The sequence below is a fragment of the Juglans microcarpa x Juglans regia genome, chromosome 2D (genome assembly GCF_004785595.1).
Source record: "Juglans microcarpa x Juglans regia isolate MS1-56 chromosome 2D, Jm3101_v1.0, whole genome shotgun sequence".
NCBI lineage: Eukaryota > Viridiplantae > Streptophyta > Magnoliopsida > Fagales > Juglandaceae > Juglans > Juglans microcarpa x Juglans regia.
In genome coordinates, this window is record NC_054596.1 from 43,312,039 (window position 1) to 43,383,670 (window position 71,632).

The window sequence follows — 71,632 nt, forward strand, 5'->3', positions numbered from 1 at the left end:
TCAAAGCATGCCTCATATCTCCTGCATCTTTGCTATCAAACTCCCTGCCATAGCCCATGTTACGTACAAATGGAAGGGCTTGATGCAACTTTCGGTCCTTAGGCCTCACACCACCATCTCCACCTCCTTGTACCTGGAGCAACGTCACCTACACCAGAGCATCCTTGTATGACCAGGAGCCACCATGAAACCCACCCTAATTTCTCCCTTCCAGTGCATATATAGTCCACCGGAACCTCCCTCAGTCTCCTTCATCCCCTCCCTCCTTCACTCTCAAGAATCAACAAAAAACTCCTCCTTCCTCCCTCACAATATGCTGCCACCATCATATATCACCCTCGACTATTGGAGCACTTCTGTGCTACTAAACTTCGATATCCTTCCCTAGTTGCCGAAATAAAGAACTCTCCCCTTTCCATCCTCTCTCTGTGATACATAACAGAGCACCCTCTTGCACAAGAATGAAGAGTTTTGACTCTATCAGAATCTCTCTTTTGAATCCCATCACAAAAATTAGTGTATCATCATCAAGCACACAAAAATTTTTCAAAAGTGTACGGAGAGAAAAGTTTATGAATTTTTATGTCATATACAAGCTTTTTTTTTTTTTTTGCGTATAAGTGTTGGTATAGACTGCATTGCTGAAAGTGTTGTTATTTTGAAATTATTGAAAATGGACAAATATCATTCTTAATGTGTGTGCTATAGACTGTGTTTTTATCTTCACAATAGAAGTCATGGCTTTATTTAGTTCTTTTTAAAATTTTTATTAGTAAACAAAACTATATTATGTCCAGATTTTCTGGGAAATATTTTTTGTGGAAACAAGGCTATGTTATGTCCATTAGTAAACAAGGCTATGCATAATATAGTACTTTTAATCCGATTTTTCATACTAATGTGAATTTTAGATACATTAATATCATAACAAATCATAGAAGTACTACAAGTTACCACATTTAAACAATAGAAGTACTACAAATTACCATATTTAAACAAATCATAGAAGTACCACATCCACATTTACCACAAAATTGTAAATGTGGATGTTGGATAGAAAAAAGGTTGGCAAAATGTGTCTGTTGATGTAAAAATTGTATGTGATTGTGGGGTGTGAGAAGAGTTGACAAAATGTGTTTGTTGGATAATTAGGTTGAGGAAAAAAATAGTTAGGAAATAATAATTTTAAGTAAAAATTAAATTATTAATTAATATATAGTGTATTTGTAAAATATGAAAAAATTAAAAAAAATTATTAAAAGACATGATATTATTTTATTATTTTAACTTTAGGATGAATAGTCCAATGTGGTTTAATATATTCAATGGCTTTGGCTTTAGCCAATACTTCAACTTATAGCCAAACTTTGGGCATGGCAATGACTAGAATGCTCTTAGCGTGCCCCGCCCATACCTAGATTGATTACTCAATCTACTGCAAATGCATCAGCTTGAGAAGTCTCAGAACAAATTTGTACCTGATATTTATTTTTGCAAACCTTACCTCTGCAAATATTAACATTGGTATTTGCATTTTAGTTTTACAAATAGAATTTCTAAATACCTATTTTAGGCGTGTATTAAAAAATTTGTGAAAGATGTCCTCTTGAGTATCTTGTATAGGATAAAAAAAGAGGTCATGGCTCGGGATCAATTAATTCTCGAACTAATAATGAGATGAGATGATATTAGATGAAAGTTGAAAGTTGAATAAAATATTATTAGAATATTCTTTTTTAATATTATTATTGTTTTGAGATTTGAAAAAGTTGAATTGTTTATTATATTTTGTATTAGAATTTGAGAAAGTTGTAATGATGAGATGAGATGAGATGAATTGAGAATGTTTTTCAATCCAAACGACTCCTTAGTTTCTTCCCATTCTTTCGATCTCCCTGACCATCAATATGCCGATCTACTTTTCTTTTCTCTGAATGTTGGTTGTGATTAAGGCTCACATCAACCAAGCCATCTCTGGATGCTTTTGTATGTTCTCTGTTTACTTTTGCTGCTCTAGGAAACTATAGCAAGTATTGTATACCTTTTTCTTCGTTAGCAGACTTTGCTGCAGCATTTTAGTAAGTTGCTTAATGCAAATCATTGCTCCACTAGATGATTTCTGTACATCTAGGGAGCACAACTCAACCAAGGAGTTTCTCAAAAACTGAAAATGTTTAAGCTGGACTAAATTAAAAAATTGACAGTAACCAATAAATACTTTGTATGTTTTAACCAAAAGAGTGCAAAGCAACTGGAATTAAATGCATAAGCCACATCTTTTATGATAAGAAAGGAGTGTGAAGAGAGAGAACATCCACCAGTTGCCCAAAGATGAACTCAGATCTACATCGATTTTTGAAAAAGATAGTGAATGAAACTTTACCATAGTATGAGACTTGCAAATAACAAAAAGAGCATAAACCGATACAGTAATATGGATATCACTACCCATCATAAGGACATTTAGATTTGAAGGACCCCAAAAGTTCAAGGTATAGTTTAATTTTCTTTGTGTGAGCCCCTATAGTATATTCAAACAATGTAAAGCAATATAATTGTCACAATAATTTAATAGTCATCTCATCATAATGTCCACTAATAAATATTCATATTTATGTTATGTAACACACGCACCCCCACACCCCATGGGTTTTAAGTAATAACAATATCTTATCATTTAAACTTAAGCACCTTAACCAATCTGTGTAGTAAAAAATGAAAAGCAGCAAAATATATTATCAATACTACAAATCTAGGAAAGAAGTAAAGTATTTAATACCTTTCAGATCTCAGAAAGAAGTAAAGTATTTCACTTTATCCATGATTCCAGATTATTTCATGAATAATGAAAGAAGTAAAATCACTGCTTCATGATGAATTGTTTAACTATGAAAGAAGTATTTCACAAGGGAAATAAGTATAAAGAAGTATTTTACAAAGAAGGAAAGAAGTTAAATACTTGAACTATGATAGTTAAATAGTTAAACACAAGTCATCATAGGTTCAAGCATTTAAACATGGATTTCCATAGTTCAAGTATGTCACTAGTTCAAGTATTTCACAAGGTTAGATTCACACAATCTACATATACAAATTTTTGATTAAAAAATTGCAGAAGCCATAAATTTAAGGGAAAATGTAACGTCAAATATGTCGCACAATCCGTGATACATATAGATTTCAAGTTTGCATAGTCCATACATACAAATTTCATATTCGCACAGCCCATTCATTTTGATTTTAAATTCGCAGATTGGATTTTCTCAAAAGTTGTAAACAAAATTTACTCATAAATTTATTAAGAAATCGTAAATTTCCTTACTAGAGGCGATGGAGGCATATGGAGGTGCGTCGATCTCGGTTCCAATAGGTGGCGACGAGAAAAGGGAAGCAGGCCGACGAAGCTGAGGCTTATGGAGGTGTGGCGACCTCGGTTCCGGCAAGTGGTGACAAGGAAGCTGAAGCAGACCTTCAACAGCAGTCTCACGGGGCTTAGGAAAATTGAAATGAAGAAAGCGATTTAGGGCGTGTTTTGATTTGGGGGTGAAACGTACCGTTTAGATAGTGAGATGAGATGATATGATTTTAGATAAAAGTTGATAACTACTGTTAAAATATTATTTTTTAATATTATTATTGTTTTGAGATTTGAAAAAACTGAATTGTTTATTATATTTTGTATGAAAATTTGAAAAAGTTGTAATGATGAGATAAGATGAGATAAAACCATTTTTATATCCAAATGGGAGTTAAATTCTCCCCACTCTTCCACCCATGTTTTAAGTTGCTCTCCCGTCCTAAATGTTTCAAAACTTTTTCTTTTATTTATGATAAATCTTGATTTAATAGAGAAATTTAAAATTAACATTTTTTACTAATCAAATTTTTTTACACACGGAATAGAACAACTAAAAAAACACGTATTGGCCAACGGCTTGCTGCTAATGGCACAAGACTATCTCCAAAATAGAGATTATGGGTTTGACTCCTCTCTTCCAATATATTCAAAAAAAAAAAATACACAATGTTTTGGTAAGGGATCTTATTTATTAATGTATTACTACCTAACTATTTTCTTTTCCTTTTGCTCTTTGAATCTAGACTAAAAATTTTAGAACATAATTTTCTTACATTATCTAAAAAAAAAATATTCAATCAATCAACGTAATCTGTAATTTAATTAAAAATAAATTTAATTTTATATTTAATCCAAATTCAACTAGTGAAACGAACCAAAAAATCTCTTCAGAGCATTAGCCTTTTGGTAAACTCTAATTCTATTTCCTTGCAGCACATCTATTTCCTTGGAGCACATATGCATTAAACAGTTCTTGACTCAAAGTATCTCATTACTATTTACAAACTATCTTATAACTATTCACAAAATTTTCATCTCATCTCACTCCTCAAATTTATCCTCTCGTTATCCTATGCATCAGGTAACCTATTATGAATCTAGTTGTTATGGTGTGGAAATGGCTGGCTGTAATTAGGGATGGATGTAGTAGATGAAGGTATGTTGTAGGAACGTAAATGGCAGATGAGTGCAAGTTGTTTGAACAAATGCCTTGAGGACCATACGTATGCTTAGATAAAGGAATTCCAACCTCCTTACAGTAGACAAAATAACAATCTTCCAGAATTCCTCTCCCACGATTTAGGCGTGGGTTATAACAGATACTTATGAAATTACTAAAATGCCCTTAACTATAACAGATTGCATATAAGAAAAACTACATCGTTTTATTGTTTTAAACACTACACTATACTTATTAAAATTGTGTCATTTCAGCTAATGTATCTCCCTCCCTTTAAGCCCACGACGTCGTTCATTCTTCTTTACTAAACAATTTCGTTGGTCTTCTACTGAACCCTAACTTCGAACACTTCACTTCTTTCACACACTTCTACTCTTCACATTCTGTAGCCTTCTTTCCCAGCTCCAAGTTCTCTCATTTATCTTCCATGGATCTTTGCTTCTGAGCCTTCTAACAATCTCCCCTTCTTACAGAACCTTATCCACAAGGTGGGGATACAAGGCCCTCAACTTCTAGAGGTTCTCCTAGCTTTCTTTCTCCTTGGGCACCCCCACCCATCAGACCAGAACCTCAGTGACAGGTTGAAATCCTTGTTGCTTCATACGGCGGTCGATTACAGCCTCGGGCTTTGGCAGAACCTCGCCATCATCACTTGTGGGTGGGAGGGATGGTAACGCCTGGATATGGTCCCCAAGTTTATTCTTCAAGCAAGAAACATGGAACACGGGGTGGATCCGTGATGTGGAGGGCAACTCGAGACGGTAGGCCATTGTACCCAGCCGCCGGACCACCTTGAAGGGCCCATAGAAATGTGGGGCCAGCTTCATGTTGTGCTGTGCAACCACTGTTTTCTGGCGGTACAGCTGGAGCCGTAAGTGCACCCAGTCTTCTTTTTGATATTCTCTATGAGTTCTTCCTTTGTCTGCATGAATTTTCATATTGTTTCTGCCTGCTGTGAGATTATGCTTGAGTAGATTTAGGATTTGTGACCTGTTTCTAAGTTGCTGATCTACTGCTAAATATTTGGAAGTACCTGGTATGTAGTCCAGTAGTTTTGGTAGAGGGTATCTGTAGAGGGCCTCAAAAGGTGTAAGCTTTGTGGTACTATGGTAGGTACTATTGTACCACCACTCAGATAAGGGTAGCCACTAACTTCAGCATTTAGGTTTCTGACCCATGTAGCATCTTAGGTATCCTTCCAACACCTTATTCACTGCCTTTGTCTGTCTATCACTTTGTGGTTGGTAAGCTAAACTAAAATCCAGATAGGTCCCTTGTAGAACAAACAGTTCCTTCCAAAATGAGCTCAAAACAGGGATTCCCTGTCTGAGACGATGGATTGAGGAAAGCCATATAACTTGAACACAACCCCCACGAAAACTTGAGCCACTTCTTGAGCTATGTAAGGGTGAGCCAAAGGTATAAAATGCCCATACTTAGTGAAGCGATCCACCACAACAAAAATGATAGAATAACCCTTGGACCTTGGTAGCCCCTCAATGAAATCCATGGATATATCAGTCCATGCTTGCTGAGGAGTCGGGAGTGGTTGTAGTAGACCTGCAAGGGGCAGGGTCTCATATTTGGTAGCTTGGCAAGTGTCGCACTCTCTCACCTATTTTTTTATGTCTTTCTTCATAAAAGTCCCTCTTAGCCCTTTGATAAGTCTTGAGGTTCCCCGAGTGACCTGCCATTGGATTTGTGTGAATAAAATGAAGGACCTTGAGCTTAAATGGAGAATCTGGCAGCACCACAATCCTCCCCTTCTTAAGAATTAATCTTTGTTGTAGTGACACCTCTCTAGGTGTCTCTTGATTGTTCTGTAATTTTTCTAACAACACCTTAAATTCTGGGGACTGTTGGTAACTTAGTTTCAGCTCTACTAACCAATTTGGTGAAGGACAAGTAACTTGGGCCAATAACCCACATTCCTCACCCTCTTCTTCCCATTTTCTTAAGAATGCATCTGCCACCTTATTCTCATTGCCTCTCTTATACTCAATTTTGAACTCATAACCCATTAATTTACTGAACCACTTATGCTGGTCCTCGGTCCCAACCCTCTGTTCCAGCAAGTATTTTAACCCTTGTTGATCTGTCCTTATGATAAAGAACTGCCCTAGTAAATATGGGCACCACTTTTGAACTGCAGTAACTACTACCAAGAGCTCTCTTTCATAGGTCGATAGAAGTAGTGCCCGACCCTTCAACATTTTACTGAGATACAATATAGGTTGGCCAGATTGCATAAGGACAACCTCAATCTCTTTCCCACTTGCATCACACTCTAGGATGAAGGGTAATGTAAAATCGAGAATTTTAAGCACTGATGGTGTTGTCACCGCCTGTTTTAACCTAATAGAGGCCTGATTTGCTTTTATAGTCCATGCAAAGGCATTTTTTTTAGAAGTTCCGTGAGTGGGGCTGCTAATAGCCAATATCCTCAGATAAATTTTTTATAGTAATCCCTTAGGTCCAAAAATCCCCTCAAAGCTTTCGGATTTTTGGGAGTAGGTCACTCTAACATAGCGCTGATTTTAGAAGGATCCTCCTTCATCCCTTGGTCTAAAATGACATTCCCCAAATACTCCACTTCCTTCACCCCAAACCTGCACTTAGACAACTTTGCAAAGAGTTGGTGGTAGCCTTAGGACTTGTGTGAGATGTTTCAAATGCTCCTCTCATCTCTTGCTGTATACGAGGATATCATAAAAAAGACCAATACAAATCTGCGTAACAGAGGCCTAAACACATCGTTCATCACGTTGAAGGGGCATTGGTGAGGCGAAAGGACATCACCAAGAACTCATAATATCTTTCATGAGTTCGAAAGGTCGTTTTAGCAATGTCCTCGAGTACCACCCTGATTTGATGATACCCCGATCTAAGGTCTAATTTTGAAAACACTGTAGCTCCCCCAACTCATCCAGCAGTTCATCTATGACGAGAATGAGAAATTTATCCTTCATCATCTCTTGGTTTAGAACTCTATAGTCAACACAAAGTCTCCACCCACATTCACCTTTTGTACCAACAACACCGACGATGAAAATGGACTGGAACTGGGTCTCACTACCCCATTTTTTAGTAGCTTAGCCACAAGTTGTAGATATGGGCTAGGTACCTTCTTTTAGTATTATTTTGTGGTCACATGTTCTTTGGGTTGGTAGCCCTTGAGGCTCCTCAAAAATCCCTTTAAAAACCCGGAACAACTTAGCAACGTCGGGGTTAATTTCTACCTCTTGTTGGATCTTGCTACTAGGCTCTATTTGTAATAGCAACCCCTTATTGTTGGATAAGGAAGCTAACATAGTTTTATTGCTGCCCTCTAAGCTTAGAGGTTGGCATTGAAGTCCCGAGAGGCTAACCTCCTTCCCATTTTTAATAAATCTCATAGGTAGTTTGGCAAAATATCAAACTATAGGGTCCAAAGTAGACATCCAATTTACTCCAAGCACCAAGTCACACCCACCCAACTTCAAAATGTAAAGAGAATGGGTAAACTTATTACCTTGAATCTTGACATACATTGCTTGATAATTCCCATTGCTTTGCACTATGTCTCCATTAGCAACTCTTACAATCAATTGAGTTTAGGGGTCCACCTTAAGTCTTGTTTTCCTTGCCACAACCAGATTTAGGAAGCTGTGAGTGCTGCTAGAGTCTACTAAAATCACCACATTCTCTCTTGAAATTTGTCCCATCGGCATCATGGTGGTTGAGTTGGGAATTCTAGCCAATGCATTCAATGAGATTTCTGGACCTACTGCACCAGGCTCCAGTGTCTTACTCTCCATTTCTAGGTTGGTTTCCTCATTGCCTTCCAGCAGCTCCTCCTCTTCCTCCCCCTCATAGCCTTGTAATAAGCAAAGTTTAGGAGACTTACAATTATGGGTTGGGCTCCACTTTTCATCACAGTGGCAATAAAGGCCCTTCCTCCTTTTCTCATCTATTTGAGTTACCAAACCTTATTGACAGGAACCATGGGCTTACCCCCATCGACTAGGTCCTTTGTGTGCTCCCTAACTCCCACTAGTTGAAATAGGCAGGTTGCCTTTATCACCGATCGGTTTGCTAGATTTTTTGTGTTGATGAGATACTCTTATTGTATTTTTGCTAATGCAAATGCAACATTTAAACTCATTGGACTGAACATACGTATTGGTAGGCAAATCCCATCCTTAAGCCCACTGATGAAACAACTGAGCTTGTGGTTCTCGGGTAGCCTTTTTAATCTATTAGAGAGACTCTCAAACTGAGCCTTATATGTTGCTAGTGTAGAAGTTTGCTTCAGGCATGTCAATGCCTCCATCGGATCGTAATAATCAGTAGGCCCAAATCGAAGCTGGAGGGCACGGGTGAACGTCTCCCACGTGTCAAAATGGCCACTATCCCATGCATCCTGGTACCATATAAGTGCTTCACCTTGCATATGATATGAGGCCATCAGTAAGCGATGGCCTGGTTGTGTTTGATGGTAGCTGAAGTATTGATTAACTTTGAATATCGACTCAGTTGGGTTATCCCCATTAAAATGTGGAAAATCTAATCTCACTCCTCTATTGTTTGCTCTTCTAGGGTCCATGATCTCTCCTTCCATCTCAACGGGTTGCTCTTTGTTGTTTACTTGCTAATGGTGCTAAAAAAAAGTGTGGACCAGATTTGTGATTTGAGCCATCTGGCCTTTCAAATCTTGAATTTCCTCCTATATTGCAAGCTGGCACTGGGTGTCCTGTTGCTTTGATCTGGTGCTTTCAGCCATGGTTTTAGGAATTGTGTTTGGATCGGTAGCTCTAGGATACCACTTGTTATGAATCTAGTTGTTATGGTGTGAAAATGACTGGTTATTAGGAATGGATGCAATAGATGAAGGTATGTTGCAAGAATGTAAATGGCAGATGAGTGCAAGCTGTTTAAACAAATGCCTCAAGGGCCATACATATACTTAGATGAGGGAATTCTTCAAGCGAATTCCAACCTCCTTACAGTAGACAAAATAATAACCTTCCAGAATACCTCTCCCACCATTCAGGCCTGGGTTATAACATATACTTATGAAATTACTAAAGTGCCCTTAACTTTATCAGATTGCATATAAGAAAAACTACACTGTTTTACTGATTTAAACACTACACTGCATTTATTAAAACTGTGCCGTTTCAGCCAATGTATCTCCCTGCCTTTAAGGCTTAAGCCCACGACGTCGTTCCTTCTTCTTTACTGAACAATTTCGTTGGTCTTCTACTGAACCATAGCTTCGAACGCTACACTTCTTTCACACACTTCTACTCTTCACATTCCGTAGCCCTTCTTTCCCAGCTCCAAGTTCCCTCCTTTATCTTCCATGGATCCTTGCTTCTGAGCCTTCTAACATAACCCTAACCCTAGATTGCCTTTGTTCATACCCTGACATCGAAATTTCCCATAGTGAAAAGACCCGCTTTTTCTGTTGCCCGGAGTTGGTGGTATAGGCTATATCTCTTTGATTAACTCCGAGAAATTTAGAGTACCAACTGGTCGAAAAATCAGTGAGTTGGAACATGGCTGAGAGAACCCATGTGGCAGAACCAGCAAAGGTCCCGAAGAAGAGAAAGTTAGGGAAGAAGGACTCTAAGGCTAGGAAAAACACAAAGAAAGCAATGTTACAGGGCATTGGACAAACCAAGGTTAAGAAGATTGACATCAAAATGAAAAAATTGTTCCGCAAGCGGGCGCGAGAATACAATTCAGATGACGATGATGGGGATCATGACAACAGCTCTATGGCTGTGATCAGAGATGAGGATTTTTCCGAGGAAGAAAAAATGGAAGTGGATGCAGAGCTGGATAATATACTTCCTGATGATGAAGAAAATGGTGAAATTCTTCCCGGAATTACCAAGTTTGCTGAGGGTTGTAGAGCATTCAGGTTGGCATTCAGGAGCATTATCAAGAAGAACGTGCCTGATGATTCACTCGTAAGCTAGCCTTTCTGCTTGGTTGTTTTTTAATACCGTAGGATTTCTATAAAGTTTGTTTTGCTCTGCAGGGTCCAGTGTTGTCGGCGCACAAGAAGCTCATTGCAGAAAAGCTCGCGGAAGAGGATGCTGAGAGGAAGGTCAAGGTGGAGGTCAAGAAGGAAAAACATTTGGTAGTTCAATATTTTTTTTTTGTTTTTTAAAAAAATTCAGTTATTTGACGAGCATATACATTTTTCCCCTATTTGATCTGGTTGGTTGCTTATTAGATTTATGTTTTCCATATAATACAGATTGGAGAAAAGGGGCACGTGAAACCTGCTAATTATTTTGATTCGCATGAAAAGTTTCTAATACTCGTTGCTACAAAAGGAGGTACTGTGTTTATGTTTGTGGACAGAGATTTATGCAATGAGGGCCTTTTGAAATTGATTTGCATACTTCATAACTTTAACTAAATCCATATTTACCATGTGTGTTGCTGGAGTTTCAGTGGTCAAGTTGTTTAATGCTGTAAGTTCTCCATGAAGATTTTCCGTTGTCTTTTTTTTTTTTAGATTGATTTTTTTTTTTTAAATTTTGTTTTGTGAGTTTATTTCTATTGCAGTGATGTTTAGTTCTAATTTCTGTGCTTGGTATCTTGTGCAGGTCAACAAGGCACAACATTCTCAGAAAGGTTTGAATCCTATGAGGTCTAAAGATGCAAAAGGTATGCTGATAGACGATGCATCTACAATTTGAGAACCTTTTTTTTTTTTTTTTTTTTTTTTTTTTTTTCCAGTAGAGATCCCCTTATCTATGCACTATTATATCTTGTAGTCCATCTATGTGATGCCCCAAATTTCAAATGCACATAGTTCTGTCTGAAATATGGGCATTTCCGGCTAGGACTACATAATTCAGCAAAATCAGACTAAAGGGTCCATCCTTAAATCTCGGGAAACCCTATTCTTCTATACCAATGCCCGTCCATGAATGTTTAAGGGGTCCCGCCCCCTACTTAATTCATTTAACCTAAAGGCTTGGCCCCGTCCCGTTTGGAGAATGAGTCTTATGGCACGGCTTAGTCAGTTATTCTCGCAGTTCAGATAAGAGTCGGACCGCCACTTCTCTGAAAGCATGGTTCTTGCCAACAACGAAATCAAAATGCATCGGCGTAACCAAGACTATATGGAAGGACTGCGATTACAAGACCGGATTCGCGAACTTCAGCAAGAACGCGATTCTCTTTTGAGACAGATAGAGCAGTTCCCGCTAAGGGGTGGAACCGCGCAGGATAGATCAGATTGGTCGAAATTATTATTTATAAAAAAAAAAAAAGAAATTCAAATCTATGTTTATGACTTGGAAACTAATTGGCATAAACCAAAGTACACAGGACGTATACAAAGGAAACACCTACAACTTCCAAAAACGAAAAGAAACTAACACCAGAAAACTAAAACAGATGCAGAAAATTATCCTCCATTACAAAAGCTTTAACCCAAGAACTCAAAAGTAATCAAGAAAAAATCCGTAAGATCTCCCAATGAGCGTTTTTTATCTTCGAAGCATCTCCCATTTCTTTCAAGCCAAATGCACCACATAAGACAAGGAGGAATCATCTTCCAACCTCTTGCCGCCTTCTTACAGCCCTTCAAACTCTTCCACCCTACCAACAAATCCACCACTTCTCTAGGCATTACCCATTGTACTCCTATCCAACTCAAAACCTCATTCCACAAGAATCTTATAACACCCCATTCCCGTAGGATAGAGATATTACTAACATTTAAAACATAATGCCCGGCAAAGAGATTCATATCCTGAATTACCTCATTTATTGAAATTCATCAAAACGTTAAAACTGAATTGAACATGATTGTTTTGGAAACTGAACGAAATATAAAGAAACATAAACTAATCCTATGCATGACATAAAAGAAATCTAATTCTGGTGATAAAATCACTTATTCATTCCTAAGTCTTGGTACTAGATCTATTCCTGGCCATCCAGCTCTTCATCATCATAGACATCATCTGCGAGAATCAGACATGGAAGAAAACAAGAAATACACAAAAATAATGAGTTGAATACTCAGTAAGTAGTACATCGTATCGTAAAATATAGTCTTTGCCTAACATACAATTCATTTCTAGGATACCCTTCAGAACGTACATACAACTTCATGAATTTCAATCAAATACGTAACATGATCTTCTGGAAGACTTTACATACATATATCATCACAGATTTACATGGCACACATTTTCATTATTAACATAAGCGGAAGCATATATAATCAAAACATGTCATTGTGAATGCATAACGTCCTAGTTATCTTGTATTAACATGAAGTGAAACACGCTTGAGTCCGTGTTTCCACTTATCTGGCATAACATGGAGTGAAACACGCTTGAATCCGTGTTTCACTTGACTTGCATAACATGGAGTGAAACACGCTTGAGTCCGTGTTTCACTAAACTTGCATATCATGAAATGAAACACGCTTGAGTCCGCGTTTCATTTAACTTGAATATCATGGAGTGAAACACGCTTGAGTCCGTGTTTCACTAAACTTGTGGTTAACCACGCTTGAGTCCGTGGTACCGTTACATTTCTTATCTTTCTTAATGCATGAGATTTGCTTCATGAACATCTCTAACATGGCATAATCTTGTACATGGTATAGCGTAACATGACATGGCATGGCATATTCTTGTACATGGCATATTCTTGTATGATTTAGCATGGCATATCTTTGTACATGGCATATTCTTGTATGATTTAGCATGGCATATTCTTGTATGATTTAGCATGGCATAGTATAACGTGATATTACATAACATGCTATGAATGTTTTATGACGTTCCAAGGCATACATGATCCAGGTACTACTTGAACATGGCATACATGGTTTAAGTATTACACAAACATGGCATATATATAACCTAAGCATTTCATGAACATGGCTTGCATAATCTGACTATTACATGGCATACTTGACTTTGAACTACTACTTCAACATTTCATGTCTTTCATGTGAATTTAGTAACATTAAATCAATCAACAATAAATTCATTCACTCAAGTATAATCTCATATTTCATCAAGATCGAAAAGTAAACTAACCTTGACTTGCCTCTTAGTGTAGCGTAGTTAACAATCATAAGCACATCACATTTTTTTGTACATAATAATAATATTCACAATACGCATTTATTAATATGATCATACTATTTACCTCTTAGCGCTGCTTCCTGATTTCCAACTTGTAGCGCGTTACCTAAACGAGATTCTAGACGTTAATAACTTCCTAGCAAAACGTGTCGTAATACTCTACGTAATTAAATACGTATAAGGAATTTAACTACTAATAGACTCCAACAAATGCTTTGAAATCCTTTAAAAATCTTTTATAAAAATTGTGTCTAAATGCTGATAATTGTTCAATTAGATAAAGCCCATGTAAAGGTAATGTATTTCTGAAAATATACTAGCCTTCTTTAAAATTGTAAACCAGTTTCTGTCGACCCAGAGATTAACCACTTAAAGAAAATACTATCTGACTGACTTAACGCCCCAAGAAGTAGAGGCTCAGGAAATTACACCCTCACGGGTCAAAAGGGCATGCATGGAATTACAGAATTAATGGGGGGCTTTTTGGGAAACTGAAGCACACGGAATAAAACAAGAAGAAAGAAAGAAAAAGAAAGAAGAAAGAAAATAAAAGAGAAAGAAAAGAAAAGAAAATAAAAGAAGAAGAAGTAAAACAAAGGCTTACGGGAGAGAGAGCTGTGCGATGCTCACCGAGGGAGAGCAGAGTGCGTCGGCGGCTCTAGGTGGCTAGAAGTGACCGGCGACGTGACTAGGGGGTCCCTATGGTGGTGCGACACCGAGAGAGGGAGAGAGAGAGAAACAGTGAGAGTTTAGAGAGAGATGGGTTTGAAACTCAAACAACCGAAAGGGAGGAAGGTGGCGCGCGGCGGCAGGGGCTTACCTGAGGGGGTGGGTTCAACGGGGTTGAGTTGGCCGGCATTTTCTGGCGCCGTGGGTAGGGCTCCGACGTCCCGGGGTGGTTGACGATGGTTGGGCAGAGGTATGGTTTATGCGGGAATGTTGTTTCTCTTGATATATCAACGTGTGAATCACAGAGGCTTGAGAGTCTTTTATAGGCGATGGGAGGAAGCAACGTGAAGAGATTGGCTGAAATTTGAAATTGCCTAGACTTTAGGAACCTATTCTCACGTGGATACCGTTTCTAAGAGAGTTTGAAAAGTTTGACTTGGAGTTGCTCATACTCTGGAAACTGAAACTAGCACGGGGACTAAGTGGATAGAATATTCGAAGTTTTAAAAGGAAAGGAATCACTAAATCGATCTATCTGTTATCACAAAATCTAAAATAAATAAATAAATATAAAGAAAATAAAATACCAATAAATAAATAAATAAAATACTAGTTTTAACCCTAAATTTAGACCCGTATGTTACAAATCTTGTCACTTCGCAGTGAAGGAAAAGGCTATTTGCTGATTCACCATCCCTTTTACACATGACACACCAATCAACAATAAACAGACCTCTCCTTCTAAGATTATTAGTAGTCAATACTTTACCCAAAGATGCCACCCAACAGAAAAAAGCAACCTTAGAGGGAACTTTCACTTTCCAAATACTTTTCCAAGGAAAAACACAACTACTATTGCTTGACAAAATTCTGTAATAAGAAGAGACTGAAAACTTAGCATTTCCAGCAGGAATCCCCACCGTGCTATCCTCTCTTTCAAGCACCAACTTTGAACTGTAGAGTTTAACCAGCAGAGCCTTAACTTCATCCACTTCCTAGTCATTAACATTCCTTTTAAAAATGATATTCCATTCAACCTTTTTGTTACTACTGCAGTAAGAATCATAAATACTTGCATTATGATCCCTAGCAATTCTGAAAAGGGTAGGAAATTCCAGCTTGAGAGCAGTATCCCCACACCACAGATCATGCCAAAAGAGAATCCTCTTTCCATCTCCCACCTTTAATATGAAATTATTGGAGAAGGAATCCCATCCTTTTCTAATAAATTTCCACAAACTAACCCCATAAGCTCCACTACCTGCATTAGTACACCAACCTCCCCACAAACTTCCATATTTCACTTCTATCACATTTTTCCAAAGGGCTTTACTCTCCAATTGATATCTCCAAAGCCATTTCCCAAGTAAAGCTCTATTAAAAACCCTTAAAATCTTTAATCCCCAAACCACCATGATCCTGTGGTTGACAAACATTCTTCCAACTAACCAAGTGAAACTTCTTTTCCTCTCCATTGCCTCCCCATAAGAAATTTTGAAATAAACTCCCAATCCTCTTTTCAACTCTTGCCGGAAGAGGGAAAAGAGAAAGGAAATAGGTGGGCAGGTTGGACAAAATGCTCTTTATAAGAGTTAGTCTTCCCCCATAGACAAGTAGATCCTCTTCCAACCCGCTAACCTCCTTTCAATTTTTTCAATCACCCCATCCCATATGTTGACAGTTTTAAAAGAGGCTCCCAAAGGAAGCCCAAGATACCTCAAAGGCATAGAAGAAATTCTGCACCCAAGTAAATTAGCCAAGTCTGATAAATTCTGAACATCACCCACGGTAACAATTTCAGACTTCGATAAATTAACTCTTATCCCCGAAGCAGCTTCAAAACACAGCAAAAGTGCTCTTAAAGCACGAATATTATCCGAATCTGGCTCACTAAAAATCAAGGTGTCATCAGCAAATAACAAATGAGAGATCTTTAAACTATTCCTAGTCTCATTACCCACCACAAAACTGGACAGAAAATTACCCTCCATAGCCTTCTCAATCATTATACTCATAGCGTCCATAATCATAACAAAAAGAAAGGGGGAAATGAGATTGCCTTGCCTCAAACCGCGAGAACTACAAAAGAAACCAGCCGGTTCTCCATTCACCAAAATAGAAAATTTTGAATTTCAACCTCAATTGTTTGGTAAGAGCGCTACAAATCCATTCATTACTTGTAAACCAGTCTTAATTTTTTTTTTTTGATAAGTAAAGTAAACCAGTCTTAATACAATTTATTGAAAGTAAAACCACATAAAAAATTTAACTCGTCAATTATTTTTCTCCAAGAAGTTAGCCTTTGGTTAACGGCACTCTTTCTGGTTTTTTTGATAGCTCGAGGGGTTTGCGACAGGGTGATCCGTTATCTCCTCTTCTATTTGTCATAGTTATGGAGGCGTTGAGTAGGATGGTGCAGGCTACTGTTGGTGGGGTTTTTTATTTGGTTTTCAGATGGGAAATGGCTCTGGTAGCCCTTGTATCATTTCACATCTCCTTTTCGTAGATGACACCCTAATTTTCTGTGAAGCGGATAGGAGTCAGGTCCAAACTTTACGTGCATTATTACTTTGTTTTGAAGCAGTGTCAGGGCTTAAGGTGAACCTTGGTAAGTCTGAGATAGTTCCGGTGGGTGTGGTTCCTAATATACGCAGTCTAGCAAGTCTTTTGGATTGCAGTGTGTCCTCTTTCCCAGTGAAATATTTGGGCCTTCCGTTAGGTGCAACTTTCAAGAGTAGAGCAATATGGGATGGGGTGGTAGAGAAGATAGAGAAAAGGTTGGCTGGATGGAAAATGGCGTATTTATCGAAAGGGGGTCGTCTCACTCTTATCAAGAGCACTCTCACTAACCTTTCCACTTATTTTTTATCTCTCTTTCCTATGCCTGCAGGGGTGATGAATAGGATTGAGAAACTTTTTAAGGCTTTTTTATGGGGAGACATAGGGGAGGAGAAGAAATTTCATTTGGTTAATTGGAAGACAGTATGTGCACCAGTTATGAATGGGGGGTTGGGTGTTTGTAATTTGAGAACTTTTAATAAAGTGTTATTGGGGAAATGGCTTTGGAGATATCATTTGGAAGGGGATCATTGTGGAAGGAAACTATAGATGCTAGATATGGTGTTGCTTGGGGTGGTTGGTGTTCCAAAGAAGTGAGAGAGGGGTATGGAGTGGGGCTATGGAAGTTTATAAGGGGTGGACAAGTTTTGTAAATCATATTCGTTTTGTCGCAGGTGAGGGCAACCAAATCAGTTTTTGGCGAGACGTGTAGTGTGGAGATCATGCATTGGAAAGGGTTTTTCCGGCTTTATATCGTATTGCAGTTAATAGGGAGGCTTCAGTGGCAGATGTGCAGTTATCTGCTCATGGTTCGTATCAGTGGAATAATCTGTTTAATAGGGATATTCATGACTAGGAATTATCTATGGTTTTAGACTTTTTCAGCCTGTTACACTCATTGGGGACTACTATGGCATAACATGATAGCTTGAAATGGAGGTTTCAGGATCACAAGAAATGTACAGTAAAAGCGTATTATAAACTCTTGATTACACAGGATCACACCCCCATTCCCTTGGAAGAACATTTGGAGGTCTCGTGTGCCCTCTAGAGTTGCTTTCTTTGTTTGGAATGCTGCCCTTGGGAAGATCTTGACCATAGACAACTTGAGGAAGAGAGGATGTGTAGTGTTGGATTGGTGTTACATGTGTAAAAAGAATGGAAAATCGGTAGATCATCTTTTACTACATTGTGACGTAGTGAGGGGGTTGTGGGATGAGATCTTTCGAAGGGTTGGTGTTGCTTGCGTAATGCCTATGAGGGTGGTGGATTTGATGGGTTGTTGGAGAAAATTGCAGGGCAGTCATCAAGTGGCAGCAGTTTGGAGGATGATTTCGTTGTATATCATGTGGTGTATTTGGATGGAAAGGAATGCGCGCTGTTTTGAAGACAAGGAACGAACAATGGTGGAGCTGAAGAATTTTTTTCTAATACTTCTTGTGTACTTGATACATGCCTATTTCATTCACATCAATAAAGTTTATCTCTTACTTATAAAAAAAAAAAAGAAGAAGTTAGCCTTTGTATCTACACCTCCAAACCTTGCTAACTGTAACCTGAAGTAGATGGATCCTAAGCTAAGTCTGAAACGATTGAGAAATGAAAGAGTGAGCTAACACACGCTCAGTAAATAGCAAATTAATGTGGGTGGGGGAAATGGCCATTTTAATTATGAATAACATCAAAAGTTCTGAGCAATGAACACCTCAAATCAATATACATATAAATATGAAGCATCATCCAAGGCCACATTTTAAGGAAAATCACCAATGGTCACTGACCTCCAGGCCTCAATATACCACGGGGGGTGTTCATCATGTCACAAAGACATCGACATTACAAACTCAAAGGATGATTTTTACATATTATCCCATGTCACAAGGACATTGACATTACAAACTCAAAGGATGATTTTTATATATTATCCCACAAAATGGGTTTCAATAATTCAATGAACACCCCTTGGTAGTATATTGAGGTCTATTCCCCCTTGTAGTATATTGAGGTCTATTCATATCACATTGTACACAAGGAATATAAAAAATCACATCACATTGTACAAAAGAATTACATATTTACTGTGCACACCTATTCATCCATTAGATATTCAAGAATATTTATTTTTCAAAAACCCATTATAGGGCTACATATCTTGTCCCACTAATCCAACAACCAAACGTTGTTCAAGAGTATGAGTAGTATTCTGAACCTAACCAGAACAAGTATCAAAAGATCAACATTCCACTAGAATTGAATTCTATTAGGCCCCGTTTAGATGTTAAGCTGAGTTGAGATGAGTTGAGTTCTTTATAAATAGTGGTGAGTTGAGATGGTGTAGTGAGTTTTGTGGGGTCCACCTAAGATGAGTTTAAGACTGAGTTTGGTTGCAAGACTCAATTGAGTTTAGTCTAATTTTAAGCTGAGTCTAACATCCAAACACCCAACTCTCAAATTACTAAACTCATCTCAACTCAAAACCTCTTTATATGTGGTACTCACAACCGTTTTCAACTTAACACATCTTTATACGTGAAACCCACAATCTTTTTCAACTTTCCATAAAAAAGTACTAAACTCATCTTAACATCCAAATATATTTTAAACTCAGTTTAGACGGGTCCCACATAACTCCCTCCACTACTCAACTCACTATTTTTTATAAAGAACTGAGCTCAGCTCAGCTCAGCTCAGCTCAACATCCAAACGCAGTTTAAATGTGTTAGGATGTTAAGATGAATTTATATGTATTTATGGGAAGTTGAAAAAGGTTATGGGTCCCACGTGTAAAGAGGTGTTGAGTTAAAAAATATTGTGGGTTCTACTTGTAAAGAGGTATTAAGTTGAGTGATGTTTAGTGATTTGAGAGTTGAATGTTTGGATGTTAGACTCAGTTTAAAATTAGATTGAACTGAGTTGATCTCAGTATCTTCCAAGTTCCAAACGGGCCCTTAATCTCCTACATACAAAAAGGCATCCCTTAATAACGGAGTCTACACCTCACTTAGCCCCACGATAAAAGCCACTGACTTTGCTTCCAAAATAAATCTGGAGAGCCATTAAGCATATGGTATATTGGTTTACTAAGGCCTTCAATTAGAAATTCAATGGCTTCTTATTCTAACAAATCCGGACAGCTTCTATTTAGGTTGCGTTTGGATGCTGAGATGATATCAGATGATCTGAGTTGATCTATGAATAGTAGTATTTTGTGGGTCTTATTGAGATGTGTTTGAATATAAATAGGTTGAGATATGTTTTTAAATGTATGAAGTCGGTTGAGATGGATTTAACTTTTTTATAGAAAATTGAAAAAGTAGTGGGTCCCATCAACGACTGGTTTGAGATTGACTGGTTTGAGATGGATTGAGGTGAGTTTGAGTTCCAAACATAGCCTTAAGGTCTCAACTCTCAAGTTCTCCAATTCTATTTAAGCTTCTATTGTTGGAAACTCATTGCCAAGGGCCTGTGCACCCCACGGATTAGTCAGAACTTTGTTCTAGACACCTGGTGCAATCAAAGAAAACTTGGGGATTTTTAATGCAGTTTGTCAAATATTACTCGGCCTCATATCTTGAATGCATATGCATATACTTGTGTCAAGTTATACCAGTATATTCATGGTTGATTTTACGTTGCAACCAACACTTTTATTGTATTTATTCCAAGAGAACAGAAGGTTTAACCTTGATGTGAACTACTAATATGGCGAGTGGGCACAAACTCCCCATTAGCATAATCTCCAAAATCTTAATCTATTCAAGTTTTGCTGACCCTGCACAAACATCTAATTTAACACTTACGCTTGATCTGCTTTGATCATTGTGCCCCAAGTGTTATACTTGACCGGACATCTTTCTTTTTTTGTTGTTAATGAGTAAGATTAGATTGAACTGTAACTTCTTTACCGATGAAAAAGAAAAAGTAAGATAAGATTTTAATGATGAAAGAGGATGATACTGCCGTACACTGGACATATACATGAAGTCCACTTAACCATCAAAGAGAAAGAGCGCTAAATCCTGAAAGTTGGAACTAGGGAAGGTAACATCATGTTGGGTCATTAACTGATGATGCAAGGTGTTAAGAACAAAATACCTGAGCTCCGACACCGACTTTTCACAATCCTTAAGACTACTCCGGTTATTATTATTTTTATTTTTTTAAAATTTAAAATGTCCATTTGTTGTCTGTTAATATGGAAAATGTTACGCCTATCAAACTTGCTTCTCTTACATAAAGTTTTCTTGTTTACGAATAGAAAGAAAGAAAGCAAGAAAAACCTTGGTTGCACTTGACAAAGTAAAAAGAAAAACCTTGGTTATAGAGGTTCATGTTTGATCATTACAATTTTTGGACAACCAGCTGAATTTTACATTTTTTTTTTATCATTGCAAGAGCTATGTTTTGCTTTTGTTGATTGCCTTTTTTATTTTTTTAACTGCAGATGATTTAAATACTAGCCTTAATCTGTGTTCCAATGTTTACAACTCACCATGTTATCATTGACATGAGCCATGCTTGTCTTTAGTAGATGCTTCCTTCAAGTGAGTCTAAGTGAATATCTTTGAATATTGCCAGCAATAAGGAAGCGGAGGAAAGAAACCTTCTTCTCAGAATTGGGCAAGACATCAAAGCCAGCAGCCAATACTCTCACCAAGGTAAGTCTATTTCCTTTCTTCTTCAAGTTCCTGTATTCTTTTTGGATCATTTTTTATAATCCGGTTAATCTGTGGCTTTCACGGACTTGAACAACCTTTTTCTATTCTTGGGTGGCATTGCGATATGCAGGGGCATACATCTCCTGGCCAGAGGGATGGAGAAGGGCCTGCCTGGGCTCCCTTGCGTGATAATTACATGTTAACGAATCCTAAGTTGAAGGACTGGGATAAGATTCCTGTAAGAATTTTCATATATCTTGTGAAATCGTGCTCTAGTAGCTCTCTCTCTCTCTCTCACACACACACACACACCCGTGTAGATGAATTTGTAGTTATTTTATATTTCCAACTAACATTTATCTGCAACATGCTGCAGGAAGCAACTGTAGCAGGTGAGTTCAGAAGGATGTCAGAACATGGTAGTTCTGATGATGATTAATGTTTAGGAACTCAAATAGGCTTGGGGAAATTGAAATTATCCTCGTGTTTAGCTTGTTTTTTGTGTTTGGGTGCCGTTATTGTGTTCCTATTGCATAGGAAGTTATGGTGCTTATATTCTCATGTATTTTATATTTTTTTTTTCCAAATGTTACTCAAATACAAAATACATTTTAATTTCAATTTTTTTTTATATAATCATTTGTTAATCTCTTCACAAATTCCCAAAAAAAAAAAAAAAACCTCAAATTTCAAAATAAAAATTATATTCAAACAATTCTTTAATTTTATAATATTTTTATTCAATTTGTTCTATTTTTTAAAATTCAATAAAATATCTTATATTAAATTATTTCACTATTATTTACAAATATATTGAGGTATTCTAAATATTCAAAAGATCTTTATTTATCAATGATATGGCATACATGTTCTGTCCCACATTACTTTCCTCTCGTCCCAAAATTTCTTTTTACCACGGTGGGTTGACAATTGAAAGGTTGGCAACGGCTATCTGATGATAAGCTCTGGGTTTTAGCGAGCAGTGAACAATCAAACCTTTTTCACCATTTGTGCAGCCATTTTCATAGCTTGTGATGAAAACCGTCTTCGATGCATATTACTTAATACAGGGCCCATATAGAGGTCAGCACCAAACCAGCCGAAAGAGTTTAATAACAAGCATTTCTGAATAAAACATACCAACCACTTTAAACACGTATTAGTAGCAAATAAGAAGGCCGTATCGCCATAATGCAACAACAAAATGGTAGAGTTATTTGTTCGTACAGTGACGTAAAACCACGAGTATTCCCTCAAAAACATATATATAATTCCCTGCTATACCTGTTCATGAAATGGAGGAGAAATGTACAAGGAGAGGGTATTTGTCTGACCACGGGATTGTTAACCAGACAAACTCTCTTTTAAGTCATATAAATCCTGTGCTATACATGTCAATTTAAAAGGAAACGAGAACAGTAGAGAAGTGCTAGCTAGTTTCTTGGCTGATCTGGCAGATGTGCGTACAGCCACCCGCCATGCCATGAAAACTGAATTTGTAGAAGTGACCAGAGCGTGGAATACAATAAACAATAGTTATTGAGGTGTTAGGGCTGGGGAGAACCCATAAGGTTCTTTCACTAGAGAATTGCGTACAGACAGACAACAATCCATAACTTGAATCGAGGGTGCTATGCGGTCTGTTCGGATGGTGTCACAACCCACCAATCCTTTATAGTGATGGATGATCGACATTCTGCTCCTCCACTTATTGGCGAAGCATTGGAAACCAGCATTTTATATCCACCACTCTCTCCTGATGAAAACCAAGGCCCCTGAGATATAATCATACAGTTTGTCATTGCACAGGGAAATAGTGCATTAGTTCCATCCACTGTTTAGGTAATTATAACAAGAAGACATCATGCGATGCTTTCCTTTTATAAAGCATGGTTAAAAAGTGTACTCTCAGTAGCTTCTGGTTTGTGTCAACGGATCATAATCATAAGCATCACCAGCTTTGACAAAGCGGCCCTTAACACGTCTTCTAACATCGGCCCTTGCTTTGCGAGAGGCATACCTCACTCTTTTCTCGAACCTAGAAAAAAATCAAATAGAAGTTGAGAAATAAAAGGTTGGCTAGAAGAACATCATGCCAAAAGGTTTAGAAATTGAATAAGCATGAAGTGAAAATGCCATCATATCAGCATGGGTAAAGTAATCGTATTTGTGAGCACGATATAGCATCATGATTGAGTGGTATATTATGCCTAGGTACATACAAAGAAATGCATATTGACAAACATATCCATGGATTGTTATGACTTGTAGCCCAATCTAGACAACCAGCTCGACATTTAGTAACAGAAAACTTCATACCCACGTTGATTAGGCTAGGAAAAAGAAATGGAACCACAGAATTGTGTTAAGAAATGCATATATTTATGTTAAGAAATGCATATATTTATATCAAAGTAACTAGCAATACCGGGAAAAAATTTAGAAAACCAAACTAGATGACTCTATTCCCTAGAAACTGCAGTACCAAGAGTTAATGATTACTATCAAATAAAGTTGCCACAAATCAATATTCCAATATACATAGTTCATTCATTATTTATTTATTGGCGCCAAACTTACTTGCGTGCTTTCTTCTTTTCCTTATAACGCATAACAGCATCACTACGATTAGCAGATTGGAAGGAACTCTCAGGACATGGAGGACACCATGGAGGCTCTCCCATGAGAAGCATTGCAGAAGCCCCACAATCTTGATAATCCCCAGGACTACTCTCTCCAGTAAGACCAGAAAACGAAATACTTGAATGTGCTTGTGTTGTTGTCAAACAAAGTACTGGTTCAGTTTTAGTACTAATCATAGAATCTGCAGACGCTGCATTGCTGCACGCTGGCTGCATTGCATTAACCAGTCCCGCTGAGGACCCCTGGAGAAGAACATGGAGATCAGATCATGAGTACATTTTTCCAAACAATATTACAAAGGCTAAACATGGAAGTGAATTCTATCTCCTGCAACTACTATGCGAGACAGAACAATTTTTAATGACATCATACATATCCATTCATTCTGCACATGTTTGAAAGTTCAACATGTTTGTGAGCACTAATCAACATTATACTTTATTTTATAAGTATTAATCAACATGAGAATTGATGAAAAGGTACTTGAGAAATTACCGTTGGGTGCACCTAAGTTATATAAAGGCAAAATGCCATGTCATCATATGATTTCAAAATTCATGCATCTTATGGTAAAAGATCCAAAATTATGCATGCCTCCAAGAAATGAATCTAAGGATCACTGCTAGTTGGTTAGTTTTTTTACTAGTAAAATATTTTCTTGAAGGTAATTGTCTTTTAATTATTACCAAAAAAAAAAAAAAAAAATAGTAAAGTTCAGTATCTTCAAGACAATGAGAGCAGACAAACTTCAGAACTAGGCATGGCAGACTAATTGAAACACAACAGAAGCATAAGTATATTACACGTGGAGCCTATGTGTCAAGGAGGATATGAGATGAGTACCTCAGCAGCAACTGCACCCTGACAACTGGAATCAGCAGCAGACATGTCCTTTGTCCCAAACAAGCTATCAATGCCACCATTTTCAAAAAGCTCTTCAGAATGGCTAAGCGCTACGCCAAAGAGTTCTTCATAGTTCTCAAGATTCAAATCCACTTCATCCATTTCAAAGTCCTCATATAGATCATCTTCTTGACAGAGATCAGAACCTTTAGCTCCAGGACAGCATATCTGCATATTAATAACGTGAAACTTGTATAAGTCCTAGATGAAGAAACTATAACACTTCCACCATATACCGATTTAAACACAAAGCTAGAATATGGCCACTCCCATCAAGTAAATTAGATATAATTCGTAAAATCTGACCAAGCATGCAACTTAGCTTAATTCTGAATGCCACAAAGACTACATAAGAAAGTTTGACATAGATACCAATCATCTCAATCTAAATCATCAAGTCGTAATGCTTAAAATTAAAATCTGTCAATCATCACGACCATCAAAAAGGGGATGGCCTGAGAGTCATATAACTGATCTTGCACTAAGAAAGCCAAGCAAGTGCCCAAAAATGAATGATATGGAAAGGGAAATATATAACACTCAAGCAGAGAGAGAACTGGAGCCTGTAATTCAAGCAAGAAGACTACCGGTGGATCCGGAAAAAATTGAAGCACAAAGATTACATGTCTACTTTATCACACTCCAAAACTAGTTTACCTTCAGTAGTTGGGTTTTGCCATGTTTATAGGATTTGGAGTATTGTAGTCAATCTGACTCATTTGCCCAATATAGAGTTGAACATTTAGATGAATGGTACATAAATTATAACAGGTGGAACCCCTAAAATAAAATCCATTTATAGCTTTGCAGCATATTGTTTCTCCAGTTATATACACAGTAAATGAGTTTAGCGAGGGGCCTTTGAGTGTATATAAAACAGGTTTACCTCATATATGTAAGAAATGAGTTTTGACTTTTTTGTAACCACGATTTTCCTGTACAAGTGAGGTTTTTTCAATGAAGTTACGGGGCTGTGACCTCTTAAAACAAATACTGTTTCCTCCAGTTAATTAATGGCATCTGCCATAGGTAACATTCATGCAGACTAGTCTATCACAAAATGAATTTAAGCAAACCCAGGATATCCGAGTCTACAGCTCATCTCAATACCTCATTTTGACTACTAGGCTGCAACCTGATGGGTTCAAGCGAACGATACATCACATCACTAATCAGACAATAAGCAAACTTTAAAAACAAAAAGTCAAAGAAACCAATTGAAAGAAAACCCGCCATGACAGCAAATGTCCTACCGCTGTATTGTGGTAGATTTATCCATTGAACCGTTAAGATTTTCTACTGCAAGTAAATGACACCATTGACAAATACCTTGGGCAAAGATGTATTTGTGGATCCAGCCGGCTGGTCTAGAATGTGAGGCCCAGAATGAACTCCAGGCACGGAAGAGGACCCAACCCAACCGCTGGACTTCTCGACGTTGCGCACGCCATTCAATTCAACTGAACTATATAAATTTTGGCTCATGTTGTTTTCTGCAGAGCCCCAAGCAGTTTTTTCACTGTTCTCTGTTATACTCATCAAACCTAATTCCTGCTCACAAGTGGATTCACCCACAGAAGGGAAATCTAAAACAAATGACCAGATTGAAGAAAGTTCTGCAGCTGATGGGCATCCAGAATAACAATTGATTGTCTGTCTCTCGTGTGTTGAAGCTGAGGTAGAAGTGCCATGACCCATCCAATCACAGTTCTGACAAAGAGAGACCCTCTCTTGGGCACATCTTACTAGTGCAGGTTGTGAATTGCATCTTTCACATAATAGTGTTCTCGAGTGGCGTTTGGATAGGGCATTAGCAGAATGGACATTTCTGTCACATGACAAGCATAAGCACGCAGCATCTGAGCGGCAATACACCATGGACCTTTGTTCCCCACAAAAATCACATAAATAACCCATCTTCAGATTTATACTTCTCCAATTACCAAACCTCTACCCAAGTTATATATCAGCCTACCAAAAGTAGCTCCTTACACGAATCACAATCCTTCCCAGCGTCGTTACAACCTTAAAGTATACAGAAACAAATGCAATAAATCAGTATTCAGCCCCGTTTGGATTCAGAGTTGATCTCAACTCAACTCATCTAATCATTACAACTTTTTCAAATTTTCACACAAAATATAATAAACAATTCAACTTTTTAAAATTTCAAAACAATAATAATATTAAAAAATAATATTCTAACAATATTTTATTCAACTTTTAATTTTCATCTCAAACTCATCTCATATCAACTCCCTATCCAAACCTGGATTACAACTCTTAAATTACATCGGCATGTTTAGATCTCTTTTGATTTTTATCTGTATAATAAGTAAAAGGTCAACTTCAGAAGAAATTTACCTTCATCTAGGAGTTCAATTAAAAAAAGAAAAGGAAAAACGAGTATTGTTGTGATATCAACACGAGGAGTGAGGCAACTCCTATACTCGTTGAGCTCACATAAACCAACGAGATAAAAAAAAAAAAAAAAAAAAACCCTCTGGAGCACGAGTAGCAATTAAAGGATTACGCTTACATCAACTGCAAGATGATCCAAAAGAACCTTAAATTGTATCAAACGAAATAGAATCACATCTTTCACTTCAGTTAATAAGCAAAATACTCATTTTGTAAAAGAAAATTATTTATCTATCTTAATCAAAACCACCTATAAGCAAAACAAGATATTAACACTACAAGGGAGCAAGAAAAATATTTTTTTTTATACTACCAAATGAAATATGGAAAAATGGATAAAATCTTCTTGGTGATTTGAAGGGAAAAAAGAGATAAAATACACATAAAAACATATAAGCAAACGAAAAGTCCTCCTAAATACAAACTAAATAAGAAATCGGGAATTATTGGGAAAAAAACCATAAAACCAAGTGAAGAATTCTGTAAAATAAAGGGTACTCCAATTAATTTTTTTCTCAGCACGTTTCAAATCTAGCTAGGAAATTTTTTTTCCTAAATTTTATTTACACCACTCACCAGGGGATTTAGACCAAGAAGAGGAGGAGGAAGAAATCAAGGAAAATAACAACAACGAACAAAACAGAGAACCGGAGAGCACAAATAAAGTAAAAAAATTACCGTTCAGAAAAGAGGTGGACAAGATCGATAAAGAGCTGAATTTCTAATTATTTATTGTAAGAAGTAGACAAAACTAAGCAACCCTAAGAACAGGATCTTTCCAGAAAATATCTCTCTCTCTCTCTCTCTCTCGCGCGCGCGGGGGCTGTGATTGCAGTGGAAGATAGGAAGATAGAAATGGGGTGGGTGAGAGAGAAAGTATGTGTATAATATGAGTGTAAGTATGTATACGTGTATGGTAGATGTGAGATCACAATTATCTAAGATGATAAAAAGTGCATATGAGAAAGAGAGAGAGAGCGCTCGGAGTGGTAAGGAAAGTGGGAGAGCCGACACTTTTGGTAGTGAAAGGCATAGAAAATAAATCCTTTTCTGGGTCCCCACCGTTCATAAATAAGACCCTTTTTCATATTTTAAGGCTCTCTCTCTCTCTCCGTTTCTTTTCAGTATTAATTAATAATAATAATTTTCAGGGCCGAAGATATGTATGCTACCAAAAGTTGTTCCCATACTCTCTGCGGTGGACGAATTGTAGCTCAGTTGCTTCCCACTTGCTGTTCGTACATATATCTCTCCCTTTTTTCTTTTTTATATGTTTTACTTTTACTTTGCTCTTTGGCTTTGTCGGTTATGAAGCTGTCCCGTTTCACCCTTTGCTCTTAACATTTACAAGGGCTTTTGGACTCCCCAACTGCACATCAAAAGTCGGAATTTATGAAATTCATTGTGGACGTGGCATTTAGATTATTGTGTCTTTTTTTTTTTTAATAAACTGATAGATAGATTATATATAATGAACAAAAGATCTAATACATCAAAACAGATTTTTTGTTTTTTTTTTTGTTTTGAAAGGGGTTCAAAGTTTCAAACTTCAAAGACCTCTTCATTACAACATGCTCAGTAATTCCTACCCTTTACGGCACCCATGTATCCCACCTAATACCAGCCCATCTTGCTACATAGCGAGCTTCTTGTTTTAACTCCCACACTTGGATTGTTGATCAACTGATGTCATTTTGGTAAATAACATTTTGACAAAATAAAATAAATAAATAAATATATATATAATTCTAATAAATATATTATTATGTATCTAAAAAAGCTGTACTTAAAGATTAAAAATACAAGAAAGATAATTTTAATCTCACAATATTTTAATCTTGAATATCCCCTAGTTACGCCTTTAAAGTTATCAATAAGGATTTCGTATTTATTACAAAAATATTTTTGATTATTATAGTCAACATTTAGAATTTGAGGAAAAAAAAAGTGTAGAAATTGAAATTCTCATCATTCATAATAATATTATAATAGAAGACAAAAAATAAAAAACCAATGGAAAGCACATCGTTTATCGTTTCTTTACAAGTTTATTAAAATAATAACGGAGAGCGATAGTTCCAAAGAGGGCGTTAGAAAAGTTATGTAACTTGTAACTCGTTAAAAGTACAGAGCCTGCACTCGAGAACATGAGGAAGAAGGAAAGGGCATTTTAATTTTTATGATTGAATAAACGGAGAAATGGACACGTGGGGTTCAATCCCACTGTGTCCACAAAAGCGTTGCCCTTTTCACTTAAGTATTTTACCCAACTACCCTTCTCTCTCTCTCTCTCTCTCTCTCTCTCTCTGCACCAATTTGACAAATTGCCTCCCTCGTGCCACGTGACTCAACAAACATATCCTCGTTGTCAATGGGACCATTATTTTCTGTTTTTCCTACCAAGTAGCCCCCACTAAAAGGACACTTCGTATCTTCCCAATTATACATACCTATATATATGCTTATGTACTGTATGTATGCATGTATGTACGTACATGCATACGTAGTAGATACAGATGCTAGGCAAATCTGGCAGAGAAAGATCGGTACATGCATACGTAGATGTGGTTCTATGTTTTTATCTAAAGTTCGATATATTATTTAGTATCATTATTAACCTTCGGACTCCATAGTTTTCATTACATCGTGTGGAGGCTTTAGAATCAACATTATATATAATGCACACTTCTGAACTCAAACCATGGCATCACCTAGGGCTAGATGTGCCATATCTTGTTTTGCCACACCCATTCCAATCGCCCATTACGTAGGACAAAACATTTAATCCCCCCATTTACAAACCTGAAACATGACAGCATGATAGCAGCAGCAATCCACTTGCCCCACCCACAACGCACATCTACTTTAGAATATGCCAAATCAAAATTCGACTCCATCCTACGAAGAACACACATTACAAGTCTGTCAATCTCCACCCAACCAAAATACATAACAAATCACTTGTACCGTGCAATCTACCCGAAAAAAAGGGAACATTAGTATTACCCTGGTATGCATTCTAGACACATTAAAGAAATTCAGTGACACTTCTGATCTTCCCTTGGAAATACTGTTCATCTTCCTGAAGCTTGCACCACCTGAGAAACGCACCTGCAGAGCCTCATTATCCTTGAATATCCAGTCCTGAGATTCTCGGCTGCAGTTTTTATTTCAGCCATGAGTGACTGCAACCATGACTTATCTGATCCGGCATTGGGAGCTCGGATTTCATTCGGAAGAACCTCTGAAGGATAAACACCACTGCCCAGAAACCAAGCAATCAGACTAGTCAGCAATCTTTTGACATAAAATAATGAAATATATATAATATATGGCTTATGAAGCTCATCTGCGGTAAGAATAGCAAATAAAAGTGCCACAGCGTATAATCTTGAGCTGGACTCATCAAGGTAAGAGCAATCTTCATCAATGAGAGGACCTATTATCTAAGCATTCTAAAAATCGAATTATGAGACAAGTATCATTTCTATCTGGATAACTGATTGTCTAATGTCTAATGTCTAATGTCGATCCTAAATATGTCCATGAATGCAATTCACTTGCAGGAAGAGAACTACTATTGAACTCAAAGATTCCATAATCAGTGTCCTCATGCATGTGATTCATATATATACCATAGTTTTCAGTCCATGGACCTCTTATATCGCATCATTTCAAAAACTTCAACTCTAACTAAAAGCCTTACCCACCCGTGCCAAGCCCAAGTGGCAAGCGCGAAGTTGTGTGCATGAGCCCCATGTCACAGGTTTGATACCCCCTGGGATTAAACTGTGATTTAAGTGGGAGGCCATGACGGTGAGTTGCTATGCTAGTCTCCCTGGGGTTTTAGGTTCCATTGGTGAGTCCTAAGGGCTCTGCCATTGGGCGGTTCCCCCATCATAAAAAAAAAAGAACTAATAGCCTTATGGCATAGTGATTTCCTAAAGGGAAGTACATCTACAAAGTGTTTCTACAAAAGCAACTCTACAAAGTGACATGTGCTGGCATCTTATAAAAATACAGAACTTTTTTATTGTTCGCAGCCTGCTTTATTTTCTTCCTTCCCCTCCCACTGTTTTCATTTCAAATCTGCATGGTTTTTTCTCTTACTCTCCCCTCACCCAGTTCCCTCTCCACCCCCACTTTCAGTCCCTCACGAGTCACAGCCTACACCGGACACCACCACGTGATGTTACCCCATCAACACGCCACAGTTGAACAACATAATTTTGATAAAAATTATAAAACAAGTTATTCCTCTTCCTTTTAGCTGTGGTGTGCTACATGCCAAAATCAAATACCTTTAAAATAACCTCAAATTCCTATTTTATACAAGCAGTCAGCGTCAAGGATACTCGGATATATTGAGCTTGCTTGAATATAGGATTCTGGTCAAGAATCCTTCCAGGAAAATGCATCCAATTATATATGATAGTTCTGAACTTCTGGTCAAGCACTTCATTTTTTGTTAGAAGTTTTGAAATCTTGTAAGTGACATGTCACTTTGCAGAGCCACTTTTGTAGAAACACTTAGGAGTGGTTTGGATTCAGAGATGAGTTGAGATGATTTGTGAATGGTAGAATAAAAGTTGAATTATTTATTATATTTTGTGTGGAAATTTGGAAAAGTTGTTTTGGGATTTGAAAAAGTTGAATTGTTTATTATATTTTGTGTGAAAATTTGAGAAAGTTATAATGATGGGATGAGTTGAGATGAGTTTTGAATTCAAACGAGGCCTTAGTAGAAGTAACATTTCCCTTCCCTACAACTTATGATATGGCTCTATTTGGTCAACTAACATGTAAGAAAAATGTTTAGTGATTAAGATAGAGAACAGGATTGTAAAGGATTTTACCGATTCAAACACGTCAAATCAAGAGTCAGCATCACTTTCCAACCACTATAAAAATCAATAAAACATAGCTGCAAATCAAGCTGGTCACCTGTAAATTAAAAGCACCAAATTCACTAAATCAGTTCTAGAATATAACTCAAATCAGAATTAATTGAGTACGATTATAATTATACAGCAAAATTTGTGATCATACTAGAAAAGTTAGAGGAAACTGAAATAAACGATATTTTCTATCAAGAAAAGTTGATAACATCATTTTGCCCTTCCACGTGACTTCTTTATCTTGACATGAGGGATTCATCAAACAAGTATGAGATACTACTTCACACGAGCGCCTGACTTGACAGACCTAAAAGTATGTCATGTGGTTAATTTTGTAAAAGTTAGTGTTTAGAAAGAGATAATGGCTATAGGGTAAATATTGGGTAGTTAAAAAATCAAGCCCTACCCTCTTACTATTGCATTATATATACTCTAACTTACATATATTTATACCCTTATGGGGCATACACAATATAACAAGCACTCCTAGTTTTTCTTGATAAGTGCCAATAATCTTTTTGGCCTAGGATGGGCTACTTAAAACACTTGTTAATTGAAACCAAGGTTTTTGTATTATTGTTGGAGGGGGGAAGTTACTTCAATACTGAAAGAAGCAAGAAGGTCATGAAGGAGTTGGTTTTCAGCCATGCCAATGCTCGGTGGTTGGCAAACACAGTGGAAGAGTGCTCTCCTTCAGAGGGCAGGAAGGATTTTTTCAAGACTTATCGAATTGGGTCTTTGCCGTTGGTGGCTCATCGGCGTTCCAATGCCTACGAACATTATTTAGAAGTCATTGAGTATGGTGACAATGGGTTTGACGTCTTCCTCTAGGGTCGTGGCTATCTGCCACAATGGCCAGGGGTGCCATCACCCCCTTCTCTGGCATCATTTGGGGTAGTTCCTGGTGACACCGTACGAAAAAGATGGGTAATCACGGCCGACATCTTCTAGCGGGCTGATGCTCTGCAAGAGGATATAGACTAGTGCACCGGTGTCATCTGAGCTGCTTCCTATTACCGCGGAGGTAAGGGTGATGTCTTTGATGCCGGCAACAAAGCTTATGCATTAGAGTTTGGGTGGGAGGTTAGGAGCGAGGGGGGTTAACACAGAAATTTTCGCAAAAGACATATGGGCAAGAGCTTGACCTCAATGCAGTGCAGAGGAATATTTTGGGGGTGGAAAAAGTTGTAACATTTGAGGAAAATCTTCCTAATGTGTCTGAGAGTGTGGCATCTATGGGTGATAATGTGCACATGGCAGGGGAGGCAGCAGAGGAACTATGGTCCTTATATCCCCATCTTGGGAGATGCACTTTCCAGATGCATGCCAAAAACGACTACCACAGATAAGTTAAGAGCACTTCCCTATACTATTAGATTGTGAGGGCATACAAGAGGGACAAAGATATTTTAAATTTGAGAATATATGGTTAAAAACTGAAGGGTTTGTGGATTTGGTTAGGCAATGGTGGAGTTCATATCAAGCTTTATCTGGAAAGCTTTATCTTGGTAGGTAAGTTGAAAGCTTTAAATTTGAGAATATATGGTTAAAAACTGAAGGGTTTGTGGATTTGGTTAGACAAGGTACTCCAAGCTTTATCTTGGTAGGTAAGTTGAAAGCTTTGAAGTACTTGAAGCCTTGGAATGAATAGATCTTTGGCAATGTAGAATCTAAAAAGAAGACCTTATTACAAGAACTACAATATTTGGAGGGTGTAGAAGTTGAGGACACTCGTAAAAGCCAAGTTACCTCAGAATTAGAAAGGGTGATACTAATGGAGAAGATTTCTTGGAGGATAAATGCATGAAGTTTTTTCACCGGGTTGCCAACTCACACAAGAGGAACCATGCCATCAAGAGCCTGTCCATAGATGGCTTTGCTTCGTCAAACCAACCAGTGATCAAGGATCATTTAGCTGGACATTTCGAAGAGCTACTCTTGGAACCTTTTGATTGGCGACCTAGATTAAATGGTCTAGATTTTGAGGCAATTGACCAGACTAGTATAGTTTGGCTTGAGAGACCTTTTGAAGAGGAGGTACAACAAGTAGTTAGAAAAATGAATAGAGACAAAGCTCCAAGTTCGGATGGTTTTACCATGGCATTTTTTCAGACTTTTTGGGAGGTAGTGAAAGAGGATGTCATGCAGGTTTTTCAAGAATTTTTCACTTTTGGAAAATTTGAGAAGTGTTTAAATGCTACATTCATTGCTCTCGTCCCCAAAAAGGTTGGTGCAATGGAGGTGAAAGATTTCTGCCCTATTAGTCTTGTGGGCAGTATGTATAAGATACTTTCAAAAGTTCTTGCTAATAGGATGAGCATGGTCAGGGACAAAATCATCTCTAAATCTCAAAATGCATTTGTTAGGAGAAGAAAATTTTTGGATTCAGTCCTTATCGCTAATGAATGCTTGGACAGCAGGATAAAATCAGGCGCTCTGGGTATTTTATGCAAATTAGACATGAAGAAGGCTTACAACCATGTTAATTGGAATTCCTTTTTTATTTGTTAAGGATATGTGGTTTTGGGGAGAAATGGAGATCGTGGATGAGGCATTGTGTGTCAAGGTTCGATTTTCGATTTTGGTGAATGGTGACCCAGTAGGATTCTTCAACAGTTTACGGGGGTTGTGCCAAGGTGATCCATTATCTCCTCTTCTTTGTTATTGTCATGGAGGCTTCGAGCATAATGTTGTCGGTATCAGTGGAGGGTGGATTCTTCTCAAGATACTCCGTGGGGGATACTAACCAAGGCTCTACCATTATTTCACATCTTTTGTTTGCAGATGACACATTATTTTATGAGCCAGATTAAGGTCATATTCAATCTCTGAAGGCTATCTTGCTTTGTTTTGAAGCAGTATCTGGTCTAAAAGTAAATCTTACAAAATCTGAGTTGGTTGCCGTGGATAACATTCGCAATGTCAGGGGGCTGGCCAGCATATTGGGTTGTGGGGTTTCATCGTTGTCTATGAAGTATCTTAGCCTTCAGAGCCAAGACTAGAAGACAAAGGGTACCCTTGTCGCAAACCTCATGAGCTGCTAAACTAGCTAAAAGGTGATACATAAATCAAAACTAAAAGACACCAAGAATATGCAACAGGAAATCCCCCCGCACCATATCTCTATAATAAATACAACAATACTCCCAAATGATTGCAAGTGTTCTCTAAATCCAGCTTGCATACTATCAAGTTAAATGGAGTATACTATCAAGGCACTCATTGACGATGAGAACTGGGTACAGGATTTGCCTCACCCTAATGAAGGCATTTTGAGTTCTAGATATGACCTTTCCAGAGCTATGTTCATCCCGTTAACAAGGACTCTAGAGATAATTTTATACACATCTCCAACTGGGCTAATAGGGGAAAAGCCTTGATTTCCATTGCCTATGCTTTTTAGGGTATAAGAGCAATGAAGGTAGCATTGACGCCCTTTTCAAACTCTCCCCAATAATGGATTTCCACAAATACATACATCAAATCAACTTTGAGGACCCACCAAAGTCTGAAAAAAGCCAACGAGAGAACCCATTAGGTCACGGACCCTTGTCGTCATGCACAACCTTCAACACTTCAAAGACTTATTCTCTTCAAACTCCCTTTACATCCACTCAGCCTCCTCAATGACTATAGAATTAAACTAGAAAACAAGCACTTTGGGGCTTAGTCTTGAATTAGCATTGGTTTTGGGGTTACCAACATTTACTGAATATCCCTCATAGTGCCACCATCGCAGGTGGGAGAAATTTCTCCCCTTTGTGAAGAGCCAGTTTCTCCCCATTGAATGGCTTGGCCTCTACAATTTGGGTGGCCCTTGTCTCCAAGTTTTTTTAGCAATCATGGTGGCTAGAGTTTCTTTGCCGTCCAACAAGTCTTTCTATGACAAGTGTTGTGCATGGTGCATTTGGCGTAGAGGAGGACTTCATTTTTATGGGGTGATCGAACATGAATAATGGCTCTACTAACCTAGGGCTGTTGTAGAAAATGTATGACTACATAATGCAACCCAGCCCAACCTAAAAGCCCTCCAACCCAGAGAGCCAATTAGAAGTGGCATTAGACAGTTTCTAAACATTTCAACAAATCCCAATTCAGTTTTTAAACCAAGTCAAACCGACCCAACTTGTAAGCCCCTCTTGCGTAACATTCCCAAATGAAATTTTAAAAACTCCTCTACCATTGTTACTTGAATTGCCCGTCTCTTCTATCAGTTACCTACACGACTACAACAAGGCAATCTTCTTGAGAACCACTGAATAGAATTTTCCACCATCATGCCTTGAATTTCACCATGCATCTCACGTTGATATGCCCCATCAAACGATGTAGGAGTTGAACATGACTGAATAGGTCGAAGATCCATTGAGATCAATTCAAATTGGACATACAAAATCTATAATTTAAAGACCCATTACCGTCAAAAGAGAGAAAAACATAAGCTTCTCTAAGTTCTTTGGCAAGGCTACTCCACAGCTTCTCATATCTCCCATCTAGAATTACTAAGCCCTATGATCGTTGTCGCCATTTTCTGAAATAGCCAAATATCTTCCATGAAAATTAGAGCATCTTTGCACCATATATGTCGTTTCTAACAAGAGACTTTGTCAAAAAATGCAACCTCTCTACCTAAACACATCTTCCATGTTGGCTAACAACTAGTTGAAGGAGATTGTTCTAGCTATGCCCTTACTTCTCACGGTTATTCGTAGTAATGAAATCTCCCCCATTGCCAACAATGCAATAAGCTAAGAATTGATCACGAATCGTGAGGAAAAACACATACTTGATACCAGTACCCAAAAACAAAAAATGAGATTGCATAGATAAGAGAATAAGAGATTTCACTAATAGTAGGAAGCATTTGGGAAATCCCATCAGTTGGGGGGGGGGGGGGGGGGAGAGAGAGAGAGAGAGAGAGAGAGAGATCATAAGAGCCAACAAATGAGACCTCCAAACTTAAATTGGACAAATGATACTGCACCTTTATCAGCCCAACTATACATAATTTTTTATGTTTCTGTCATAAGATTTTCCACTCCACTCATAGTTGGGCTGATAAAGGTGCACTCATCAATATCAACATCAACATGCATACTAGATTATATAATTAGATATTAACTTCTAATTAACCTTCCCTTTGGGTAGCTGACTTTTGATGAACCAATTTGGATGAATATTACAGGACTGAAAGTCAGAAACGTGAAATGTAGAAGCACAAAAGGAAGAAAACACAGCCTTGGGGGGGGGGGGGGGGGGGGGGGCGGCAGGGGTAGAGAGAAATTACCAGATGGAGAATGAAACATGTATGGATCAGATTGTGACCTCTATCTGGGTTAACTGAACTTCCTCAACCACATCAAGCAGATTGCATAGAAGTATACTGGAGATCTGCATAATATACAAAAGTGAAAGCAACAACCTATAATACAGTAGACAGTATATTCTGAGACAATAAAATTGTAGCTTGCTATATCAAACGGATTCTATCACCCATTTAAAAAACAAATAACTGCAAACGCAAGGTTCTAATGGTTGCAAATGTTTTCAGAGAAATTGCCTCAAAATGACAATTAAAGCAAGTTCTTGCAGATGATGTCCTTTTTCTTTTATTGGCACCTAGTGTCTGAGAACAAAGTCTCAACTAATCCAAGGGGTGCACGTGCCCTCGGCAAGAAATTTTCTGCAAGTGCACCTCTGGTAATTCAAGGGAAAGTTCTCCCAAGTCCGATGGCCCTTAGAAATTGTTTGCACCCAGGAAGATTCAAACTTTAGATCAGGAGGGAGCATACCACCAAGACCAAGTTCTTAATTGTATTTAAATCATTGATTTTAGCACTGGAGAAGAAAGGAGAAAAAAAATGTAAGGAAAATGGCCTAGCAAAGATTATATAAACCTAAGGAGTAGTATACCTGCGTCTCATGTGCCAAACATCTTGATCCAACATACTTCTTAGTAGTCTCAGCATTTAGCACAAATGCAAATCCAGTGCAAACATCAATGTTTGGAAAGTTCTAGTCAACAAGAAACACAAGGTTAAAAAAAATAAAAAATAAAAATAAAAACAAAGAATTCCTTATTCATACCTTTAAGATGTTGGTATCACTCAATTTGCTTGAGACGATTACACTTGATATTGGACCAGCATTTACTGTGAATCTGTATATATTAAAAAAAAAAAAAAAAAAAAAAAGACATCTGTTATCACCTTGAAAAAAAACTTTTAGCTCTAAGTAAATAAATAAAGGAACCCCAGAAAGAAGAAACCTTTGGTTGATGTAGCCCTTATAGTTGAGGAGAATGCTATAACGACCATTCCCACTCTCAAAACCACCAACTTCCCATAGCTGACAAAAGTAACAGAAAGGATATGTCCCTCAGTGGCATAAGGCACTCTATTCTATGCATTGATAAGAATTTCAGCAAGAGTAGAAAGACCTGCAAATCCTGGCGTATATAGCTGGAACACATTCTATTTTTCAGCTGATCATGAACTAATGCAATAGTGTTGGCACAGCTTGATTCTCCTTTCATCTTGCAGATAGAGTGAAAGAATTTGACCAAGCTCTCTATTTTTCTATCTAAAAATTCAGATTTCTGCTTCATTGTGGTCACTTTGTCATAAGAAACCTGGTGCAGTACATGTACATTATTAAGAATCTGAAAAAATGTAACGATACGATCAAATATTATTAGGGATGTAGTGCGGATAATTTTATTGGGCCTAAATTAAGTTAAATGAATTATTTTGGATAAGCCCAATGGATATAATTTTTTAGCTTAGCTGGGAATTTTAATTAGGCCCGAGAGCCCAAATGTATATTTTCCACATAATCCATTCAGAGGAAGGTCTTTTTGTAATGGATAACCCTCGAAACTATAATCTGTTGATATAGGGTGTAGATCTGGATGATTGATGAAAGAAACACCAAAGTCCAAACATATCCCAAACTTCTCGCTCCCACTGGCCCGCTGATGGAAATAGACTGACTACCAGAGATATTCGTGTTACTTTGTTGGAGGGGAAGATCTGTTTATGATATAGTTCAAGAAAAAGTCGTCTCATTTCCTTATTTCTTCGTTCTTTCTAATTCATTCACTTCAAGGCTGGTTCTGAACACCACTGGAGGGGGGCCCGAGTGAGATCCTCGTTAAATGCTCTTTCAAGTGGGAGTGAGTGACCGAATGACCCAATGTGTCTTGCCTTAAGGACTTATATGAAAGACTCCTATTAAGGCCCATTAAGGGTTTAGTGGATGATTCTGGAATGATGTTAATAGGCTAATATTTTTGAATAGGCCACAGGCCCAGAATTTATTTAAATGGATTATGGAATTTTTATTGGGCTCAATAATTGAATTAAAGCCCATTTAATATATATGGACCAAGTGGCCCCCCACTTAATTGGTATTAAGCTCAAGAACTATTTTATAAGCCCAAAAATATTTATCGGACGAGTTGGACTCATTTTGAAATTTAAGATCGATTCGTTAGGGTTGTTAAGCGACTTAGCCTACCAAAATTATAGGCAAGCCCTAGAATCTAATTAGACCTATTAAATGAGCCAACACTTGAAGTAAAACTCTAGGACCCATGACCTTCACCCAACCTGTCTTCAAGACCCAGCACTCGACTACCTTCTATAAATTCATAGATCCATGCATGTATGTCCATCTTCCTTGTCACAAATTAGGGTTGCCGCAAATCCTTCCTTTCCTTTCTACCTAGCCGTTGCACCACTCTAATCCCAAACCTCAATTCCTCTCTCAAGATCCTATTCCCTGTCATGGCAACACCCTCGACCAGCTAAGTGCCTCCACAACATGATGCTCCTCCACGCCAACCCAAGCCGCAAACCACTACACATGTGTGTCCCTTCGTTGCACAGCCAGCTGTGAAGCACCCCCATTGCCTCTCCGTCGAATAGAAAAACCAGGTTGTAGCGAAAAAGCAGGTGGCCGCTACAACCTTTGCTCAACCACAACTAGTTGCAACCGAAACCACCTATAAAAAAAAAAAACTAGTTGCAACCGAAACCGAGAGAACCAAGCCACCGACAACCAAAAAGAGCACCTAAAACCAGCCACTGCACTTCCGCTGTCAACGATGGGAGCTCCACCACATTGCCAAAGCAAACCACTGCAAGTGATGTCCTGCCACCAAGAACCATCCTTCACTACCTAGCATCTTGTCGTAGAACCTAGCCTCATAGCCACGACCAAACGCAAAGCTCCTCCCCACAGCCACCTTCCACACTAGCAACAACCACCAATCTAAGCCCCTGTTTTATAAGGCGGAAACAAGCACTCGGTTCTCTCTCACAAGACTCACTGTAAGCTCTCTCTCCCTCACGTTAATCTCTCTCTCACAAAGTACCTCTCACTCTTTCAGCTAGAACCTGAAGCCACCACAGAGGGCGTCAGGGCACTGCATGGTCCACTTAAGTTAAGTCCAACCACGCCTGAGCACCGCCATAGCTCATTGGCTCTCATCGGTTCATCCTTGGCCAGCTCCCACCGTAACTTATAGTTAGTATGTATAAGATTAATATGAGCATGCATGGGTTACGGACTGGGAAGTAAATATGTGGCGTTTATATGCATGTCAACATGGGCTTGGACTTATGTTTTATGGGTTTAATGGGGAATATCGATTTGTGAGAGTTTGGGCCCATGAAAGGTTAGACTAATTTTTAGGGTTTCGAGGATTTTAGGTTTATGGAAATATAGGTTATTTAATGTATTTAGGGTTTTAATTACGATGTATGTGTTTAATTATAAACTGACATAAGTTACATGCCTAATTCTATAGGTGGTCGATTATGTGCTAGAAATATTGGATTAATGCTACGAGGTAAGTAGCATGATCATACCCTTACACGTTTGTTCGGTAAACAACATGCTTTTATTAAAAATATTATGTACGTACGTCCTTCATTGGAAACCCCTTTTTATGTACCCAAGTCATGATAAATTTATAAATGCCGTGATTTTTGCATAAGTTTCATGTTAGTTGCATGACATATGCATCAAGATATTTTATGAAAATCCATGATTTAATGTAAAAATTTATGCATTAAAATATTTATGAAAAGTCACGATTTTATGTGAGTTATACATCAAAATACTTATGACAAGTCATGCTTTTATGTGAGTACCTATAAAAAAAAAAAATTATGTGAGAGACTGAGAGTTATGCATTAAAATGTTTATGAAAAGCCATGATTTTATGTGAAGAGTTGTGCAACAAAAGATTTATGAAAGATCATATTTTATTGAGGAAACATGTATCATGACATTTTATGAAAGATTACAATTTCATTTGATTTGAAATCTATGATATGCTAAGGCACGATTTCACTTAAAATCTACGATATGATAAGACAAAATATGACAAGAAAATATGCATGTATGATTATGATGGAGTATGAATATTAAGATACGTAATTGCCTATTTTATGATATGAAGACGGTATCATATGTTATGGGCATATTGCATTGCCAAGTTGTACATGCTGGTAGTGCACCCAGTGTGTCTTCCTTATATATGGATTTCACAACCTGCGGCCACAGGCGAAATCAGAATCTACTTAGATTCGTTAACCCTAACTCACGGGGGTCAACAGTGAGTACTGACCTATGACAAATAAAAGACAAGTTAATGCATTTCATGCACAGATCAAGTTCATGTTCGTATTATTTATGTATATAATTATGAGTATGCATGTTTTCCAAGAATCCTTATATTTTTATTATGTTTACTATATGATGTGTGCTTATTGAGGATGGAGCTGCATATCAAGACTTGGCCCAGGGAGATGAGGCAGAGGCCTAGACAGTTCATGACATAATTAGTTTATGATTTCTAGTTTAATAAGTTATTTTTATAAGCACATAAGATTTTATTGAATTTAATAAGTGCTTCCACAGACTCTTTTGGATTTTAAGTATTTAATAAAGATCGACTTTATTTATTTATTTTTGGGATCTTTTGTGTCTGGCACTTTGTTAAGAAGATGTGATATGGAACCTTAGGACTCACCCATGGAACCACCCCATGGCATAGCCCTTAGGACTCATCCATGGAACCTAAAACCCCAGGGAGAATAGCGCAGCAACCCACCGTCATGACCTCCCACTTAAATTGCAGTTTGATCCCAAGGGGAATTGAACATGTGACATGGGACACATGGGACACATGTACACATGTTCGCCCTTACCACTTGAACTACCCACGGGTTGGTTAAGAAGTATTTTTTTTTGTAAGTAAAAATGTAATAATATCAATAGGCGTAACCTTGAAACACTGAGTGTATACAAGACTAATACTCCACCCGAATGATCCAACAAGGATGGAGGAAGGCTTTATGCCTTCCCTCAACTTGTACTATCTCCCTTTGCGTTATGGTTGATTGCCTAAGTAAGACGCTTTAACTCCCTGCTCTTCTTAAATATTGATTTTGTTTCAAGCGAGTGACTCGCCTCAATTAACCTTATGTTGTAGTGCTGTGAATTGGTCGTCAAATCCTCCACATGTAATCCCCACACACTGTTGTATCTTATCAACCTTTTGCAAAACTCAATCCGATGATGATCCATCTATGTTGTTTATCGAAGGAAGAGATAACATGGGGAACACATCTTTCCTAGACATAGCTCCCAACTATACACCAAACCCCAAACATTCATCCTCGCAAGGCACCAACAACAAACCCATATTCCCCACCATCTCCTTCATTCAAATCTCGTACCTCCTCAACAGCTCCATTGGTTCTCGTTGTCATGAGTGGTGAGGTCATGGTCACCATTATAGGTTTTGGGTTGGCAGCAAGTCTCGGTAGTACATCAAGTTCCTTCACCTCCAACAGACCCTACATCTCCCTCAGACCTCGTCATTACACCATTTTTCTTCAACTCCGATGTGGGTGCCATAGTTTCTTCGGAGAGAACACTGACCAAGGGTGTAACACCGACTATCGGCCTTTCCTATGTCACCTGTGGAGGAGGGCATTCCATTTCAAATGTCTCTACGCCGATACCCAACGTAGAACCCACTTTGAATGACCCGGTTTTCCTTTTCCCGCCACTCTCCTAGATCTAATTATAGGGACTGGGTCAAAACCAATTTTTTGTTTTCCTTTATTTAATTTTAAAGGATTGGGCCTATCTTGGGCTCGTTTCTTAGAGCCTTGTTGCCTCTAGCTAAAAGCAAATCCATTTTTGTAGACAAGAAAGCGACCACTGTCTTCAACTCGACAAGTTGGGGTTCCATCTCCTTTAATGTACCGTGCACACCAATTGACCCATATTAATCTCAAACCTTTGATTTCAGATGCAGAGGCTTCCCAAGCTTCATTCCTCTCGATTGTTTGTGCAAAATATGCGAGCACAAGCCTACGGTGCAAATATGAAGTAGATCTAAAGAACAGTTGTGGAAAACCGAGAGGAACATGGCTAAAGAAGAAGGATCCGCATGGTTTATCAGTAAAAACGGAGCCCAACTGGACCTCGGTGGCTCAAGAGTGTCTGTCCGGCAATTTCTATGTGAGATGGCGATGGAGCTGGACTAATTTCTGACAACACGGAGAACAAAGCCTTCTCTCCTCCATCACCGGAGAAGATCTCGACGCCGGAGTACCCCTAGAAGAGTTTTCAGCCGCCGTAGACTCCATCTCTATCGACGACACGGCCAACGGAGCTATCAGTGTTAGGGCTGCGCCACCTCACACTTAGGGCTCACGAGATAGACGCACTCTCTCTCTCTCAAAAATAAAAAAGGGGAAAGAAAAAATGGAAAAAAAATGGAAACATAGAAAGAAACAAAAGAAAAAGGTTAGAAAAATTTCTGGTGAGAAGCGCCGGAAATGGAAAGAGAATGGGAGAACATGCGAGGGAGAGAGAGTTCTATCAACCAGCACTGACTCAACAATCTTGTAATAGTTAAGAAGAAAAATTTTAAGTCAAGGTTAGTAGCACACCGGTTCCTCGAGATTTCTAAAAATGACTTTGTTCATAACCTTGGGGGCATTGGGTGTTACAAAAAATCACCTTGTATTGCTGCTTTAAGTTCATAAAATTTACAAGCCAAAACACACATCAAGAAAAGAAAAAAAAAGCAATGTAGAAATTGGGCACATTAAATAACTCCGGATATTGATGCCACAACCAAAATGTCTTTTCGCCCACATTTTGATTTGTTTATGTTTGTGTTTTTTCCTCCTTAAATTTCTATCAAATTTTGGTGACTAGAAATTAGGAATGAGATAAATCTAAAACATGATTGTTGAAGTGAGTTTTGCAAACAGAACAACATACTAGATGCATCGACATATTTAAAGACACATATTTACCTCATGTATGCTCTCAGAATCAATTGAAGAAGATTGATGAAGACATTTGTGAATTTGAGCATCCCCTGCACCACATTCAGATATATGTTCGATTTTCAACTTCAACATTTGACATTCCTGAATTCCAAAGCTCAATAGCTGTCCTTTTTCCTGCATGCAAATGTGAGAGCAGATGACAAACTGTATGCATATATAAAGAAAGGAAACACACAAGAAAATCAAAATACCAGCAATATGTCGCGCTTCACACCCATTAATCGTAATTTGGCCTTTTCATATACAATTTTATGAAGCAACAATCTTGTTTCGGCAGCTCTGCAACAGATGCACTCACCAATGTCAAAACTTGTTACACGAAACTAGTTTTCTGATCATCTATAAGAACTGATGTCATCTACATCCATGATACTGTCTTAATGAGAAACCACCTTTTATGCCTAATGCTACTGAAGTGGTCAGCTTTTGTCTGTAAAGGGCAAAAACAAGATGAGGGTTAGCAGAAAAATTATTAGACTAGATCAGATTTTTAGTGGACAAAGAAGCAATGTACTTGTAAAGTTGTCATATGATAAAATACAATATGATTGTTTGTATCTTCAGCAGACCTGAGACTTGATTTCGGAAGAAAGCATCTCATATTTTTTAACCTTCAATAGGCGAACCACCATATCTTCCAGCATGCAAATCTATATATAGAAAAAAAATATATGACAAAAGAGAAAGAAGAGGACAAAACTAGATGTAACTCAACAGTCATGGTTATCTAATTTCACATCCTATATCTTCTTCTTTTTGTCGGTAATTTCGCATCCTATATCTAAATTATGATATAATGAACACAAAACGGAAGGGAACGTACTGATTTCAAATTTAGCTTATCAATATGCTCAGAAAGCAGTTGTTTTGCATCCCCCGAGAATTTCACTAAAATCTGACAAAATGAACTCCAAAGTCAAAGAAATCCCAGAGGCTTATAAATTCTACAAGCTGTCAGCAAAAAGGCAATGCAGTTTATCAATATACAAAAAGATAGTAAACTTACATCAGCCCAATGCATCCAAGCTGTATCACCTCCAATCTTGTCTCCTTCATTGTTAGATCCATTAGCATGTTCTATCGTGAACTCTAAATTGCAACCCCCACTTTTATGACCTTTTGGACTTCTTTGAATCCTGGCCAACTTGTCAATATGATCCCCATCCACAAAAGCAGTTTGTACATTTCTTCTTTTCCGTCCAGAATAGTTATCAATATCTTGTAATCTGGACCTGGGAAATAGGGCAACTTTCCGAACAAAAGGTGTCATCATGTCATTGTGTGATGCACTTGATGGGTCGTGGCTGGAGGGGCTCAGAATTGACACTTGGCTGGTGGGACTTGCAGTCGACTTTTTCCTGTGGGAGCTCTGAGATGACTCTTTCAAGGTAAGACTCTGGGCTGGATCTTTCTTGGACGGGTTCTAAGCACCAGACCCAATGTCAAATTTTGCAAGTATTTATTTATTTTTTTTTTGGGGGGGGGGTGGTTATGGGTGCAACAATAATACCACTAACAATTAAAAAACAGGCAAGTGATTTAACCAGACTAATGTACAGGCAGCTGTGGAATGCAAATGTAAAATTTGAGTACATCTTAGTCCAAAAGCCTAATAAGGTCAGAGTTAAGATACCAAAACTTCAAAGGACCAGCCCATGTGAAAAGCTGCATGTAGAGACAATTTACAGCCTAAATATATATGTGTGTGTGCCAAAGGGCATATCTGAAAATGCACGAGTAATTATAGAGGAAGAGTGACCTTTTCAAAGGTTGGCTCATTTTTACTTCTATGGAAAAATAATTTGTGTGGCTCTGCTCCAGCTTGAAGGTTCTTATCTGCACATTCCAACTGAAAATCCATAATGTCACTGTCCCTCGAAGGGCTTCGGATGTCCATAAAGCTTTCAGGTTCATTTTGAAGATGAGTTAGGTTATTTTCAAAGACCCTTTCTACTTGAGCAGACTCTTTGACATAGTCAGTCTTCAAGAAGGGTGAGGCAGACTCTGCTCTATTTTCAGAAAGCAAGGAATCCAGTTTGCCGCCTACCTGACTAGAATAGTTATCACCAATACCATTTTCAGTTGAATCTCCATATTGCCCCAAACCAACATGTTTATTAGGCTGATCCAGCTGTTTCAACTGAGGGGAGACACTGCCTTGGTATTCTGAAGATGCTGATAAGGTTTGTGATAAATTTTTCATTGGGGATGAAACAAGTTTAGTGTACTGATCCAGTGGTCTCAGCTGAGGGGAGACACTGCCTTGATATTCCATGGATGTTGACAAGGTCTGACCTATTACTGAAGATGAAACAAATTTATCAGCTGTACCAGTCACTTTCCTATCTTTCCTGTAATCAAGTGTGAACTCCACTAATGAGGAATCAGTTCCAGTAGCCAATGTCCCTTCTATCAGATTTCCATTCATAAAGAAATTCTGAACCACTTTCCCCCCTGACCGAGTGGACTGAGATGGTGAAGCCACTGCTGTCATTAGCTTTTTAGGTTTATCCTCGGAAATAAGACCAAAAGACATGTGACATGGAGATTCTTCATGTTGTGCAAGACCCAAGATCTCTTCATTTTGGTTCGACTTACAAATGCTTTTTGAGGTCTCAATTCCATCATCTATGTTGATCAAGTTTTTATCTTCTCCATTCTTCACATCAGCAGTACACAAGTGCTCCTCTAAATGAGTAATGGGGGTATCCACATGTCTGTATTTAAGATCTTCGCTACTTCTAGTCATAACAGCATTAAAGGGAGAAAGCATGGAAGAGTAATTTGATAATCTACACTTCAATTTATGGATTCCCTCTTTGAGACTAGAGGAACAAGGAGAAGGCTCGGGAATTTTAAACTTGGAAATGCTTTTCTGAATGGAAGACAGAATGTTACCATGACTAATGCTTTCATTACTTGAATACAAACCTGGCAGTTTTGAGGAAGGAATCACAACCTCCATATGTTTGGCTGAATAAGGAGTACTTACAAATGAATTCAGCCGTTTAGAAGATAACAAAGATAAGGATCCCTCCAAAGGAGATGCACATAGATGCTCAGGTTTCTGGTTGATATCAGAGTCATTACTTTGAGGTTCAGAAGAATTTCGTTTTACCCTCCCTTCACTCAAAGGGCAATATGCTGGTTCGTACTGTAAAAGAGAAGTATCTGTTAGCATTACAGTTTATTAACTAGTAACTAAAGAAACCAGCGTGCTTGATAATATATAAGCAGATTCAACAAGAGCAACAACACATTTCCTATCAGCACAAAGAATGCATTGCCTTTATTATCTAATCAGTCGCATCATTAAACCCATACAAGCACTCATGCACAGAAGAAGTTAATTGCAACCATGCTATGAGGACATAAAAATAAAATGAAATAATTGAAGTGCACGATACGATGTCTTCATTAGTGTAAAGGGTAGAGGATTTTGCAGAAACTAGAACGAGAATAAGGCAGTTAGAATACCAACGCCCAGAACAATCTCCAACCAAACTGAGTGGAAGCACTCTAGGTAATCATTATGGAGTAGCCAAGAGAATAGTACTTAACACGAAATATCAAATATGAAGGAACCAGAACTGCTGGGCGACACTTCGGTCAAAATCACCAGAACTAAAAAAAAATCGCCCTTACTTACTCCGGTTAATTGCTTGGGAGTTCGGGCGGGGCTGTCTGAAGAACCACCATCCGCCTCGCTCATCTTTGTACCAATCGGAGACACCATATCATGGGCATCCTCATTCCTCATTAATGACCTTGAGTCAATAGGTACCGCATGTAAATCCTTGCTGCCTTCTGCCAGAAGTGCATCTAATCTGGGAGATAGCCTCCCGTAATCATAACTACGTGGGTTTTCACCTACAATACTCATCTCGTTTGAATCTTTGCCACTACCGCCACTGCTTACTTGATCGACAGAGAGCTTCTTCGTTTTAGTCAGGACCATAAAACTTGCATAAGAATCCGTCCGTGACGGGGTAGCATTGTCTTCAAAGGCAAGTAGACGATGTGCTGTGGTTGGGGTCTTGAGTTCTCCTCCTCCAGAATCTGATCTGGCAAGACTACGGAAATGCATGGAAAACGCCGTGGAATCCATGGTGATATCATCCGATGCAGCAGAGTCGGAGAGCCTTTCGGGTCTAATGAAATTCGCTGACACAGGCCCAAAGAAATTGTCTTCTGCGAAACAATCACACAAGATAAAAGGGTAAAATAGAAGCAAAACTGATTGAAATAACGTATGCGTTAAGAAATTTTCCTTTTCCGTTTCCCTAAGAACCATACGGAAGGGTAAGAAAGAAAATTAGGTGGGAACTTGCCATCGTCATTTGAAGTGGCTGAGACCGAACCAACAGTGCTGCTTCCGGGAGAGGGAGAGCCGATGGGGCGTAAAAAGGAGTTGCTCTCCTGCTCGTCGCAGGGAGAGGACTCGTCGCCGTCGGCGAGGTCCCTGAAAAACCCTAGGACGTCTTGCTCAGAATGAGGGGCGTTAGGGGTGGCGGGATGGTCCTCAGAGAAGTCTTCGTCGCGGTTGAAAATGTGGACGGAGGTGATCTCGACGTCTGCGAAGCTCACGCGCCGGTTGGCACGCTTCTTCTTGAGGGCGATGGTCTCGTCTTCGGTCTCCGTGTTGCAGGGTTCTTCTGAAGCCATTTTTGGTCCAAAGTTTTGCACGCTGCACCCACCCTACGCTGCACTGAATCTAAACAGGGTTTTCTTTTACCCTCTCTGGAATTCGGATTCACAGTTGGGATAGCACAGCATGTCAGCACGGAGTGTGAGGAAAAGATGGTGTGTAATTTTTTGCGGGGGGGGGGGGGGGGGGGGGGGGGGGGGTTGTGCGGGAAATGTTCGGTGCATATTATTTCAAATTTGTTTGAGCCCGATGAGTTGTTACGAAGGACTGTGCAAAAGAATCGAGAACCCGATGGACCCGATTAAATCATCCAACCCGACCCGAATTTCTCGGATTGCTTTATGATGGGGTCTCCAACCTGATTAGAAGTGGGTTTTTATCTTGGGTGTCAACCCGTATAAATACAAATTTCTCCTCAGGCTCAAACCCAAGCCGCCCAAATATTCTGTAAATTTCTCCTCAATTTGTGATATTTTGCAAGTTTCTCACCTCTTCAACACAGAATAAAGTAAATTTCATTTCACTACAACTATCAATGTAGTAAATTTCTCACTGTCAATGCATCCATTTTCTCAGGCTGGAATGGTTGCTCCAGCTTACTCAACGACAGAGCAAAATAAAGCAAAGCAGGTTGAAGCTCTTCGTCTTCGTTCACCGCGGATATGACGTCGTCGAAGTCCATCTCTTCGAGCAAACGTGGGGTTCTTTTACAGAACATAAGAAAGCTTAACGATCGAAGCCGACTGTCTTGTAAGATGAGCTTGGTCGTGGTGACGTCCGTTGAACAGGACGAACTACAAATAACCATTTGTGTTGTGTCAACTACCAATCGGATCCAATTCCAATGAGTCAGGAAAAAAAAAACTAGCGATCGAAGTGGGCAATGAAGGAGATCGAGGATGTAGTTTGGGAAATGAGAAATTAAGGAGATCGAATGTTGTGTAACACTTCACTGCTACAGGTTGGGAATTAAAATGGTGTTTCTCACTTCAGACCAAACTTCTTCATCCCTTTCGTCTTGTTTCTTCCTGAGCCCTTCAAGATTCTGCCTTTCTTACCTCTCAAACTACTGACTGTAACATGTTGGAACCCTAGATTTGGGAACAGAAGACTTGAGTTGAAGATGAAGTGAAGAAGGCAACTGGGCTGAGGTCGTGGGTTTTGTTGCAACGTTTGTTAAAGGCTTGGGCTGAGAACTGTGGGTTTATTCGGTAAATATCGGGTCATACAGGTTCGACCCGATTTCATTTTCCCAGGTCGAGTCAGATCAGGTTGGCACCTTAGATAAATGCTTTCGGGTCAGGTCAGGCACAAACCCAGTTGTTTCAGGCTAAGTTACAGGCCTATTGTTATCTCATTTAATCTCATCTAAACATTTAAACATTATTTAAATATAAATATTTTTCAATTTTTCTTTCGTATTTTTTTATTTAATCGTCACAACTTTCTCAAACTTTCATATAAAACTTAAAAAACGTTTCTAACATTTTCAAATTTTAAAATAAAAATTATATTATAACAATATTTTAATTTTATAATATTCTTATTCAACCATTTCTCTTTCCTTTTTCAAACCAATAAAAATCTTAACTCAAACTATTTCACTACTATTCATAAATCATCTTACTACTATTTACAAATTTCCTAGACAAAGAGTATGCCTTTGATTGACTAGTAAGATATTCTTAAAATTTCTCATAATTTTCTTCTTAAACATCACTTAAATACAATATTTTTTTCAATTTCAAATCTTTAACTTTTTTATCTAATTATTATCTAAATATAAAACTCAATACAATTTTACAAAGGTTCAAAATAAAACACAAAAAACAAGACAAATTTTTTAAATTTAAAAAAATTATATTCAAACAATTTTTTTAATTTTATAATATTTTTATTCAAATTTTTCTCTCTCATTTCCAAAACTCTAATATAATATTTTAAGTTAAACTATTTCACTATTATTCACATACTTCTCTATATCACAGATTTTTAAAATCAAAACTTGAAATGAAACCAACAGGTGAGTGGCAATCGATGGAATGCTATCAATAATATTATTGGAAGCGGCCTATTTTAAAATATTGTGCGCAACATAGTTGATATTTTTATGGATTTTTTTAGCTAACCATGCTTCCCATTTATCGAGAATCGTTATGGCATCCTTAATTATAGGAGCACTCTTCCAAATGGTATGTTGATTTTCTAAATAAGTTATTAAAAAAGTCTACTAATCAGCCAGTCCCGCTTGTTTGCTTGTCCCCAAGCGAGAAAGCCCTTAGTTCCCCACCCCCCGACGCAAAGCACAACTTCGTCTTCGATCTCAAGCCTGACAGAAGCCCTCAGTCCCCAAGCGTGTGAAGCTTCCAGTTTGCCCTTCCATCCCCAAGCACAATAGTCATCTTCGACCTTAGCCAAACAGAAGCCCTCAGTCCCCAAGTAGAAGCTTCCAGTCTGCCCCCCGACCCCAAGCATGTCGTCTCTGTGATTTCTTCCTTGTGATTTCTTGGTTTTGTGTGAAGTCCCGTCCTCTTCTCTATGATTTCTTCCCACTGATTTCTCATTTTTATTTATTTATTTGAATGTCTCTGTAATTTGCCCCAAATTGATAATAATCTAGGATTTTTGTTTGTGATTTGCCCCACCCCACCCCCCGACTTCTCTGTGATTTCTTCTTATTGATTTCTTGGTTTTTGTCATTTGCCCCAAATTGATAATAATCTAGGGTTTTTGTCTGTGATTTGAATTTGGTGATGGTATAACATTAGTGGAAAGGTGGGATGTAGATATGATGGAGGGTTGAATATTTATTATTGTTGGTTGATGTATGGAGTAGATGTCATTAGTGATAGAAATCTCACGAGGAGTGGTGGTGCTGGGCAACAGAGTCGCATCGCGAGGTGGCGTTAAATAGAGAGATATCATCACAAGGTGGCACTGGGAAGAGGAAGGCGACACGGGTTCCTGGCGAGGGAGGATGGTGGGTTTCGCGGGATGAATGCAAAATTTGAATGGGAAGAGGAAAAAAATCAACGATGATGCAAAATGCACGTTTTGCTTAAAAAAAAAAAATCCACATAAGGTGTGCAACGACTGATGCGTGAACAGTGGCTGATCTGTAGTTTATCTCTAAGTTATAACTCTCCATTTTTATTAGGGGTCCAAGCTTATCAACTCCTGGAGCTTGAGGAACATGGACCCTTAGGATTGATTCCACTCTCTCACTCTCAAATGTTTGTCTAATCTTTGCTTCATTCTACTGTAAGCATATAGTCCACCACCTTTTCTCTTTGGTTCTGATTAAAGAAAATGGATGCAAGGTGTTTGATGAAAGTCCTCAGTCATCATGAGAGTACCGACAGTCCTCTTGTTGATATTTATAATGTGCATTACATTTATACAAGATGTATTCTGTCGTTTGAGGTTTGTGCTATACAAGGTAATTGTTGATACAGAGAGAGATACAATTGGCTCATATAGATTACTAGTCATTGCATGATATCGATTTCTCATATGAGTGATTGGGAAAGTCTCCTTCTAGTGATTGTGCAGTAGTCGTTGGGTGCGTGGATGTTTCCATACGAGGTGAATCTTCATTTGGTAAGTGATCTGAGATTGTAATTGTAGTCGTTGATGGATAATTTGTATTATTACGCCCCTGCAAACTATGCGAAGGTACAAGACCAAGTTTGGTACTAAGATTAGAAGGTGCAGGAAGACCAAGTGGTTTGGTAAAAAGATCAACAAGTTGAAGAAAGGCCAGGCCATGCCAAGTATGAAGTAGACCAAGGGCCATATATTCATGTACGTAGTGGTAATCAATCTCAATGTACTTGCGTCATGCATGAAAAACAAGATTAATTGTCATGTAAAGAGCATTGAGACTATTGCAAAGTAAGAGAAGAAAGGTCGATAGCTGGACACCCAGATCACAAAGTAGGAACGCGATCCAAGTTAGCTTAGCAGTAGTTTGAGCCATTGCTTTGTACTCAGCTTCGGAGCTTGAGCAGGAGACAGTATATTGCTTTTTGGCTGACCAGGAAATGCAGTTGCTACTGAGAAATACACAGTGCCCTATGGTGGAACGTCTGGTAAGGGAGCATCCTGCTTAATCTGTGTCTGAAAATATATAAAGATCAAGTGTAAAATCAGCGCTAAAATAAAGACCAAGCTCACCAGTACCTTTTAAATATCTATGGCCTCACTTGGATGTTAAGCTAAGATGAAAAATCTGTAAATAGTAGTGAAATTATTTTAGTTAAAATGTTTTATGGGATTTTAGGAAATGAGAGAGAAAAAGTTGAATAAAAATATTATAAAGTTAAAATAATATTGAATATTATTTTTTAATATAATTTTTGTTTTAGAATTTAAAAAAGTTGAATTATTTTTTATGTTTTGTTTAGAAATTTATGAAAGTTGTAATAATTATATGGAAAAGTCGAAATTTTGAAATTAAAAAGTATTTGTGTTTGAGTGATATTTGGATGATGAGATTTTTCATCTCATTTCAACATCCAAACCAACCCTAAGTATGTGTTTGGCCATTTTTAAATGGGTTTCCGTATGTAAGTGCATAAATTGAGAAACAAAGTTAACACTATAAGAGAGGTTAGGGCAGGTAAGTATAAGGGGATACTTGGAGAATGAGATGAGATGAGAAATCTATGAATAGTAGTGAAAATGTTTGTGAATAGTAGTAAAATAGTTTGAATTATGATATTTTATGAGATTTTGAAAAATGAGAGAGAAAAAATTGAATAAAAATATTATAAAATTAAGATATTGTTTATTTATATAATTTATTAATATTATATTTGTTTTGCGATTTGAAAAAGTTGAATTATATTTTGTATTTTGTTTGAAAATTTGAAAAATTTATAATGATTAGTTTGAAAAATTTGTAATGATTAGTTTGAAAATGCTTGTGTTTGAATAATGTTTGGGAAGAAAATGAGATGAGATGAAAAATATTATCAAACATCCCCTAAGATATTGGAGAGCACAAACAATACTGAGATTGTGGGCTAGGTCAGGAAAATATATTGCGGAGATAAGGCCTTTAGTCTTGGGTATCATGGGAGTGTCCATGAGCTTATAGTCATGCATTTGAGCACATTCTAAAATATCTAGGTAGGGGTGTAACTAGTCTGATTTAGTTCAGTTTTGGACATATTTTATAACCGAACCGATATATATCAGTTTTGAGATTTTAAAAACCGATATCGCATCGGTTACACCTCTAAACTGATATTTTCGATTTTACCAGTCTCGGTTCGGTTCGATCCGATTTTTCTGATTTTTTCGGTATATTATATAATATATATAATATAGTATATATATTATAGTATATAATAATATAGTGATAATATATTGTAGTATATTATAATATATATTATAATTGTATGATAGACTATAGTGATATATTATAATATAAAATATAGTGATATATTATAGTATATTATAATATATAGTGATATATTATTAGTATAACTATTAATACAATAGACTATAATGATATATATAGTTATTTATATAGAATTTTAAATTTTAATATTATATTAATTAGTAATTTATTATATAATACAACATTATTTTATATATAATTATATATATTATAAAAAAAAATTATATATAATATAAAAATATTTATACAACATAGAAAATTAATATATATATATATGAACCGGTCCGGTCCGGTGTTACAAAAAAGAAAACCAAAACTAGACTGATTTTGACACATTTTGAGAAAAACAAAACTGGTACCGGACTGATCTGAACTCGATACCGGACCAAACCCACCAGTTCGGCCTGGTTTACCCGTTCATTGGTTTTTTTTTCACTCCTATATCTAGGGCATATTTGGTTTGGGAAAATGTATGCCCATACATGGTCAGGGTGATTTGAATACTTAAAAAATAGTGGAGGGGACAAGGTCTTTCATGAAAAATTGACTACGAATAGTTGAAATGAACTCGTGAAGACAATAAGTAGATGAAAAAGTTAATAAAATATAATCAAGATACAGTAGTAAAATAAGAGAACCACGAGAAAATGTCAAATAAATAGAGAGGAATCAACAGTGCTGCAAATAAAGCCCTAAGACGTAAGAAAGTTGAAACTATTAAACTTGTCAAACAACACAAGTCGCGGTTGTTTTAAACAATAGAGAGTGTTATTTAACTTGCAAACATAGGGAGAGTGAGTTTTGATGGATAAAACCTAGATGTTGTTTGATAAAGGTAGATTCGTGGAGATCACCATGGAGGAAAGCGTTCTTAACATCTAACTGACGAATTCCATCAGTTGATTAAAGCAAGACTAATGACAATCTAGATCACGCTCAGTTTGATAACCGGATAAAACGTTTCGTGGTAGTTGATGTCATCTACCCAATAAAAACCTTTAGCAGTTAAACGAGCCTTCAGATGATCAAAACTGCCATTAACTTTGAGTTTAGTTTTAAAAACCCATTTGCAACTAATGACAGACATGGTATGATCATGAGGAACAAGAGTCCATGTATTATTGTCATACAAGGTAGGGGTGGCAAATTGTATTTTTGGATCGTATTCGTGTTATGTCAAGTCATAAACATTCAATTATATAGGTCGACCCTAGCCCAATCTGTTAAGTTAAACGTGTCAAACTTTCAAACCCTAACCTAATCCATTTAGATAACGGATTGTGTCGTGTCACCCGCTTTGACCCGTTTAATAATTAATTAGAAATAGATTAACACAATACGACTCATTTATACCCATTTCATGTAAATAAGTTGAACTGACACGCATAACTCATTTGATCTGATTAACATAATTTCACATAAAACTTAAAAATCTATATTTATTAGTTGCCACAATATCTTAAAATATATCAATATTTTTCAAATTTGAACATATAATCAAACCTATATTACAAACCATACAATAAAAAATATGAGCATAGGTCTAACATTATAATTCCAACAATAAAAACAATAAAAATACAAACATATTGAGAAATACCAATATTATAACTTAACAATAATAAAATTTTAATTTTGAAAAAAAATCTAAACGGGTCAAAACAAGTTGATTTCGTGTTAAGCGGGCTAAACCGTTAATAAATTATGTCTTAACGGGTCAATCCATTTTGACCTAAACCCGTTAAAATCAAACTCAAATCTACTAATTTCGTGTTGTGTTCGTGTTGGGTTTGTAAGTCATGTCACATATTATCACCCCTAATATAAGACTTGTAATTCATCATGCATCGCTTGGTACCCAACCAAGATGATTGAAGCTAGAGCGGACTGTTTTGGGCCATTTGGGTATAGTAGTGAGATCACGAAGGCAAGCATATTTGGGGTTGGGTTTGTGATTCCAGTCTTGGAGTGTTTAATCATGGTGTGTTCAGAGGGCACTAAAGAAGTTGTGGGGAGGACAATAGTTGGTGGGGGAAGCAGTGGTTGGTAGATCAGAGTTGGGTAAGGCACTAAAAGAGGAGTCACTTGCAGGGGTGGTAGGGGAAACAAAATGTGAGGAGATGGATGGAGGTGGCAGCAGGATAAGGAGATCATCGACAAAGTGGGGACAAAGACATGGGTATGATGGTAGCGGGTATGGTTGAAATGGAGGAGGGGGGGGGTAATCCACATCTCAAAAGTCAAGAGAATCAACTCGTTGGGTAGAGGCCTGTGATGGTTCCCATACTGTTTATAGGAAAAAGTAAGTTCATAAAAAACAATGTGGTGTGAAATGAAAGTGCAACAAGATGGAGGGTGGTAGCATTTGCACCCACAGGCCACGATGCTTAACGCTGCAACCTATAAAGACACACGATAAGGTTTTGGGGTTAGATTTATTTTGTTTGGTATCCCAAGTATAAAGATAGCATTTGGATCCAAATATATGCAAGGAATAATAGTCGGGGTACGTCCCATAGAGTATGGAGAAAGGTGATTATAAATAAAGGGTTGTAGATGGGAGTTAGTTAATAAAAACAAGTAGCAGTGGCAAAGGGTTCAACCTATAAGCATTTTGGACCACCACTGTAGAAAAGCATCTTCATACCGAGTTCACAAATGGTCTGATGACAACATTCTACTGTGTCATTCTATTCAAGGGTACGGGAACAAGAAAATTGGTGAAGAGTATCTTGTTGTTGTAAATGGAAAGTAAACTGGGTGTTAGCAAATTCTCCTCCTGCATCGTTTTGAAAAATTTTGATTTTTCTTGAATTGACATTCAACATATTTTTCAAATAATAAAAAGCAAAGAAGAAATCAAAATTTTTTTCGGGAGAATAATAAAAGCATAAACTAAACATGCATAATAATGAAATTTACCGACAAAGATAATAGGGGAAGGACCCCACAAGTCACAATAAACTTTATAGAAAACGGCATGACTAAAGAAAGGTGAGAAAAAAAAAATAGAGTTTTCTAAGTTTGCCTAATTGACAACTTTCACAAATGGAAGAAGTTTTTTTAGAACCCGTAGTTTGAATAAGTCCTTAGATTTCAGGACTTGGAGAGCAAACGCCAAAAGATGTCCTAAATGCTGGTGCCACACTTCTTTAGAGGCCGTCTAGAAATAGGTGGAGAAGTGAGTTTCGTAAGGGGAAACAAAGTGTAGAGGTTAGCTTTTCATCACTCAGTCATCAAGATGCGATTGGAATCCCGTTCCTTAACAACAAAACTAATACGATAAAATTCAAAGGGATAGTTATTGGTAAATTGCCTAATAGGTAAAAGATGTTTTGCTAGTGCAAGGACTAAACAAACATCTTGCAATTTAATTCTAGTAGCACCATTGTTAATATAAGTATCACCAACATGTGTAATAACATGAGAAGTACCATTGCTTATAATGACAGCATCATTACCAAAATAGTGACAAAGGATTTTCGAGCATACTTCGGTTACTTGTCATATGGGCAGACGCCCCAATGTTTGCAGCTTATTTGGTATCATGAGAAAAATTCTTAAGAGTCAGAGCAGCTAATGCTTGAGGGATATCATCAGGTTGGTAAGCATGATTGAATCAGTTCCAACATTTAAGAGCAACATCGCCCTTCTTGCCACATATTTAATAGGTGTCAACATGAGAGGGATCACATGCTTTATTTGTTTGATTGGATTGATCAGTGGGCTCACACTTGTTTAAGGACCAGAGGTTTGGTTAGTCTTGGTCGAATGGCTATCAGGCTGAAACCCATGACCTCGTGAAGATAATGACTCTGACTATGAATAGTGGCCATTGTTGGGATCCTTGGAGTCTGAGGCGCTATTGTTTTGTCGGTAAAATGCAAAAGGAGAGTTAAACGAAGAATCATGGAGAGAGGTTTGAATCTTAAACCCTTGGAGAAGAGGGATGAGCTCGGCATAGGACGACATCGGTGGCTTCAACATCGATGTGGTGAAGGGTTAGTATTTGGCTCCAAGACAATTCAACAATGAGAACACCTTCATCTTGTCTTGCATAGGAAGTCCAATGGTGGTCAAGTGGTCTGTGACATACCAGTTTTAGTTTTAGGGTTTATAAGTAAAATTTTTCCTAGTAATCTTATATTTTTTTTAGAATTTATATTTTTATTATGATTATAGTTTTATCAGAATTTATATGTACTTTATCTTTATATTTTCTATTATAGTTGCGATTTATGATTTGTTAGAGTTTTGTTTTAATAAGGATTTCTAAAGTGTATCAGATTTTGTTACTACGGTTTTGTTTTGAAATTTAAAATTTAAATTTTTGTTCTAGTCACCGAACCTCATCACATTGTTAGCCTCTGTTTGAAAACTTCAAACCACCCAACCCGTGTGTTTCTCTCGGTGATTTTGTTTGTTTTGCTAACGTCCTAGTGGAACATCAACTCTATTGCCGTGTATTCCTCTACTCATGCACGTCTATGCTCTTCTAGGGTTTCTCTAATTCTCTATCACCTACCATTATAAATATCGCTTACCTCGTACGAGAAGAGTATCTCGTGAGCCACTCCCAAAACACTGCCGTTTAAGCCCTAGATTCTTCCAACCGCCGCCGACCACCATAGGACATCAAAGCACCACCCGTGGAACCAGAAACTGCCGACCAGCTCAGCCCCAGCACACCCACTCCCTTCCGGTAAGATCTCGACCGCCGCAGCCTTGTTTTTGTTTCGGTAGTTCTCGGCACAGCTCTCTCTCTCTCTCTCTCTCTCTTAGTTTCGGATTAGTATTTCCTCTCTCTCTCTCTCTCTCTCTCTCTCTCTCTCTTAGTTTCGGATTAGTATTTCCTCTCTCTAAACTCTCTCTCTCTTTCTCTCACTCGGCGCCGACCACCATAGGAACCCTCAGTCGCGCCGCCGGTCACTCCCAGCCGCCAGCGTCACCATCGCCTCAGCCCTCCCTCGGTGAGCCACCATCGCAGACCCTCTCCCTCGCTCTCAACTCTCTGTTTTCCTTTGTTTGTTAGCCAGGTTTTCGGATTCTTTCAAGAATCTGTGGGTCTTATTGGGCCGTTGGGCCCTAAGCCCTTGTGCGTGCGTGTGTTGAGCCTGTTCTTTTGATTGAGCTCTTGTTGCAGTATTATATTTATGGGCCAGAGTTTTGATTTTTTTGCAGATTATAATAATGTTTAATTGAATTTGATCTTATTTTATTTCAATAATTATTTTAGTGAAATTTATTGAGTTTAATATTACTAGTTGAGTTATTAAATAAATGTAGTTAATTAAAGGTTCATTTTTTTAATAAAAATGTTTAAAGAATTAGAAATATGTTTTTTTAAAGAATAATGTTAAGTCTAATATTTGAATTAAATTTCCTTTGTCAATTTAGTAAAATTTTAATAAAATTTCTATGTTAAGAATTTAGTGGAATTGGTTAAGTTTCTTATAAGATTTAATAATTATGTTGAGAAATGAAACTTAGTTTAAGAATTTAAGTTTTTGTGAATTATTTTAAAATAGCTCGAGTATTTCTACTAAATTATAAATTAGTATTTTAAGTAATTTAAATACTATGAATTATTGATTTTAGTGTTAAACAAATATTGGTTTGACTATATTTTAGAATTTCGAATTTAGTTAAGTAAGATATTATTATTTATTTATTTCCAAACAATTTAGTGATAGTTATTTATTGAATATAGGTCTCAAGTTACGAAGTATTATTCAAGAAGAAACGCATCGAGGTAAGTAAATTTGATCATAAATTAGGTCATCACATTTAGCTTATATGTATGTATTATTCAAGCCAGTTCTTGATAGCCATTATTTATGAACCGTTCATGTCATATGCAAGCATATCATCTAGCATAGCATACGACCATGTCATTCCGCATCATGTTTAAATTCAGAATTTATGATTATGTATGTAGTATGTCATGCATCTCATGTGTATAAGATACGTAAGCCATCTTAAATTCAAGTGTAAGATAATATCAGATCAGTTAATAAGATGCCCATTCAGATGCATGGTACCAATGCAGTTCAGTTCAGGGTGGTGTGCAAGCCATGAACTCAGTCGTGGTCCACCATAGTATGTCAGAATACTATCAGCGGCTCCCCTTGCGGCCGCGGGATGTGGGGCCGGTGCACAACCTTGCACACAGGGTTAAGTGTGTTGGCCAGTCAGATAAATCAGATAAACCAGTCAGATAAATCAGATAAACCAGTCAGATCAGTTTGTTAATTCAGTTAAGACAGTCATACATAGCATAAGCATCAGCATGAACAGTCATGAATTTTTTTTTAGCTCAGTATGAAAGTTGTTATGAAAATCTTATGTTCATTACGTTTACGCTGTGATAAATTTCTTACTGAGTCATCGACTCATTTTAGTTTATTTTCATGTTTTTAACCACCCAGGTGAAGATGATGATTACGAGCAGGCAGGCCAGGAGTAGAAGGAGCATTTATTTTTTTTTAGTTCAGACTTTCTAAAATAAACATGTTTTTTTTTTATTTTTTTTATTTTTTATGACATGAATTTATTTCAGTTTATTTCATTTAATGTTTTGGAAGACAGTTTTATTTGACATTTTCCGCATAATAAAAGTTCAGTTTTTTAATTATGAAATTATGGGATCTATTACCGGATTATTTTTATGGAAAATACGTGGCACTCCTAGCCTACGGGAAGGGGGTGTTACAATTTGGTATCAGAGCCAGGTTGATTCTGTAGACTTTTCAAAAAAAAAAAAAAAAAAAATTTGTAAATTTTTAGTTAAAGTTCCTAGGATGCTCCTAGCCTGCTCGCGAGTAATCCAGGTTTGTTACGGTTGAATACATTATAGTTTTTACTAGTTAGAACCATCAGTGTAGGATTGTTTCATTGTCATTATTTTTTTTTACGTTCTTATCAAATACTAGATAATTGTTATTATGACATCTTAACGTAGATCATGGCCCCCGGCACTAGAAATCACCCAAACCGAGAGGGATCCTCTGGATCTAATCAGAATGATACTCCGGACCCTCTTGTTGCTGCTGCTACCCAATTCTTCCAGTCAATGGTTAGCGGCCAATTTATGGCGCCTAGAGCTCCACAGGCCGGTTGTACCCTGGAGCAATTTTCCCGCCAGCATCCCCCTACTTTCGATGGCAGACTGAATTCCTTGGATGCGGAAAGCTGGATTGAGCGTTTGGAGCAGATTTTCGAAGCGCTCTACTGCACGGATGATCAGAAGGTGAAATATGCCACTTACCATTTGACTGACATGGCAAACAAGTGGTGGAAGTCGACTCGAGTTTTAGTGCAGCTGGAATTAGGGGAAGCAGTCCCCATTACTTGGGATCATTTCAAGAGGATCTTTCTAGATCACTTTTTCCCACGGACCCTTCGGGAGTCGAGAGCTCGCGAGTTTATGGACCTTACTCAAGGAACGATGACGGTAGCACAGTATGCTACGAAATTCATGGAGCTTTCTCGTTTTGCCAGTTACTTAATTCCAGATGAGGAAAAGAAAGCTGAGAAATTCGAGCGCGGACTGGATCGTAGGATTCGAGAACGTGTGCGTACTCTCAGGATTCGGAGTTTCACGGAGCTGGTCACCCGAGCTACCATTGCTGAAGAAGACCTCCAAGAGAGCTTTGAGTACAACAATCAAAGGAAGCGCCAGCAACAGCAACAACTCCAGACAGTGTCGCATAAGGACAAGAGGCCTCACATCGAGAATCGTCAAAGGCCGCCACCAGCAGGGCAAACTTACCCCACGTGTGCAACATGTGGAAAGCGACATTTGGGAAAGTGCATGTATGGCCAGAATGTGTGCTTCAAGTGCGGGAAGCCAAACCATCTAGCTCGGGACTGCCCAATTAAGAAACCTGGGGAACCAGGTAGGAGTGGGGGACAGAAGATGCAAGCTACGGCAAGAGTTTATACCCTCACCCCTGTTGATGCTAAGGCATCAAATGATGTGGTCACAGGTACCTTTCGTTTTTTTTTTCTAAATTTAGATATCTTTTTAGAATGATGAATAAATTGCATGATCCTGATAGCTCTAAGTTGTTATGACATTCATCTAGGCACATTATCATTGTTTTCACGTCATGCCTCCATTCTTTTCGACTCTGGTGCTACTCATTCTTTCATTTCAAACCATTATGCACCTTTGACTGAGAAGATACCGGAACCACTAGAACCTAGCATGTCTGTTGCTACGCCCTCGGGAGAGTACATTATTTGTGATTCTGTACTAATTGGATGTCCGATAGAGATTCAAGGGAGAATTCTACCTGCGGACTTGATCGTATTTGATATGTCCGGATTTGACGTGATTCTGGGAATGGACTGGTTATCCCGGAACCATGCCTGTGTGGATCGCTTTAATAAGAGAGTAGTCTTTAAATCCACAGATGGGGAGGAATTTAGTTTTCAGTCAGTACGAGGAAGTTCCCCTCCTCGTGTAATCTCAGCTTTGCAGGCCACCCGACTTTTGAGACAAGGGTGCACGGGATTTCTAGCAAGTTTGATCTTACCACCAGAAGATGGACTCAAGATTGAAGACATAAGCGTGGTTAGAGATTTTAAAGACGTATTTCCTGAAGATCTTCCAGGGTTACCACAGGATAGAGAAGTGGAGTTCGCGATTGATCTCACTCCAGGAACAGTGCCTATATCTAAAGCACCCTACCGTATGGCTCCAGTTGAGTTAAGGGAACTCAAGGATCAATTGCAAGAGTTACTAGAGAAAGGTTTCATACGCCCCAGTGTTTCTCCATGGGGTGCTCCAGTACTTTTCGTGAAGAAGAAGGATGGGTCTATGCGTTTATGTATTGACTACAGGGAGTTGAATAAAGTAACTATCAAGAACAGATACCCTCTACCCCGGATTGATGACTTATTTGATCAACTTCAGGGAGCCCAAGTCTTTTCTAAGATAGATTTGCGATCCGGTTATCACCAGTTGAAAGTTAAGGAGACAGATGTGCAGAAGACAGCCTTCCGGACACGGTATGGACACTATGAATTCCTTGTTATGCCGTTTGGTCTAACTAATGCCCCCGCAGCCTTCATGGATCTTATGAATAGGGTATTTAAGGATTTTCTGGACCAGTTTGTGATAGTTTTTATCGATGATATTCTTATTTATTCTCGGAGTAGCGCTGAGCATGAGGAACATTTGAGGATTGCCCTTCAAACACTAAGAGAAAAGAAGTTGTATGCAAAATTTAAGAAATGTGAGTTTTGGTTACAAGAGATTTCCTTTTTGGGGCACGTGGTATCAGCAAAAGGAATTTCTGTGGACCCAGCAAAGGTTGAGGGAGTGGTAAAGTGGGCAAAGCCTAGTAATGTCAGTGAGGTACGAAGTTTCTTAGGCCTCGCTGGTTACTATAGAAGATTTATAGAAGGCTTTTCAAGTATTGCAGCTCCGATGACAAAGTTGACAAGAAAGGATGAGAAGTTCCTATGGACAGGTGAGTGTGAGGACAGCTTCCAAGAATTGAAGAAAAGATTAGTGTCAGCACCAGTTCTTACAGTTCCTTCCGGAGATGGAGGATTTGTTATATACAGTGATGCTTCACTAAAGGGTTTAGGTTGTGTTCTAATGCAAAATGGGAAGGTTATTTCATACGCTTCCCGACAACTAAAGAGTTACGAGCAGAATTACCCAACTCATGATCTGGAACTTGCAGCAGTGGTTTTTGCCTTGAAGATATGGAGACATTATCTTTATGGTGAAAAGTGCGAGATTTATACCGATCATAAGAGTCTGAAATATTTCTTCACGCAGAAAGAATTGAATATGAGACAACGGAGGTGGTTGGAACTTCTGAAGGACTATGACTGTAATATTAACTACCATCCTGGTAAAGCAAACGTCGTAGCAGATGCACTTAGTCGGAAGTCATCCTCTGGCACCCTGGCTACGATGTTCACTCCTCAGAGGCATATTCTATTAGACATGGAGCGAGCTGGCATTGAGGTAATTCAGGATACTCAAGCTAAGATGAATAGCTTGACACTAGGTTCAACATTGATAGATCAAATTAAGGACGCCCAAGCAAGTGATACAGAATTGATGAAGATTAAAGAAGAGATAGCAGAGGGTAAGAGACCTGATTTTCTAGTGTCAGATGATGGCACTTTGAGATTTAGAGGAAGATTATGTGTACCCAAAGATAGAGTAATCAAAGATTTGATCTTGAGAGAAGCTCATCGTTCACTCTACACAGTTCATCCGGGGAGCACCAAGATGTATCGGGATCTGAAACAACACTTTTGGTGGTGTGGGATGAAGCGAGAGATAGTGGCATATGTAGCACAGTGTCTGACATGTCAACAAGTCAAGGCAGAGCATCAGAGACCCTCGGGTACACTGCAGCCACTCCCTATACCAGTGTGGACCTGGGATGAGATTGGGATGGACTTTGTTTCAGGGTTTCCAAAAGCATTAGGAGGTCAAGATGCAGCATGGGTGATTGTTGATCGACTATCAAAATCAGCCCATTTTATTCCCATTCAGATGACGTACTCTATGGATAGACTGGCAGAATTGTACGTTAGAGAGATTGTCAGATTACATGGGATTCCATCTAAGATCATCTCTGACAGAGATACCCGCTTCACTTCGGTTTTCTGGAGGAAGGTACAGAAGGAGTTGGGAACTCATTTGACCTACAGCACGGCTTTTCATCCTCAGACAGATGGTCAATCAGAGAGGACGATTCAGATCCTAGAGGACATGCTTAGAGCGTGCGTGATGGAATTTAAGGGTAGTTGGATTAAGTATCTACCCCTTATTGAGTTCGCTTATAACAACAGTTACCAGGAAAGTATTCAGGCAGCACCGTATGAAGTTCTCTATGGGCGTAAGTGTAGGTCACCACTCTACTGGGATGAAGTAGGAGAAAGGAGGATTTTGGGACAAGAGATTATACAAGACATGTGTGAGAAAATATCAATTATCAGAAAGAAGCTCGCCATAGCACAAGAGCGACAGAAGAAATATGCCAACCAGAGACGACGAGAACTAGAGTTTGATACAGAAGATAAGGTATTCTTGAAAGTTGCACCGATGAAAGGGGTAATGCGTTTTGGTAAAAAGGGGAAGCTAAGCCCGAGGTACATAGGCCCCTTTGAGATCTTAGAAAGAATAGGTGCTGCAGCCTACAGACTGGCACTTCCACCTCACTTATCGACAGTGCATAACGTGTTTCATGTCTCTATGCTACGGAAGTATGTCCTCGATCCTGCGCATGTTTTGGAGTATGAGCCACTTCAGATTCGTGACGACCTCAGCTATGAAGAAGTTCCAGTGAGAATATTAGCACAGAAGGCCCAGGTGCTACGGCGCAGAACCATTCCAATGGTTAAAGTACTTTGGAGTCACCACAGTGAGAAAGAAGCCACTTGGGAAAACGAAGAAGACATGAGAGAGATGTACCCCGACTTATTTAAATCAAGGTACGTTCCATCTCGAGGACGAGATTTTCTTTTAGGGGGGAGATTTGTGACATACCAGTTTTAGTTTTAGGGTTTATAAGTAAAATTTTTCCTAGTAATCTTATATTTTTTTTAGAATTTATATTTTTATTATGATTATAGTTTTATCAGAATTTATATGTACTTTATCTTTATATTTTCTATTATAGTTGCGATTTATGATTTGTTAGAGTTTTGTTTTAATAAGGATTTCTAAAGTGTATCAGATTTTGTTACTACGGTTTTGTTTTGAAATTTAAAATTTAAATTTTTGTTCTAGTCACCGAACCTCATCACATTGTTAGCCTCTGTTTGAAAACTTCAAACCACCCAACCCGTGTGTTTCTCTCGGTGATTTTGTTTGTTTTGCTAACGTCCTAGTGTAACATCAACTCTATTGCCGTGTATTCCTCTACTCATGCACGTCTATGCTCTTCTAGGGTTTCTCTAATTCTCTATCACCTACCATTATAAATATCGCTTACCTCGTACGAGAAGAGTATCTCGTGAGCCACTCCCAAAACACTGCCGTTTAAGCCCTAGATTCTTCCAACCGCCGCCGACCACCATAGGACATCAAAGCACCACCCGTGGAACCAGAAACTGCCGACCAGCTCAGCCCCAGCACACCCACTCCCTTCCGGTAAGATCTCGACCGCCGCAGCCTTGTTTTTGTTTCGGTAGTTCTCGGCACAGCTCTCTCTCTCTCTCTCTCTCTCTTAGTTTCGGATTAGTATTTCCTCTCTCTCTCTCTCTCTCTCTCTCTCTTAGTTTCGAATTAGTATTTCCTCTCTCTAAACTCTCTCTCTCTTTCTCTCACTCGGCGCCGACCACCATAGGAACCCTCAGTCGCGCCGCCGGTCACTCCCAGCCGCCAGCGTCACCATCGCCTCAGCCTTCCCTCGGTGAGCCACCATCGCAGACCCTCTCCCTCGCTCTCAACTCTCTGTTTTCCTTTGTTTGTTAGCCAGGTTTTCGGATTCTTTCAAGAATCCGTGGGTCTTATTGGGCCGTTGGGCCCTAAGCCCTTGTGCGTGCGTGTGTTGAGCCTGTTCTTTTGATTGGGCTCTTGTTGCAGTATTATATTTATGGGCCAGAGTTTTGATTTTTTTGCAGATTATAATAATGTTTAATTGAATTTGATCTTATTTTATTTCAATAATTATTTTAGTGAAATTTATTGAGTTTAATATTACTAGTTGAGTTATTAAATAAATGTAGTTAATTAAAGGTTCATTTTTTTAATAAAAATGTTTAAAGAATTAGAAATATGTTTCTTTAAAGAATAATGTTAAGTCTAATATTTGAATTAAATTTCCTTTGTCAATTTAGTAAAATTTTAATAAAATTTCTATGTTAAGAATTTAGTGGAATTGGTTAAGTTTCTTATAAGATTTAATAATTATGTTGAGAAATGAAACTTAGTTTAAGAATTTAAGTTTTTGTGAATTATTTTAAAATAGCTCGAGTATTTCTACTAAATTATAAATTAGTATTTTAAGTAATTTAAATACTATGAATTATTGATTTTAGTGTTAAACAAATATTGGTTTGACTATATTTTAGAATTTCGAATTTAGTTAAGTAAGATATTATTATTTATTTATTTCCAAACAATTTAGTGATAGTTATTTATTGAATATAGGTCTCAAGTTACGAAGTATTATTCAAGAAGAAACGCATCGAGGTAAGTAAATTTGATCATAAATTAGGTCATCACATTTAGCTTATATGTATGTATTATTCAAGCCAGTTCTTGATAGCCATTATTTATGAACCGTTCATGTCATATGCAAGCATATCATCTAGCATAGCATACGACCATGTCATTCCGCATCATGTTTAAATTCAGAATTTATGATTATGTATGTAGTATGTCATACATCTCATGTGTATAAGACACGTAAGCCATCTTAAATTCAAGTGTAAGATAATATCAGATCAGTTAATAAGATGGCCATTCAGATGCATGGTACCAATGCAGTTCAGTTCAGGGTGGTGTGCAAGCCATGAACTCAGTCGTGGTCCACCATAGTATGTCAGAATACTATCAGCGGCTCCCCTTGCGGCCGCGGGATGTGGGGCCGGTGCACAACCTTGCACACAGGGTTAAGTGTGTTGGCCAGTCAGATAAATCAGATAAACCAGTCAGATAAATCAGATAAACCAGTCAGATCAGTTTGTTAATTCAGTTAAGACAGTCATACATAGCATAAGCATCAGCATGAACAGTCATGAATTTTTTTTTAGCTCAGTATGAAAGTTGTTATGAAAATCTTATGTTCATTACGTTTACGCTGTGATAAATTTCTTACTGAGTCATCGACTCATTTTAGTTTATTTTCATGTTTTTAACCACCCAGGTGAAGATGATGATTACGAGCAGGCAGGCCAGGAGTAGAAGGAGCATTTATTTTTTTTTAGTTCAGACTTTCTAAAATAAACATGTTTTTTTTTTTTTTTTTTTTTTTTTTATTTTTTTATTTTTTATGACATGAATTTATTTCAGTTTATTTCATTTAATGTTTTGGAAGACAGTTTTATTTGACATTTTCCGCATAATAAAAGTTCAGTTTTTTAATTATGAAATTATGGGATCTATTACCGGATTATTTTTATGGAAAATACGTGGCACTCCTAGCCTACGGGAAGGGGGTGTTACATGGTCACACAACCCTTTGAACACCTGTAAATGATTGGCCAACAGTGTGGTTGGTTCCTTCCATTGGTAAGTCACTTGTCGTGTGAGGTGAAGCTCTCATTCCTGAGAGTCATGGGCGTACATTGCCTTGAGTGCAACCCATACCTGGTGTGTAGAGTCCAGTCTGATGACAAGACCGAGTGTTTCTTCTGAGAGGGTTCCAATAATCCATCCAAACAACAATTGATCTGATTTGCGCCACTGGAGGAAGGCTGGGGTAGGTCTGGTTTACTAGAACTGGAAGCACCATCAATGGAATTTTCAAATTCTGGGGGTTCCAATGTCTTACTAAGGAGGAATTCAACAAGTTCTTGGTTCTCAGCCAAGGCCAAAATTTGTTCACGCCAAATGTGGTATTTGGTGCTATTGAGGCACAGGGTAACAAAGTTGCCAACATTCAAAGCAATGGTGGCCATGGGAGGAAGACTCTCTATCTCATACAGGCTCTGGTATCATAAAAAAATGGATGCAAGTCCCCAGTCATTGTGAGAGGATCGACAGTCTTCTTATTGATATTTATAGTGTGCATTACACTAATACAAGATGTATTCTATTGTTTGAGTTTTGTGCTATACACAATAATTGTTGATATAAAGAGATATATACTCGGCTCATATAGAGTACTAGACATTGCATGATATTAGGTTCCCATATGAGTGATCTGGAAAGTCTTCTTCTAGTGATTGTGCAGTAGTTGTTGGGTGTGCGGATGTTTCCATAGGAGATGAGTCTTCATTTGGTAAGTGATATAAGGTTGTGGTTGTAGTCGTTTATGGGTGATTTGTGTTATTACTGGTCAATTTGGTTCAAGGTTTGACAAGAGTTAAAATTAGTCATACTTGGAATCTAGGGCTCCTTCCATACTCTCATTGGGGTTCCATTTGCTATGCTATAATAGATTACTTTTTTAGCAATATCATTGCATTTTACTGTACTCCATATCCATGAGGCTGTCGCGCTTGGATAAGTGGATCCTTTCCAAGTACTTGTGCTTCATGACTTGTACCTACAGTAAATTGGATTAATTTAGTAGGTTCCACATTAGTCTTGCACTATAAATTCTATTCACATTCTGCAGTCTCTTTAGACCCAACCTTCCATTCTCCTTTGGTAAGCAAGTCGAGTCTCATGATTTGGGACTATAATTACTTTTCTTTGTTGACAACAATGCCTTTTTAGGATTTTACAGTGCAATTAAAAGTTTTTATTTTTTGGATGAAAAGTGATTGGAAATGCCTTTTCAATTTAGGATACTTAGGAGTCAAATTTTGCGAAACAAATTGCACCACTAGATTTGTATGATTATTTAGGATTTTAAGGTGCAATGCTTATTTTCACATTTTTTAGAGTTAATAGTAACACTCGAGATAGTACCATGTGGCACCCAGTTCAGTCGATTGTTAAATCATTGTGTGAATTGTCCAAAATCAGTGTTGAGGAATTTTAGTGGACACTTGGCAAGATCTTAACCACACTTGATAAATAGTGTAGGAAACTTGGCACTAAGAGGAACCATGAGATGGAAATGTAAAGGAAATGAAGGAAAATCAAAGCATTGTGATCATGTCACCTAAGCCAAATACTATTCCATCCAACCAAATACTTTGTGGCCAACCCTAGTGGAACTCCAAACCTTTGAGATCCAATTGAAACTCCAAAATCATGGTGGAAGCCCCAAACCCCAAATAGTTACCCCAAATGCTATTTTGCCAGTTTGAGATTAAGTGATTAATCATTTGGTTAAATAACTTTAACATGCGATTAACCACTCAAAGAAACCGAAACCCCAAATCAAACCCTCTTTATACCCTAAAGTATAACCATTTGGTCAAGGCCCATTTAGGCCCAAAACTTCTTAAGGAAGTTTCCCCCCACTGCCCTAGGTGTCCTATGACTGCCAATATCAACCCAAATAGTGGTTGATGGGAGGCCAAACCACCACCCAAAATCACCATGTCTCTTGACAGCTTTAAGCTGAATACCATGGGTTGTGTTGCCCATGGTTTTGCTCCTAGTTTTCGCTGACAAAACCTCCATCAAAGGGTCATTATATCATCCTCCATCAACCCTTTAATCCAAGATAAGTCGTCCATGCCAACCTCTTCGTGCTTTTATCACTTTTATTTTACTTACTTGAAGAGAACTAGAGTAAAAGTTTTTGGCAGTGTTTTTGGATGATCTTTCTTGAATTTTTCTAAGCCTTTGTAGGTCAATTCTCACAAAACTTCATTCATATGAATTGTTTTAAGGTTTTGATGAGTTTTTGTTCTTGAAGCCTAGTCCAATGGATATGAAATTCTTATATGATATTCTTAAGACTTTCATTTAGATGTTAAGAGTCTTTTTTCTAAGAGTGTTGGATTAAATCACTGATTGGAAGTATGTTACGCATGGAATGGTTCAATTTAAGCATGAATTAAAGCTCTCGGGTATGCTTGATATTTTGTGAAGTTTTTTCTTATGATTTTTAGGTTTAATGCTAGGATCATATTTAGAACTTGAATATCAATCATATGGATTTATTCTTTAAGGTTTACTTGATAAAGTTTCAGATTTAGTGTTTTTAGTCAAAAGAAAGTGATGCATGGTTTTGAACTT

At 37.9% G+C, this 71,632-nt stretch overlaps 5 protein-coding genes across 8 annotated transcripts; 2 read left to right on the plus strand and 3 right to left on the minus strand.

Annotated features, from left to right (window-relative positions):
• Positions 1-8,131: 8,131 nt before the first annotated feature.
• On the minus strand, positions 8,132-9,138 carry LOC121249543. Its single transcript, XM_041148243.1, has 2 exons — positions 8,697-9,138; positions 8,132-8,394 (listed from the first exon to the last, which is right to left on the minus strand). The coding sequence occupies exons 1-2, from the start codon at positions 9,136-9,138 to the stop codon at positions 8,132-8,134; spliced, it is 705 nt and encodes a 234-aa protein (XP_041004177.1).
• Positions 9,139-9,940: 802 nt separating this feature from the next.
• On the plus strand, positions 9,941-22,086 carry LOC121250817 (RRP15-like protein). The gene is made up of 8 exons (XM_041150043.1): positions 9,941-10,495; positions 10,567-10,668; positions 10,789-10,870; positions 10,989-11,008; positions 11,144-11,204; positions 21,461-21,540; positions 21,671-21,778; positions 21,917-22,086. The coding sequence occupies exons 1-8, from the start codon at positions 10,079-10,081 to the stop codon at positions 21,977-21,979; spliced, it is 933 nt and encodes a 310-aa protein (XP_041005977.1). The 5' UTR covers positions 9,941-10,078; the 3' UTR covers positions 21,980-22,086.
• A 702-nt stretch (positions 22,087-22,788) lies between these two features.
• LOC121250816 (zinc finger protein CONSTANS-LIKE 9-like) lies at positions 22,789-28,417 on the minus strand. Of its 3 annotated transcripts, XM_041150042.1 has the most exons (6): positions 28,186-28,417; positions 26,416-27,111; positions 25,027-25,254; positions 24,121-24,425; positions 23,447-23,578; positions 22,789-23,315 (listed from the first exon to the last, which is right to left on the minus strand). In XM_041150042.1, exons 2-5 carry the CDS (start codon positions 27,001-27,003, stop codon positions 23,449-23,451), a joined length of 1,251 nt encoding a protein of 416 aa, XP_041005976.1. In that variant the 5' UTR covers positions 27,004-27,111; positions 28,186-28,417; the 3' UTR covers positions 22,789-23,315; positions 23,447-23,448. The 3 variants fall into 3 exon arrangements, with proteins under 3 accessions (XP_041005976.1, XP_041005975.1, XP_041005974.1); XM_041150041.1 differs by having other exon boundaries at positions 22,789-23,578; XM_041150040.1 differs by having other exon boundaries at positions 22,789-23,578; positions 28,084-28,188.
• Positions 28,418-30,718: 2,301 nt separating this feature from the next.
• On the minus strand, positions 30,719-49,619 carry LOC121250815. Of its 2 annotated transcripts, XM_041150038.1 has the most exons (16): positions 49,123-49,619; positions 48,441-48,982; positions 46,551-47,945; positions 45,798-46,214; positions 45,615-45,686; positions 45,361-45,441; positions 45,184-45,221; positions 44,983-45,070; positions 44,756-44,905; positions 38,845-39,036; positions 38,674-38,753; positions 38,493-38,565; positions 38,319-38,420; positions 37,693-37,796; positions 32,364-32,451; positions 30,719-30,768 (listed from the first exon to the last, which is right to left on the minus strand). In XM_041150038.1, the coding sequence occupies exons 1-14, from the start codon at positions 49,454-49,456 to the stop codon at positions 37,719-37,721; spliced, it is 3,642 nt and encodes a 1,213-aa protein (XP_041005972.1). In that variant the 5' UTR covers positions 49,457-49,619; the 3' UTR covers positions 30,719-30,768; positions 32,364-32,451; positions 37,693-37,718. The 2 variants fall into 2 exon arrangements, with proteins under 2 accessions (XP_041005972.1, XP_041005973.1); XM_041150039.1 differs by lacking the exon at positions 45,361-45,441.
• LOC121249544 lies at positions 34,209-35,407 on the plus strand. The gene is made up of 3 exons (XM_041148244.1): positions 34,209-34,727; positions 34,918-35,041; positions 35,265-35,407. The coding sequence occupies exons 1-3, from the start codon at positions 34,209-34,211 to the stop codon at positions 35,405-35,407; spliced, it is 786 nt and encodes a 261-aa protein (XP_041004178.1).
• Positions 49,620-71,632: the final 22,013 nt, after the last annotated feature.

Bases quoted from the DNA above. Each gene is read 5' to 3' on its own strand.
- LOC121249543 (XM_041148243.1), bottom strand. From the start codon at position 9,138: ATGGAAGGAGAGATCATGGACCCTAGAAGAGCAAACAATAGAGGAGTG. The intron at 8,395-8,696 runs GTATGTTCAGTC...GCTTATTACAAG, and splicing joins TGGGATTTGCCTACCAATAC to GCTATGAGGGGGAGGAAGAG.
- LOC121250817 (XM_041150043.1), top strand. From the start codon at position 10,079: ATGGCTGAGAGAACCCATGTGGCAGAACCAGCAAAGGTCCCGAAGAAG. The intron at 11,009-11,143 runs GTAAGTTCTCCA...TATCTTGTGCAG, and splicing joins TGGTCAAGTTGTTTAATGCT to GTCAACAAGGCACAACATTC. The intron at 21,541-21,670 runs GTAAGTCTATTT...TGCGATATGCAG, and splicing joins CAGCCAATACTCTCACCAAG to GGGCATACATCTCCTGGCCA.
- LOC121250816 (XM_041150042.1), bottom strand. From the start codon at position 27,003: ATGGGTTATTTATGTGATTTTTGTGGGGAACAAAGGTCCATGGTGTAT. The intron at 25,255-26,415 runs GTATTTGTCAAT...ATTAATATGCAG, and splicing joins CAAATACATCTTTGCCCAAG to ATATGCTGTCCTGGAGCTAA. The intron at 24,426-25,026 runs GTACTCATCTCA...GTTCTTCTCCAG, and splicing joins AGGGTGCAGTTGCTGCTGAG to GGGTCCTCAGCGGGACTGGT.
- LOC121249544 (XM_041148244.1), top strand. From the start codon at position 34,209: ATGAAGTTTTTTCACCGGGTTGCCAACTCACACAAGAGGAACCATGCC. The intron at 34,728-34,917 runs GTCAGGGACAAA...TTATTTGTTAAG, and splicing joins TTGCTAATAGGATGAGCATG to GATATGTGGTTTTGGGGAGA. The intron at 35,042-35,264 runs GTGATCCATTAT...GTTTTGAAGCAG, and splicing joins TTTACGGGGGTTGTGCCAAG to TATCTGGTCTAAAAGTAAAT.
- LOC121250815 (XM_041150038.1), bottom strand. From the start codon at position 49,456: ATGGCTTCAGAAGAACCCTGCAACACGGAGACCGAAGACGAGACCATC. The intron at 39,037-44,755 runs GTAAATATGTGT...GTACTGCACCAG, and splicing joins ATTCTGAGAGCATACATGAG to GTTTCTTATGACAAAGTGAC. The intron at 38,566-38,673 runs GTTTCTTCTTTC...TAATATATACAG, and splicing joins AAGGGCTACATCAACCAAAG to ATTCACAGTAAATGCTGGTC.